Genomic DNA, 72089 nt, shown 5'->3' on the forward strand with positions numbered 1-72089 from the left:
GACCCAGCTTTGATGGTCTCACTACAAAGGAAGCTAAAGCTCCTAACAACAACATATATTTCAAGTGCCCAACCTCAAAGGCAGTTTCTCAAGAAGTCTTTATGCCAACAGAGCTCCATGTTTCTGGAGTGTTTACCCTCTCCCTTACTTTTGGAAAGTGCTCTACCACCTCCAAACTTGTGAAAACCAGAGTATATTCCACTTTTCTAACCTTTCTCCTCTAATTGTGTCTTACTTGGGGCAAAGGTAATGTCAAGGCATTGTTGTGGATAAGAGTTGGAAGATTTTTTTGTAGCACATATTTGCATACACATTGGATTCTTTTTCTAATTTTCCATTCAAAATACTGAATCCCTGACACTAAATCATACCCTACTAGACTCTGACTACTAATCCTAATATGATGGAGAAAAATAACCCAAGCAGAATAGAAATCCATGCAGTTCAGAGGAGGCATGGTGTATAGTTTGACTTGCCTTTTGCATTATATAGGGTAGGAGTTATAAATCTAGTCAATTTTTTGTTGACATAGTTCTCCATGTGTTTTTAAATTTAACAAATATGTGAATTCCTGTCTCCGTTTGTCTGTAGCCTTTTCATCACATGTATTTTTATATGCACATATAGAATCGTACCTGGTATCACATGTACATTCTTGTGAGGTGGCTGACTTGGCAGACACAAATCATGAGAAGAGATCATTCCTCCTAAACACTGTTGGAACTGAAAATTCAACCTATGGGGGAGTTTCATAGTTGAACAACATTATACACAAATCCGTGTTCAGTAAATTAAATATTTTTGGATCTGTGGACGATATATATTTCAACATGAATTTCGCTTGGCATATATATTGCTACTTTTTAATTTCTCTGTGTGTATGTGTGTGTGTGTGTGTGTGTGTGTGTATCTATATATTATATATATATATATATATATATATATATATATATATATATATACACTCTACAGATTTTTCAAATTTGAAATATATGTGTCTTATTTTACACTCCCTAAATTCATTCATATTCATGTATGTGGATTTATAATCAACTTTTCACAAGATGATTCTCAGAAATATTCATCCACCTGAAATACATATTGGATTTCTAGTACTGACAACTAACATCAGTGAATGGTGCACACAAATCCTAATATTTCTACAGTAACTGACCCAGTTTAACATCAATCCAAGTAGATTTCTATGGGACATTATGTATATTTTTTTTGAGAGAGAGAGAGAGAGAGAGAGAGAGAATTTTTATTATTTATTTTTTAGTTATTGGAGCACACAATATCTTTGTTTTGTATGTGGTGCTGAGAATCGAACCCGGGCCGCACGCATGCCAGGCGAGCGCGCTACCGCTTGAGCCACATCCCCAGCCCCATGATGTATATTTTGACGTTCATTTTCATTCAACACTGGTAAATTATTATTTCTTCAGTTTCTGCACATCATAGAATGTGTATTTTATCCACAAGTTGGCAAAATCATGTGCATTTGTTTCACTTTCAATCACTTCCTACTTCAGAACACATGTATTCCTTTATGTTTCTTCACTGGTCTTTTCATGAGACTTCTTTCCAAACACATTATTTTCCATTTCCATACTAATTTTGAAGAAAAACTCACACACACTTCATGATAAAACATATCCCTAATGTTAACATTAGATGTATAACTCATTAGAATGAATGATTCTATATCAATATAAGATTTCTTATATATTTTCCGACATCAATTCAATGCATTATTTAAAGTGGAACCAGTTATATTATTTATTCACAGTACTGTCAATTCATGCATTACTTCTATATTCATAGACATAGGGTACACCCCTTTGTTCCCCCAATACTAATTTATACGTCTTCAAAATATTGCTCCCAGAAATGGTGGAAGAAATATTCATGTCACCTGATGTACATATACATTTTATCACAGTAATATTCTGAACACAAAATGCAAAAGTCACACTTATGATTGCACCAAAGGCTAAATAGAAAGTGAACCTGGATTACTAAAAACATCCATGTCCAGGTTGCCTAATGCTCTCAAATGTCAATCCTATTTGTGACTACATATTTGTTTCTTCTTAAGATTATATATTGAAACTCAACCCTGTTGATAATGTCTAATCCAATCACTCACTTTATACTTTGCCTGATTTTGTAATGTCTCTATTGATATCTGCTTTCCTACATATTTTCCCAAGTTCATCATTGTGACTGACACTTCACATATGCTGACATTTACATTCACTCTCTAACCGAAACCCTATTGCTAAAGAACTTTTGGTCCAAATCGTATACTCACTCTTCTTCCTAAACCTACCTACTATATTCCTAATCCTTCCGACTATACCTTTTTGACTTGATGTTCTCTTCTATATTCAATCATCCAAATAAAGGTCAGGCGAGCATCGGAAGAAGAGACCACCAAATGTCTATCTCATGCAGTAGCAAAGGGTTTATGGGGGGTCCAGAATGCTGGAGCTCAGAGCTCACTTGAATAGAGCAGAGAGTCCTGAGAACAGCTTAAGCAGAGCTTATATACTTTCCTTTGAGAGCGCAGGGAGGGAAGTTTTTGATGTGTCAAGGCAAATGGGTAGTTTGCGTGCAACCGGGTGAGGGAGTACATTCTGCAGTTTGGCAATTAGGGACAGCACATTCTGGGAACAAGATTGGCAAACATTTCTCAAGATTTCAACAGTGTTTTGTTTAGCGTACAGAAAAACAGAAAGTGACAAGTACATATTTTATTAAACTTTCATTCACCACGTCTTCTTCTGGCTACTTTTAATCATAAAAGTGATCATTGGGGGGTGTCACATTCTATTTCTGCTAGTGGTGTATTACCATAAGTTTAACTTGTCCAATTTGTGCTTGGAGAAAAGAAATTACATGGTTGAGCAAACAGGGTTTTGTAGTTAGCAATAATATGAGGATTATTATTGGACTGACCAGGGTTGATAAATGCGTAGTTAACCAGGGGGACTGTGTGAAACAAGACTCAAACCACCCTTTTTGGGCCTCTGTCTCTCGTTGACGCTATTCAATTCATCTTTTTAATTTACTCATAGATTTTTTTACAACTGCAGTATTGTCGGCATACACACAATATTCTTCCATCAATGCAGAACGAAGGCCCTCTTTTCTCATGAAGTGGAGGTCCAAACCTCGACTGTTTTGTTAAACAACTTCACGGAGAGAGGTTAAAGATTCCTGCAAAGCTGTGATGGAGGTTTCTAATATCTTTAAGTTTTGGTCTATTGCTGTTTCTATTTGGGTCATTTGTTTTTTCCCATGGACCAAGGCAGTGGTTCTTGTGCCCACCCCTTCAGCAACTCGTATTCCTAATAGGATGGCTAAAGTGAGGGATATATGTTCCCAGTGGAACCAGGTTTTATGCCCCCCTATTTGATCTTCATGCATCATGATAGAGCACTCTGGGAAACATCTGCACCAGTGGAACCATTTTTTATGCCCACCCTATTTGATCTTCAAATGAACCTGTGTCATGATAGAGCACTCTGGGAAACATTTGCACAATTACACAATTAATCACATCTGTTGACCATTTCATGAAAACATAAGCAATGTTTAAGTATATAGAATTATGCTGTTGTAGGGACAGACAAAACAAGGCACCTAAGATAGTACCAAAGACAGGGTAACAGTCCTATTTTGTTGCAACCAGATTTAGGGGGCATTACTTCTGTTGTAATCAATTAATCCCCTGATACCCAAGTTTAGGTAGTTTCAGAATTTTGTATCCAACATGTAAGCGAAGGGGCTCAGAAGTTCACAGCCTGCAGAAGTTTACAAAAAGCAGGTTTTTTTCTGTTTATTTTCTCTGTTCTGGGCAAGTTAACTTTTCAAGGACACCTGGGTGAGGAAGAGCTTTTTATTCCCTTTATTGTTTCCCACTGCCATCTGTTACCATCAAGCCCAGTTAGTATCTTCTTTATCTTACAATTGTAGCCATCTCTGTGAAGCCCCAGCTCAAGGCCAGAGGCCTTCTTCACATATTTTGTGAAAAACTAGTAAGGGGGTGTCTAGCTTAGTAGTGCTGATTTTTTTTTAGACAGTTGCCTAGTAGAACACGGCAACATGACAAGAGGAAGTTTACCTACATTGAACTCATTTATAGGGACTCTTTTGCTGAAAGTCCTAAAGTCAGCCATGGTGAAGATTTCTGGAGAAGGTCAGCAAAGACTTTTCTGTGGGCCTGGTACAGAGGGCGAAGACGGGGAACGCGTGGCTGTGAGCAGCTCCGTGTATCTGAGAATGAGGTAGGAGAGATGTAAAACAATAATGGGAAAGGGGTTTGGGATTTTCCTAGCAACAAATCTTGAGCAGTAGAACAGGTAGAGCAGAGGGGAAGACGGGAGTTAGTATCCCAAAAAGCCTGTGAGGGACTTTAAATTCTTCGTAACCTGTTTTCAGTGATGACAAAGCAACTTTAAAGGCCATTTTCATTACATCTTGGATAGGGGTCTGAGGGATCCCCTCATCTGGTTTGAGCTTTGGGTTAGCTGGTAAGAGGACCTGGTGGGACCCGGTGCAGGCACTGACAGGAGAAGAGAGGAGTGAGGGAATTTTGGGGTAGCTCAGTACCTGCTCCCTCAGCAAGGGGGCAATGGTCTGAGAACCGGCAGATGTTCGGCCTTTGGTCAAGTAATTGGAGGGGAGAAATCAGGTTGCTGATGTGGGAATAACAGCAGAGAGTCTGGAGCAGAAGGCTGCGGGTGAGGATCGATTGGAGAAGCATTATTCAGGATGTGAGCAAAAGAGGGAAAAGGCCTACACGTAGGGGAATCTCCTTTCACCCTTTTCAGCACTTGTAGAAGTTAAAAAGGTCACGCAGAATTTGAGGATCTAGAGACCCCTCTGGGGGGCCATCGGTTTTTGTTGTCTAATTGGTAATATGGCTAATTCTGTGTACAGAATTTGATGAGGAGTTTGGGTTCAATCAGGCAGTCCCTGTATGCTCACATCCCCATGACTTACAGAAGAAGTTGGCTTTCCCCCCACACAGTCATGACTGTTTGTGGCTTTGATAGTCATCTGGGCAAACATAGTAATCTAGGCTAGCCCACCTGAATCTGGCTCGCGTGTCCCTACATCCATAACATTTGTTTCCATTATCTATGGTATGGAAGGGATTTAATGGAATTTTAATGGGATCCTCTTCATCAGGGATATCCCAATAGGAAAGACCTATAGCCAGCTGACAAATGTCTGGGTGGAGAGATGGCCACCAGGTCCCTAAGTGGGCTGTATGCGAGATACAAATACTTCTTGTCCAGTAGTATTTGTGATCAGCCATTGCTGCTGAACGGTATGATGAGGTTTAGGACTACTGGTGGTCAAGGGGAGAGTCTATAGCCTTATCCACATGGCGAATACACAATTTGAAAGGGTTACCAGGCTTTTCCAGTTTCCAGCCAGAGTCTGGACAGGGTGCAGGCTTGAGATGAGAGGTATGGATCCAGGAAGTGATTCTGTCTACCTTTACTTCTGTAGGTGTAATAAAGAGCACCTGCTATGGTCCTTTCCAGCGGGGTTCCAGGGATGACACCTGATGTCCGCTTACATAGACGAAGTCTCTTACTTGATATTCATGTTGAGTCCCCTCATCCCCAGGTTGGTAGGCAGTGGCCATCTGGTTTCACAGGTATCCCTGAGTTCTTTCAAGAGCTTTAAGTCTGTCAAGCAAGGGGGTGTCTAAGGGATCGTTAGGTCTTAGAGTTGGGGTTAGGTCCCTTACTGGAGGAGGGGGCCCCATAGAGAATTTCATAGGGGGTGAGGTTACACAAAGAAACAGGGGGAGTATTTCTTGCATGAAACAGTGCATAAAGCAGGAGTATAGTCCAATCTTTTTTGCCAGTCTGTAAGTTTAATTTCGTTATGGCCTCGATAATGTTTCTATTCATTCTTTCTACCTGTCCTATACTCTGGTGTCTATAAGCACAATGTAACTTCCAATTAATCCCCAGGGTCCTGGCTAACCCCTGACCTACCTGGGCCACGAATGCCAGTTCATTATCAGACCCTATTACTTTAGGCAGGCCGTACATTGGGAAAATATCTTCCAGGATCTTCTTGACCACCATTTGCGCTGTTTCTTTTTTTTTTCTTTCTTTCTCTGCTTCTTTTTTTTTTTTTTTTTTGATGGGGAAGGCTTCAATCTATCCTGAAAATGTATCTACAAAGTCTTGGAGATATTTAAGTCCATAACTTAATTTCAGTAAAGTCAACTTCCCAGAATTGTCCTTGTCTGTTTCCTGCAGGAAGCTTGGAAGGGTAAGCATTAACCAATTGATGGACCCAACAGGCTTTTGTTACCCATTCAGTTATTACCTTTCGCTATGAGTCAGTTAGTAGAAAACTCTGTTCTTGATACTTCAGGAATGAATGCAGTTTCTTTGAACCAAGGTTAGTGAGTTGATGTATATTTTCCACTGGTATATTTAGAGCCATGACTAAAGGAGCTTTTACTGAAGGATTTAGAAATTCCACTTGGGAGCCTTCAGAACTAAAAGTTATTTTAGCCTGGAGCTTTGTGTGCAGATCTCTGCCCATCAATGTGGCCGGGCATTCATAGGTTACTAAGATGGAGTGATGGATTTTTGTTTCCCCTGGTCCAAGGTCCTCTTAGTTGTCCAAGCCTGATGTTTACTGCCATTAGGCCCTTGAATTAGAGACCTTTTAATTGATAGAGGGACAATTGGGGCCTTAAGGTCTGAGTATATTGCCCCTGTATCCATTTCAAAGTTTATTGGGGTCCCCTGACTTCAAAAATTACCCTGAGCTCGGGGAGAGGATCTGAGCCCCAACTTTCTTAGTCATCCTCCAGAGTCAGAATGTCTGGCTGGTGTGGCTGTCTCTTTCTAGGGCATTCTTTAGCCCAGTGTCCTTTTTCTTTTCAGTAGGCCCATTGATCTGAGGCTAGGGGTGGCCTCTAGTGTGGGCCCAGGTATCCCTTCCGGTCTCCATGTTTCTTAATTTCTGGCCTATTTTTTGTTGTGACCAGGACCTTAGTCAATGCCTTAGTCTGTCTTTTATTTCTTTTATCCTCCCTTTGCTCCCTTCTCTTCCTCAGTTTCTCTCTTATAGTATACCTTCTTGGCTTCTCTGACTAAATCCCTCAAAGTCATATCTTGTAATCCATCTAAGCATTGTAACTTTCTTTTAATATCCAGAGCAGCTTGCCCAATAAAGGCCATCGTGAAAGATGCCTTTTGATCCTCTGCCTGAGGATCGAAAGGAGTATATCTCCTATATGCCTCCATAATTCCCTCTAGAAACATAGAGGGAGATTCATCAGGTCTTTGAATAATCTCTCTTACCTTGGCCAAATTAGTTGGTCACCTAGCGGCCACTAAGATACCCGCTATTAGAGCCCGGCGATAAGTGGACAGTTGCTCTGTACCTTGAAAGGTGTTGGGGTCCCAGTTGTGTCGGTTCAAGGAAAAGCCAGCTTTGAATATGTTGGGAAGTTGTTGTCCGTCACCCATCTGGTCCAAGGATATTTTTTTCTAGCTTGCAGGAGGATTCTCATTTGTTCCTCTGTCATTAAGAGAGTCCCTAGGAGGTGTGGGCAGTCATCCCAAGTAGGCTGGTGTGAAAACATTAATGTATCAACCAGACCTGAGAGCCGGGTGGGGTCTTCGGTAAAAGGAGGATTGTTATTCTTCAAGTTTTATAGGTCTGAAAAAGAGTAAGGCCAGTACTGGTAGGCTTGCAGTTTTACACCCTTGCCATCGTCAATCATTGGCACATAGGGACTGAGGTGGAGCATCACGGGAGTTCCAGGGTTTTCAATCATTTGCCGCTGGCAAGTTCCTTTAGCCAGGCCAGCTTCTTCCAGGGTAGGAGGGGCTGTGTGTGCCACAGGGGAGTTATCTGGAGGGCGCTGGGCTGGCTTAGCTTCCTCCAATGGCGGAAAGGCTGAGTCAGCAGCAGGAAAATCACTTAGAGTGTGTTGCGGGTTGGGGTACAAGGGGAGGGGATAAAGAGGGGAAGGAGAGTCCAGTAGAGTCAAATCTTGTGACTGAGGGAAAACAGAGGGTAGAGGAGGAGGAAGAGCAGAGGGTTTGAGAGATCATGGGGGAAAGAGAAAGAGTGGGGGCAAGGGTAAGAAAAGGCTTCACCAATGGAGGAGGAGATTTGCAGAGGTCCTGCCAAGTTAAGATATATGGCTGTTGATTTGGATGGCTAAATGGTCTTGGCTGAAAGACTATATCTCTGACTTTTTAAATTAGCGAAATTAGAAAGATCCTTCTAGGGGCCATCTGAATCCAAAGGTGGGCCATTCTGAGGCACAGAGAACCTGCCAGGTCCAGGGTTTTACTGAAAAAGAAAGATTCTGAGCCCTTAAGCAGACTTTGGTGCAGTGATCAAGGGTCAGGGACAGAGGCATTCAAGTGCTCTGTCCCATAATGAAAGATACACAAACAGTAAAAGCAACAACACATGACACAGACAAGACAAGACAATAAAGACAGAAAATGGACGTCCAATACTGAGACCAGGACTGAATAGCCAACAAAACCTGATGGGCTGGCAATACCGAGTCTGAAACAAAATATCAATGAGTCAAAGAGACTATTGTTCCTCGATTTCCCGAGTCCTCTGTGGTGTCCCCCAGGGATGTGGCCTGTGGCTCTGTGACACAACTGTCAGCCACCCTCGGAAAGAGCTCATGCTCTTCATCGACAGCCATTTTGCCAAGCCCTAACCTGATACCTTAAACCAGATAGAATCACCTTACTTACCCTGAGAGGAGCCCTTTGGGGTCTCTTGTCTACTGCTGCCAGATCTCGGTGGAACCACCATATGAAAGGTAGGGCGAGAATTGGCGAAAGAGAACACCAAGAGACTGTCTCATGCAAAAGCAAAGGGTTTATTGGCGGTCCAGCATGCTGGGCCTCAGAGCTCACTTGAATAGAGCAGAGAGCCCAGAGAACAGCTTAAGCAGAGCTTATATACTTTCCTTTGAGAGCGCAGGGAGGGAAGTTTATTGATGGGTCTGGGCGAGTGAGCGGTTTGAGTGCACCCGGGTGATGCAGTTGGGCAGTTGGGGACAGCACATTCTGGAAACAAGTTTAGCAAACAGTTCTCAAGATTTCAACAGTGTTTTGTTAAGCATACAGAAAAACAGGAAGTGACAAGTGCTTATTTTATTAACCTTTCACTACGGACTATACTTTGCCAGATTTCCTAACGTCTTTATTTATATGTGCTTTCCTACATATTTTCCAGAGATCATCATTGTTACTAACTCTTCACATGTGCTGACATTTCCATTCACTCTATACCTGAAACCCTAAAGAACATTGGTTCCAAATCCTATACTCACTCTCCTTTCTAAACCTAACAAATATATTCCTAATCTTAACGACTATCCCTTTTTGACTGGATGTTCTGTTTGACAATCAATCATCCAAGGTACAAGGTCCTATGCCAGACCTGCCACTGACCGGCAGAAGAAGCCCAGGTGTCCGCGGGTGTGATAGATACGTCTCACCAATTGGAGGAGGTGCAGAGCAGAGCCACCACCCGTGTCTGCAAGGTACGCAGACCTGCGACCGACAGGCAGAACAGGCCCTGCGGCCAGTCAGCGTGGTAGACAGATTATCCCAATTGGAGGAGTAGCACAGCCACCGAACGCCCCAGCAATGGAGACTTTTCCACTACACAAGAGCAATATAAATATATAGGGGGAAAATTTCAAAAACATAACAGTTTCACCAAGCAGAAAGTAACGCGAGCAGTATGAAAAGACAAGGAAAGAAATGACCACAAGCAACGCAGGTTAACTCAACTTTAGAAGAGGTAGTAGCTGCAGCAGATGGAATGTCAGCGAAAGAATTCAGGATATACATGCTTCAGATGATCTGGAGTCTCAAGGAAGATATTAGACAGCAAAATCATACAATGAAAGATCACTTTGACAATGAATTACATAAAAAATCAAGTATCCAAAGATCAACTATACAGGGAGATAGAGGTTATAAAAAACAAACAAACAGAAATCCTAGAAATGCAGGAAGCAATGAACCAACTTAAAAACTCAATTGAGAATACTACCAACAGAGTAGAAAACTTAGAAGATAGAACATCAGACAATGAAGACAAAGTATTTCAACTTGAAAAGAACATAGACAGAATAGCAAGACTGTTAAGAAACCATGAGCAGAACATCCAAGAAATATGGGAAAACATAGAGAGACCAAAATTAAGAGTCATTGGGATACAGGAAGGTATAGAGGTCCAAACCAAAGGAATGAGCAATCTATTCAATGAAATAATAAGAGAAATCTTCCCAGACTTGAAGAATGAGACAGAATCCCAAATCCTAGAAGCCTACAGGATGCTGAATGTGCGAAATCATAAGAGATCCACACCTAGATACATTATAATGAAGATGCCCCACATACAGAATAAGGAGAGAATTTTAAAAACTACAAGAGAAAGGAAGCAGATTACATTTAGGGGTAAACCAATCAGGATAACAGCTGATCATTCAACACAGACTCTGAAAGCTAGACGATCCTGGAATAACAAATTTCAAACACTGAAAGAAAATTCCAATCAAGAATCATGTATCCAGCGAAATTAAGCTTCAGGATGGAAGATGAAATTAAAACCTTCCATGATAAACAAAAGTTAAAAAAATTTGCAGCTAGAAAACCGTCTCTTCAAAACATCCTTGGCAAAACATTACAGGAAGAGGAAATGGAAAATAAAAATGAAAACCAACAGTGGGAGGTAGGACAGTAAAGGGGGGAAAATAATCAAGGAGGAAAACAAACCATGTTTAGTAACATAAATAAACAAATATGGCTGGAAGAACAACACATATCTCAATAATATTCCTAAATGTTAATGGCTTAAGCTCACCAATAAAGAGACACAGGCTACTAGAATGGATCACAAAACAAGAACCAACAATATGCCGCCTAAATGAGACACATTTGTTAGGAAAAGACATACATAGACTGAAGGTGCAAGGTTGGAAAAATCCTATCAGTCATATGGACTTCGGAAACAAGCAGGAGTGTCCAAACTCATATCAAATAAAATAGATTTCGAGCCAAAGTTAATCAAAAGGGATAAAGAAGGACACTACATACTGCTCAAGGAAACCATACACCAACAAGACGTAACAATCATAAATATATATGCCCCAAACAATGGTGCAGCTATGTTCATCAAACAAACTCTTCTCAATATCAAGAGTCTAATAGACCACCATACAATAATCATGGGAGACTTCAACACACCTCTCTCACCACTGGACAGATCTTCCAAACAAAAGTTGAAAAAGGAAACTATAGAACTCAATAACACAATTAATAACCTAGACTTAATTGACATATATAGAATATACCACCCAAGATCAAGCAGTTACACTTTTTTCTCAGCAGCACATGGATTCTTCTCAAAAATAGATCATATATTATGTCACAGGGCAACACTTAGACAATATAAAGGAGTAGAGATAATACCAGGCATCTTATCTAATCATAATGGAATGAAACTAAAATCAACGATAAAAGAAAAAAGGAAAAATCATTCATCACTTGGAGAATTAACAATAGGTTACTGAATGATCAATGGGTTATAGAAGATCAAGGAGGAAATTAAAAAAATTTTTAGAGATAAATTAAAACACAGACAGAACATATCGGAATCAATGGGACACATTGAAAGCAGTTCTAAAAGGAAAATTCAATGCTTGGAGTTAATTCCTAAGAAAAATTAAAAAAAAAAAACAAATAAATGTTCTCATACTTCATCTCAAAATCCTAGAAAAAGAAGAGCAAAACAACAGCAAAAGAAGTAGAAGGCAAGAAATAATCAAAATCAGAGCTGAAATTAATGAAATTGAAACAAAAGAAACAATTGAAAAAATTGACAAAACTAAAAGTTGGTTCTTTGAAAAAATAAATAAATTCGACAGACCCTTAGCCATGCTAGCGAAGAGCGAAGAGAGAGAACTCAAATTACTAGCATACGGGATTAAAAAGGCAATATCACAAGAGACAATTCAGAAATACAGAAGATAATCAGAAATTATTTTGAATTCTTATACTCCAATAAAATAGTAGAAGTGAAGACATCGATAAATTTCTTAAGTCATATGATCTGCCCAGATTGAGACAGGAGGATATACACAACCTAAACAGACCAATATCAATTGAGGAAATAGAAGAAACCATCAAAAGACTACCAACTAAGAAAAGCCCAGGACCGTATGGGTATAGAGCAGAGTTTTACAAAACCTTTAAAGAGGAACTAATACCAATACTTTTCAAGCTATTTCAGGAAAAATGCAAAAATCCTAAATAAAATTCTGGTGAATAGGATATGAAAATATATCAAAAAAATTGTGCACCATGATCAATGGATGCAAGGCTTGTTCAATATACGGAAATCAATAAATGTTATTCATCACATCAATAGACTTAAAAATAAGAACCATATGATCATCTCGATAGAGGCAGAAAAAGCATTCAACAAAGTACAGCATCCCTTTATGTTCAAAACTCTAAAAAAACTAGCAATAACAGGAACACACCTCAATATTGTAAAAGCAATCTATTCTAAGCCTCAGGCTGGGATCATTCTGAATGGAGAAAAATTGAAGGCATTCCCTCTAAAATCTGGAACAAGACAGGGATGCCCTCTCTCACCACTTCTGTTCAACATAGTTCTCGAAACACTGGCCAGAGCAATTAGAAAGACAAAAGAAATTAAAGGCATAAAATTAGGAAAAGAAGAACTTAAATTATCACTATGTGCAGATAACATGATTCTATGCCTAGCAGACACAAAAGGGTCTACAAAGGAACTATTATAGCTAATTAATGTATTCATCAAAGTGGCAGGATATAAAATCAACACACATAATTCAAAGACATTTCTGTATATCAGCGAAAAATCCTCTGAAATGGAAATGAGGACAAACAACCCATTCACAATATCCTCAAAAAAAAAATACTTTGGAATCAACCTAACAAAAGAGGTGAAATATTATACCATGAAAACTACAGAACCCTAAAGAGAGAAATAGAAGAAGATCTTAGAAGTTGGAAAAATATACCCTGTAAATGGATAGGCAGAACTAACATCATGAAAAGGGAGATATTACCAAAAGTTCTCTAAAGGTTTAATGCAATGCCAATCAAAATCCCAACGGCATTTCTTGTAGAAATAGAGAAAGCAATCATGAAATTCAAATGGAAAAAATAATGACCCAGAAGAGCACAAACAATGCTACTCAGGAAGTGTGAATCAGGTGGTATAGCGATACCAGACTTCAAACTATACAACAGAGCAATCGTAACAAAAACAGCATGGTACTGGTACCAAAACAGCCGGGTGTACCAATTGTACAGAATATAGGACACAGAAACCAATCCACAAAACTACAATTATCTTATATTTGATAAAGAGGCTAAAAGCATGCAATGAAAAAAGGATAGCATCTTCAACAAATTGTACTGGAAAAACTGGAAATCCATATGCAACAAAATGAAACTAAATCATTTTCTCTCGCCATGCACAAAAGTTAACTCAAAATGGATCAAGAAGCTTGATATCAAATCAGAGACACGGCGTCTGATAGAAGAAAAATTTGGCTATGATCTACATACTATTGGTTCGGGGTCCAAATTCCTCAATAGGACACCCATAGCACAAAAGTTAATAACTATAATCAACAAATGGGACTTACTCAAACTAAAATTTTTTTCTCAGCAAAAGAAACAATAAGACATGTAAATAGGGAGCCTACATCCTGGGAACTAATCTTTACTCCTCACACTTCAGATAGAGCCATAATATCCAGAGTATACCAAGAATTCAAAAATTAGACAATAAGATAACAAATAACCCATTCAACAAATGGGCCAAGGACCTGAAGAGTCACTTCTCATATGAGGACATACAACCGATCAACAAGTACATGAAAAAATGCTCACCATCTCTAGCAGTCAGAGAAATGCAAATAAAAACCAACCTAAGATACCATCTCACTCCAGTAAGATTGGCAGCAATTATGAAGTCAAACAACAACAAGTGCTGGCGAGGATGTGGGGAAAAGAGTACACTTGTAAATTGCTGGTGGGACTGCAAAATGGTGCAGCCAATTTGGAAAGCATTATGTAGATTTCTTAGAAAGCTGGGAATGGAACCACCATTTAACCCAGCTATTCCCCTTCTCGGTCTATTCCCTAAAAACCTAAAAAGAACATGCTACAGGGACACTGCTACATCTATGTTCATAGCAGCACAATTCACAATAGCAAGACTGTGTAACCAACTTATATTTCCTTCAATAGATGAATGGATAAAAATGTGGCATTTATACACAATGGAGTATTACTCTGCATTTAAAAATGACAAAATCATATAATTTGCAGTGAAATAGATGGCATTAGAGCATATTAGGCTAAGTGAAGCTAGCCAATCCCTAAAAACAAATGCCAAATGTCTCCTTTGATATAAGGAGAGTAACTAAGAACAGAGTATAGACTTAGAGCTTGAGAAAATTAACATTAAACAGGGATGAGAGGAGGGAAGGAAAGGGAGAGAGAAGGGAAATTGCATGGAAATAGAAGGAGACCCTCAGGGTTAACAAAATTACATACAAGAGAAAGTGAGGGGAAAGGGAAAAATAATACAAGGGGGACAAATGAATTACAGTAGAGGGGTAATGAAAGAAGAGAGGAGGGGAGGGGTGGGGAGGGGGGAGGGTAGAGGTTAGGAAAAGCAGCAGAATACAACAGACACTAGTATGGCAATATGTAAATCAATGGATGTGTAACTGATGTGATTCTGCAATCTGTATACGGGGTAAAAATGGGAGTTCATTACCCACTTGAATCAAAGTGTGGAGAATGATATATCAAGAACTATGTAATGTTTTCATCAACCATCAATAAAAATTAAAGAAAAAAAAAACTAACTTTGGTGAATGGTGCACACGAATCCTAATATTTCTACTGTAACTGACCTAGTTTAACATCAATGCAAGTAGATTCCTATGGGACATGCTGTGTATTTTGATGTTCATTTTTATTCAACACTAATAAATTACTATTTCTTCAGTTTATTCATATCATATTATAATATTTCATCCACAAGTAGGAAATTTATCGTCGTTTTTTTCAATTTCAATCACTTCTTGCTTCAGAACTCATGAATTCCTCGGTGTTCCTTCACTGGCCTTTTCATGAGACTTCTTTCCAAACACATTATTTTCGATTTCCATAATCACTTTTGAAGCAAAACTCACCCAAACTTCATGATAAACCGTACCCTAATATTAAAATTAGGTGTATAACTGGTTGTCATGAATGATTGCATATCAATATAAGATTTCCTATATATTTTCAGATATCAATTCAATCCATTATTTAAAGTGGAACAAGTTATATTATTTATTGAAATTAAGGTCTATTTATGCATTATCTGTATATTCATAGAAACAGGGTGTGCCTCTTTTTACCCCCAATGCAAATTTATACGTCTTCAAAATACTGCTCCTAGAAATGGTGGAAGAAATAATCATGTCATCTGATCTACATATACATTTTATCACAGTAATATTCTGGAAACAAAATGCAAAGGTCACACTTAGGATTGTACCAAAGCCTAAATGGAAAGTGAACATGGATTACTATCAACATCCATGTCCATGTTGCCTAATGCTCTCAAATGTCAATCCTATTGGTGACTACATATTTGTTTCTTCCTAAGATTATATATTCAAACTCAACCCTGTTGAAAATGTCTTATCTTATCACTCACTTTTTACTTTGCCTGATTTCCTAATGTCTCTATTGATATCTGCTTTCCTACAAATTTTCCCCAGTTCATCATTGTGTCTGACTCTTCATATGTGCTGATATTTACATTCACTCTCTACCCGAAAAAATATTGCTAAAGAACTTTTGTTACATATCCTATACTAACTCTACTTGCTAAACCTAACTACTATCTTCCAAATGCTACTGACTATCCCTTTTGACTGGATGTTCTCTTCCACATTCAATCATCCAAGTTTCAAATTCCTCTGCCATTGTATATCGATTTATTTGAGACCTCTGTGCAGATAGTAATTCAAAGCTAAATATCCCAAACAAGGGCCCAATGCCCTTCTGGGATTCAAATCTTACTTTAATTTCTGTTTTCATACATATATTTAACCTCTATATTCTTATAAATATCGCAGGTTCTCAATACCATTATTCATCCAGCAGAATGATTCCTAACCCAAATTGAACATGATATTAACCCTAACCATACACTGTTCACTCAATCTAAGTTTACAGAAGAGCAGGGACAGATTTGTTCTTACAATACAGAAATGTAGGGAATCCTCTACCTGTTGAGAACCTCAAAGTTCCATGCAGAAATGATTCCTTGAGAAGATGTAGGCAGAAATTAAGGACCTGAGAGACGAAAAGTCATTTTCCATGGCAAACAACCTAGTCAGGATGAAGGGTTGTGTCTGAATCAGCCTCTCTATTCTTAATGTAGAGAAGATGGACCAAACCAGGTTTTTGTGGAGAGCCGATCCCGGGTGCGTAAGGTTGATATACCATTCTAAGTTGTGAAAGTGTCAAAGGAAGTAGGGGTAGCCTCCATCTCATGGGATCCTTGGAAGCAACTGTTAGGACAAAGTGGTAGCCAAGGCAGTGACCTCATTTAGTTCCTGAAGAAAGTGGCCTACCTCACTTCCTTCTTGATGGAATTTTCTGAACTTGAAATCCAGGAGGCCAGGCACCCAGATCCAGTCCCAGTCCCAGTCCCAGTGGTTTCATTTGTTTAGAATCACCAAGGACAGAGTCAGTCTTCTTGGTACCGACTGATGTGAAGATGGCCAAATGACAGGAAAGATCTGAAGAGGAGCCTTTCCTGACTAAGCAGGTAATGGCTCACCGCTGCCTCCTGACTGCTTCACAGAGTTGGACAAGGAGACCAGATCTGAGACAGGACAGACCATTACCGGGGAACATAGTATGGTCCACCAGTCAGAGGATACTCTTGACCGTCGTAGCCCTACTTGGGGGAAGGTGGTGCCCTTGTGAGTGTGGGTGTGTGTGTGTCTCTGTTCTGAGAATAGGTAGGAAAGGAGGTTTGTTTGGTTTCCAGTGAACTGTTTCTAGTAAGTCGTTTTACAAAGTGAGTGTTTCTATGTCTGTGTATCCCACTGTGTCCGTGGTTTTATACATTAGAAAAGAGAATGCATCAATGGATGTGTCCTCTCTAGTAGAAAGCTTCCCAGCATTCATCCTGCCCAATTTATGAATGGAGTGCGGTTTCCATATGGATGGGCAACACCTACTACCTGTCTAAGTCCCTGTTTTTTTCCTAAATTCTGGCCACTCTCCAGAATAGGCTCTTGGTTTTGTGTGCAAGATATGTACCACCTCCAATCTCTGTGACATGGCCATGTACTGGATACCTGAAAGGAATGGCAAGCATTTCAGAAAACTCAGATATCAGTGCGACCAGGAAAGTCTCTGTGGAGAAAACCTGCTTTGGGCCTTTTGCTAACCTATTGTTCTGTTGCCCTTAATATCAGGATGTCTTTGCCTCAGGCCACTTCTTTTGGAAGCCTGAAGAAAACAGTTTTCAAATGGAAATGAAGGGCATCACCTGTGTCTCTTTGCTTAATTGCTTTGGAAAGGGATGTGTCTGAATCAGCCTCTTGGCCCTGTGTGAGACTGTGGCTTAGATTCTCAACACCTGATGGATCTAAAGAAAGATCCCATGTGTGCATCCAAAAGCAAAATGGCAAAAATTCACTCATTGTGAATGAATTCTCTTACCTTCCTCTGTTAGGATCCTGACCTCCATCAAGTGAGAATAGTGATCCTTTGTGCCAAATGAGTTCTTCAAATCTCAGCAGAGGTGCTTGGGTTTCCTCATGACTCAAATTTACATAAAGAATCTAAACCGCAGAGTCAGAAGGCCTCAAATTGGAAAAGCCGAGCAGTATTAACGGCAGGCCTATTTGATCACTCCTGGTTTACAGGAAGTGTGTCCAGGCCACCTTGATGTTAGGCAAATGAGGGGAACAGGAGCTTATTTTGGACACTGTCTTGGGCTGTGCCCCTCATGGAAAACTCCACACAGAAGTTAAAAGGAGTGTCTATATGGAAGAAGATGAGGAACATGTGGGAGTGTTTTGGTTTTAATTGTGGTCATTTGTGTGGCGGTTGGAAGAGATGACTGGGTCCACCTGGGCTTGAACTCTGGTGTGATTCCCCTTAGAGACTGAGTTCTGAAACTGATCTCAGAGAATTATTGCCATGAATTGTGTTGTGATTTTAGGAGGCCACGTATGAGAGTCGCCCATGGAACCTGAGATCTAGGCCCAGGTTGGATTTCCAAACAACACTGGGAATCTCAGCCCGGATATTACATGAAATTATTCTTAAAGATTTGGCAGCCATATTTGAGTTTCAAAACACACATGGACCTCACATTGTATATCTCAATGGGCCTGGCTTCATGTGACGTTTTGGCCACTCTTAGGAAAGCCTTGCCTGTGAGAGTGCTCCAGAGCTTTCATTGAAATTAGCTCTTCACCATTTAATGGTTCCTGAATTAATTGAATCCCTCAGAGCCTCAAACTTCATCCGTGAAAAATGGCTAGAAAATTACCATGAAATTTTTGATATTTCCATGATCAGATGGCACTGGAGAACCTTTGGATGTCCTTTTTCTGATCCTGATTATACCAGACACTGCCTTGATTGACTGGGTTTCATGAAAATGGTGTGGAACAGATATACCAGTAAGTTGGAGCCTGGTGAGTAGTTGGCCTAGAGCAGTGGTACGCAATTGTGTGATAAAAGATCTGTGGTGGGGCCATGTGTATCTGCCATTGACTTCCAAATGGCTTGTGACTGACATGGTGCAGCCAGCAGACACATATATGTAAAGGCATCTTGTTATATGGAAAGGATTCAGTGCAATGTTCAGAATAATGTTGCTATTCTAACGGGGGCAATATATGTGGGATAGAACCTTGGTTGGTGCATTCTTCTGCAGACCCTGACTCACCACACCTTAAAGAACTCCCTCCACCACTGTAATTCATTTTAACTCCTTGTATTTCGTGAAGCAAATACTAAACTCTCAGTGGAGGAGCGAGAAACACCACGAAAAGTGGAGGATGACCAAGGGGCTTCAGAGTCCACACTGAGAGACACTTAGACCCCAGTGGCCATAGTTTACCTACAAAGAGAGAATTCAGCACTGCTTCCTCATGTTCATTGGAAAATAAGAAACATGTCCTCCAGGTCACATAGATGCAGACCCAGCTTTGATGGTCTCTCTACAAAGGAACTAAATCTCCTGACAACATAATATATTTCAAGTGCCCACCCTTAGAGGCAGTTTCTAAAAAAGTACTTAGGCCAGCAGAGCTCCATGTTTGTGGAGTGTTTACCCGGTCCCTTACTTTTTGAAACTCCTCTACTACCTCCAAAGTTGTGAACTCCTGAGAATTTTCCATTCCTCATATATATTCACAGATTTTCTAACTCTTCTCCTCTAATTGTGTCTTACTTGAAGAGAAGGTAATGTCAAGGCATTGTTCTGGATGAGAATGGGAAGATTTTTGTGTAGCACATATTTGCATACACATTGTATTCAATTACCTATTTACCATTAGATATACTGAATCCCTGACATGAACACATTCCCTACTAGACTCTGACTACTAATTCTAATATGATGGAGAAAAAAAACACAAAGAGAATAGAAATACAAGCAGTTCAGAGGAGGCATGTTTTATAGTTGGAGTTGCCTTTTGCATGATATAGTGTAGCAGTTATAAATCTAGTCAATTATTTGTTGAAATAGTTCTCCATGTGTTTTTAAAGTTAACAAATAAGTGAATTCCTGTCCTTCTTTCTCTGTAGCCTATTCAGCACACGTATTTTTATATGCACTTATTGAATCCTTCCAGGTATCACACGTACATTCTTGTGAGGTGGCTGACTTGGCAGATACAAATTGGAAGAAGAGATCACTCCTCCTAAACACTGCTTGAACTGATTATTCAAATATGAGTGAGCTTCCTAGTTGAACAACATTATACATAAATCCATGTTCAGTAAAATAAATATTTTTGTATCTGTGGATGATATATATTTCATGGTGAATTTCGTTTGCATATATATTGCTATTTTTAATGTCTCTCTGTGTGTGTGTGTGTGTGTGTGTGTATATACACTCTCAAGATTTTTCAAAATATGAAATATGTGTCTTATTATACACTCCCTAAACTTTTATAAATTTATTTGATGCTTGGGAAGAAAGATTTTAGAAGAGAAGGGAAGAAGTCACTAAAGAGAATGAGAGTAGGCAGGTAGAATTCAATGAATTGGAAATAAGAAAATGGAAAAGAAATGAAAAGACAATAGAAAATTAGAAAATAAAGAAAGAAAATGAATTTTTTTTAAAAAAATGATAATGATAATATAAAATTAAAAGTTAAATTTAAAAAAATAATAACAAAAAATAAAAAATTAAAAAAATAAAAACATTTAAAAAAAGTTAAAGAACAACAACAAAAAAATGAAAATGGAAGAAAACAGAAAAAAACAAAAACAAAAACAAAAAAACCCAAATTAAAATAATAATAATAATAATAATAATAATAATAATAATAATAAATGCAGTCATAGATTGCAATAAACTTCTTTTACAGTAGGTGGAGCTGTGCCCACTGGGCCAAACTTCTCCTCTCAATAGGTGGGAACCAATCACTGTGCAGCAGCTCTTCCTCCCAGACTGGGTGGGTGTTCAATCCTGAGTGCCTAGGGCCTTCTCTTGTGTTTCCTCAAGCCAGGCCCCGTTCACCTGTGACACTCACCACAATACTGGCTACATGCCAGGTCTGCTGCTCCTGGGAGCCCAGTTTTCATGAACAGCTGGGCACACTCTCCTGTTTGTCTCCCTCAGACCCTAAGTTTGTAGAGCTTGGGCCTGAGAACCCCCAGGAAATTTGTTTGCTCTCCGGAAGCCATGCCCCCGGAAGCTGGAGCAAGAGACCTCAATTGTCAGCACTGGTGGGAGCAGTGGCCTGGAGGTCTGCGCCACGAGTCCCGGGCCACTCCTAATTCACTCGGTCTGGCTATCGTGCTCAAGGGAGAGCTGGGAGGGGCCCTTAAGATTTCCCCACCAGTTCGCAAATTTATAGGAATTTTTTTCACTTTCAATCACTTCCTGCTTCAGGACGCATGTATTCTTCCATGTTTCCTTACTGGTCTTTTCATGAGACTTCTTTCCAAACTCATTATTTTCAATTTCCATAATCACTTTTGAAGCAAAACTCACATAAACTTCATGATACATTATAACTCTGATATTACCATTAGATGTATAACTGGTTGGAATTAATGATTGCATACCAATATAGGATTTCTTATATATTTTCAGATAAAAATTCAATCCATTATTTAAAGTGGAACGAGTTATATTATTTATTCACAGTATGGTCTATTCATGCATTATCTCTATATTCATAGACGCAGTGTACACTTCTTTGTACCCCCAATACTAATTTTTATGTCTTGAAAATATTGCTCCCTGAAATGATGGAAGAAATACTCATGTCACCTGATCTACTTATACATTTAATCACAGAAATATTCGGAACACAAAATGCAAAGGTCACGCTTATGCTTGTACCAAAGTTTAAATGGAAAGTAAACATGGGTTACTAAAAACATCCATGTCCAGGTTGCCTAATGCTCTCAAATGTCAATCCTATTGGTGACTACATATTTGTTTCTTCTTAAGATTATATATTCAAACTCAACCCTACTGAAAATGTCTAATCCTATCCCTCACTTTATAGATTGCCTGATTTCATAATGGCTCTATTGCTATCTGTTTCCTACATATTTTTCCCAGTTCATCATTGTGACTGACTCTTCACATGTGCTGACATTTACATTCACACTCTAATCGATAACCTGTTGCAAATAAACTTTTGTTCCTAATCCTATACTCACTCTTCTTTGTAAACCTACCGACTATCTTTCTAATCCTACCGACAATCCTTTTTTTGACTGGATGTTCTCTTCTATGTTCAATCATGCAAGGTACAAGTTCTTATGCCATTGTATATTGATTTATCTGAGACCTCAGTGCAGAATGTAATTCAATCCTAAGTATCACAATCATTGGTCCAATGCCCTTCTGGGCTTCAAATGTTACCTAGATTTATGGTTTCATACTTATATTTCACATATATATTCTTGTAAATATCACAGTTTCAAATACCATTATTCATTCTGCAGAATGATTCCTAAACCAAATCCAACATGTTATTGACCCTAAACATACACTGTTCCCTCAATCTAACTTTACAGAAGAGCAGGGACAGAGTTGGTCTTACAATACAGGAATGTAGGGGATCTTCCACCTGCTGAGAACCTCAAAGGTCCATGCAGACATGATCCCTGTAAAAGAGGTAGGCAGCTTGAAGGACCTGAGAGAGCAAAAGTCATCTTCCATGGCAAACAACCTTGTCAGGATGATGGGGTGTGTCTGAATCAGCCACTTTCTTCTCAATGTAGAGAAGATGGACCAAACCAGGCCTGTGTGGAGAGCTGTTCCCGTGTGCTTATGGTTGATATACCATTCTAACTTGTGACAGTGTCACAGGAATTAGGGGCAGCCTCCATCTCATGGGACCCTTGGAAGCAATTGTTAGGACAAAGTGTTTGCCAAGGCATTGACCTCATTCAGTTCCTGAAGGAAGAGACCTACCTTACTTCTTTGGTGATGGAACTCTCTGAACTTGGTATCCAGGAAGCCAGGCACCCAGAGCCAATCCCAGTCCCAGTCCCAGTGGGCTTACTTGTTTAGGTTTAATTTTACCAATGACAGATTCTGTCTTTCTTGGTACCTACTGATGTGAGGATGGCCAAATGCCAGGAGAGCTCTGAAGATGGGCCTTTCCTGAGTAAGTAGGTAGTGGCTCACCGCTGGCTCCTAACAACTTCACAGAGTTGGCCAAGGAAACCAGATCTGACACAGTACAGGCCATTTCGGGGGAACATAGTATGGCCCGCCAGTCAGAGGACACTCTGGATATTCACAGACTTACTTGGGGGAAGGAGGTGCCTTTGTGTTTGTGGGTGTGAGTTTGTGGTATTGTCTCATTTTCAGAGAATAGGTAGGAAACGTGGTATGTCTGGTTTGCAGCGGACTGTTTCTAGATAGTCGTTTGACAAGGTGAGTGTTTCTATGTCTGTGTATCCCACTGTGTCCGTGGTTGTAGACATTAGAAAAGAGAATGCATCAATGTATGTGTCCTGTCTAGTAGAAAGCTTCCCAGCATTCATCCTGCCCAATTTATGACTGGACTGCAGGTTGCCTTATGGATGGGCAACACCTACTATCTTCCTATGTTCCAGATTTCTTCCTGAATTCTGGCCAATCTGCAGAATAGTCTCATGGTTTTGTGTCCAAGATAGGTACCACCTCAAGCTCTGTCACATGGCTATGTACTGAATAGCAGAAGGTAATGGCGAGCATCTTAGAAAACTCAGATATCAGTGTGACCAGGTAAGTCTCAGTAGAGAAACCATGCTTTGTGCCTTTTTCTTACCTATTTTTCTGTTTCACTGAATGACAGGAAGGTCTTTTCCTCAGGCCACCCCTTTGTGAAGCATGAAGAAAACAGTTTTCATATGGAAATGAATGGGCATCACCTGTGGCTCTTTGCTTAATTGCTTTGAAAGGGATGTGTCTGAATCAGACTCTTGGCCCTGTGTGTGGCTGTGGCTTAGATTCTAAGCACCGGATGGATCTAAAGAATGATCCCATGTGTGCATCGAAAACCAAAATGGCAAAATTCAGTCATTGTGGATGATGTCTCTCTCCTTCCTCTATTAGGTTGCAGCCATCCATCAAGTGAGTATAGGGATCCTTTGGGTCAAATAAATTCTTCAAATCAATGCAGAGGTGCTTGGATTTTCTCATGATTCCAATTCACATAAAGAATCTAAACCCCACAGTCAGTAGGCCTCAAATTAGAGATGCAGAGCAGTAGTAAAGGCAGGCCTATTTGATCACTCCTGGTTCACGGAAATAGTGTCCAGGCCACCCTGACTTTAGGCAAATGAGCGCCAAGGGAGCTTATTTTAGACACTCTCTTGCACTGCACCCCTCATGGAAATCTCCAGCCAGAGGTTATAATGAGGGTCTATGTGGAAGAAGATGAGGGCCATGTGGGAATGTTTTGAGAGTGAGAGTCCCCCTTGGCAACTGAGATCAAGGCCAAGGCTGGCTTTCGACTGATCACTGGGAAATTCAGGCAGGATATCACATGATTTTATTCTGAAAGACTTGACAGCCATAGTTGAGATTCAAAACACACATGGACCTCACATTGTAGACCTCAATGGGCCTTGCTTCATGTGACCTTTTGGCTAGTTTTTGGGAAGCCTTGCCTTTGAGAGTTCTCCAGAGCATTCATTGAAATGAGGTTCCTCAACATTTAATGGTTCCTGAATGAATTGAAAAACACAGTGCCTCCAACTTTATCCTTGAAAAGTGGCTACATAAATACCCTGAAATTTTTGAAACTCCCATGACCAGTTGGCACTGGAGAACCTTTGAATCTCCTGTTGCTGATAATGAGTATACCAGACAGTGCCTTGATTGACTGGGTTTCATGAAAATCGTGAAGAACAGAGATGCCAGTAAGTTGAGACTGCTGAGTGGTGGGCCCAGAGCTGTGGTGTGCAGGTGTGTGATTAAATATCGGAGGTGGGGCCATGTGGAACTCCAGTTGACTTCCAAATGCCTTGTGGCTGACATGGTGCAGCCAGGAGACCCTTATTTGTAAAGGCATCTTGTTATATGGAGAGGTTTCAAGGAAATGATCAGAATCAGGTTGATATGGTCAAGGGGAAAGCTATGTGGGATAGAAGCCTGGTTAGTGCATTCTCCTGCAGTCCCTGACACACCACATGTGACAGAACTCCCTCCAGCACTGTGTCCCAGTTGAACTACTTGTATTTTGTGATGTAAATACCAAACTTCCAGTGCAGCACCAAGAAACACCAACTAAATGGAGGATGACCAAATGGCTTCACAGTCCACACGGGGAGACACTTAGCCCCCAGTTGTCACAGTTTACCTACAAAGAGAGAATTAAGCACTGCTGACTCATGTTCATTGGAAAATAAGAAACTATGCCCTCCAGTCACACAGATGCAGACCCAGTTTTAATGGTCTCACTAGAAAAGAAGCTAAAGCTCCTGAAAACAGCATGTATTTCAACTACCCAACCTCAGAGGCAGTTTCTCAAGAAGTCTTTAGGCCCGCAGAGCTCTGTTTGTGGAGTGTTTACCTGTTAGACAAGGATGTAAGAAACAAACACTGACTCGAATTAAAATCAAATTAAAGCAAGCTTATTATTTCCACCAACTGGGCTGCCTCTCCCTCACAAAATGGTGGGAACAAGAGAGCAACCACATCTTTCCTACAGCCCAGCTTTATAGCCCAGAAAGTTACACAAAAGTGGGGTTACAGATAACAGAACTCTTACAAGCATCACACTAATGGTAGTTTACATTTTTTTTTTTTGCTAGCCCCAACATCAAAATTTATGAGGACCATTAGAGCCTCAGAGAGAGTCATTGTCTGGCCACGGAAAGCCAATATTTATGAGGTGTGACTAAATTTTCAGAGAGGGCTGCTATCGGGTCACAGAGCCATGCATGGGTGAGTTCAAGGCATGGACAGGCATTCCAAGCAGGTTCAGAATTTGCAGTAATTTATAGTAAAGCCAAAATGATCTTTTCATGGCTTTGTTGCAAGATGGCTCCCAATTTTAATAAAAAATAAGGTTGGGCCTATCATCCCCCCCTTTTTTTTATGTGTCCCTTTCAAATCTTTGATAGGGTAGGGGAAGAGCACTGAGGAAATTTTAATCCCTCGTGTAACAGTCTCCAAATATTTAGTATTCACCGAAAACCAGTCTCCCTGATATTACCTGACTTAATTAATTACTTATATTGATAGTCTATTTATTTTTGTCTCCATTGGTGTAAGTAGAGAGTCGTCTCTCATTTTGGCTTCTTTTGAGCTGAGAGAGGCTGGCGTCAGGGTGCATGGTGTGAGGGACATGAGTTGCCTTTTTGAAGTCAGTTGAGGGACATGAGTTGCCTTTTAGAAGTCAATTCGTTTTGAAGTCTGGTTGGGGAAGAACAGGTTTTAAAGTCATCTGGGGATGGGTTCTTCAATGAGAGAAACAAAAAACATGAGTACTGAATAAATGTTGCAGCAGCTGGAACATGTCACTGTATGAAGTTTCCCCACCAATCTTTAATATCCCCAGTTATCAGGACTGTCAACTTAATATTTAACATTTATTGTACAATTGTCCCTCCCCATAAGATACAGTTTAATAATTTAATGTCATCCGATCTTGCAAAATCCTTTCACTAGTATGACCTCTGTGTCTAATAGAGAAAAATTTAATTTTGTTACTCAGGGCTGGATAATCATACTAGCAAACACCAAGCCTACCTGTGTAGGTTAGGAATATCTGTAGGCCTTAAACTAAAAACTTCTGCCTCTGGTAGCTCCTCTTGATAGTCTCTCTTTATAGTTATCAGGCATTCCTGTCTGAGAATCCTTCTTTGTACCCTCCAGTCTTACTTATTTGGGGAGGCTAACATAAAGTGTATACCTAAATTATTATTATTATTATTATTATTATTATTATTATTATTATTATTATTATTATTATATAAAATACCCAGGAATGGCTGTATTTTGCTTTCAACTGTCTTTTCTAAGTGTTTATGATGAAGCAGTCAAACTGACTTTTGTTTCTATCTATTGTTAACAGTCAGCTGAGCTTTCATGGGAGTCATTCCTGGGGAAACTTGAGAGCAGCTTCTCAGTTCTGCTAGTGCCATTTGCGCTAGGTGGGTCCAGGTCTTGCTTGACCATGTGGCTTCTCTCCGAAGAATCAGGGATGTCTCCCTTCTCTGATGACTCTCCTCTTTGTAGCAAATGCACTGATTGGCTTTATGTTCTCCAGTGGTCTCATTAATCTTCCTGATCAGGAGGTTATGTGGCCCAGAGTTGCAAAGCTCTTAGAGAAGTCCCCTGTTTCCTAGATTCAGACTGACTCAGTGGGCAAGAGCCAAATATTGGTTTTCTTGGCCCTTTTCACTTAAATTTAATTTTAAATCCTAATCTGAAACAACCAGCAAATAAATTTTAACAGCCTGTTAATGTCTATAACTTTATAGTAATTTATATTTTATTAATTGTGATCTTATTATTCTGTCTGTCTTGTAGGTGATGACTTATTATCTTAAATTAACCCATGTTCTGTTCTTAAAGCAACACTTCTGTAAAACACCAACAGGAAATCATTAAATCACTTATAAGGAAATTACAAAATAAAATTTTTTAACAAGAGTAAAAATACTTAGCTCATGTAATAGCTACCCTGAATTTTTTGGGTGAGTTATACATTATATCCCCTTTTTGAGATCCTATTAATCTTGACAGAAAAAAAAAACCTTTTGAACATAACTTTAAATGAAATAAATCTGACCTACTGCTTTCGTAGTCATTCTCACATGTAGTAAGATGGGACACAGAGCCTTATCTCAGGCAAGGCAGGGCTCTTTATAAATCTTAAGTGTTTTGGTGCTAAAGCTGATCTTTGTTTTTTAAATATCATTTTACAAAGTTTACATAATTGTTTGAGGTCACATGAACATTAGCTAACACCATATGATATCACATTTAAAATATGAATTAAAGAACGGCTGGAAGTTTTTAACCTTTACATAGATTAGGGTATCATTAACTTAAAAATATATTTAAATTGTTCCACAATGTAAAAAGTAACATAAAACTTTACATATCTTATTGATAACAGGTAAATAAATCCCCAATATATATTTTATTTACCATACAACTTCAGAACACCAGCTTGATATAATGCGTACTTATACAGACCTTAGTATATCAATCATATATCAAACAAAAGTACTCATGAATGAGTAATCCCATATCAAATTTACTTTACTTATTTATCAAAATATTAGAAAAATGTACTGAACAGTGTAAACCATATTTATTGGTTGAAAGAAAAGTCCTAGAACAAAGCCATATCAGACCATTTGTAGACATTAATATTTTATTAGATTTTTGAACACCTAGAAAAAACTTGTAAGCTTAAATTGAAAGACATTTATATTTATCTGTTATCCAATTTATAATTGAAACATTTAAATCACGTGAATTAAAGATCTTTGGATCCACTTTTTAAAATTGTTTTTATGAGTGATTTTTTAATATAAGTGTTTATTATATATGTTAATTTGTGTATCATTTATATGATATATGGACATATGTATATATAGACATGCAACACTTAACAAAAGTGTGCACACATAATAATAGTGAAGGCCTTGTAGCTTTTAACAGGTGAAATCTTCATTGCAATGTTTTAAAAATTCCACAGTTGGTCAAAGATAGAAATGATCAGAAAAACATTAACCTAGGTCTGTAGGATCAAAATCATGAGCTCAAAAAATAAATAAAGAATCTATGGAAAAAATAATGAGTCCTAGATAAAATGACTGGCCAGTGATTAGTAAATACCACACAATATACCTTTTTTTCCCCTTAGGCCTCATATCAGTCTTCTTTTGAGTTTACAGGCTTCTTTCATTTGCATTTGAAAATAAGTCCTGGCTGAGGTCTGGAAGGAGCAGGAAAAAATGGCTATTCTGAGCAGACACCTCAGACCTAAGGCATTTTAACCATAACTTTCTGGTTAGGATGTTGAAAATTATGATACAAGTTTAAAATACAATTCACAAAATTTTATATGATTACAAGTTGTTTTGTCAACAGATACCATACTATGATTCAGTATCCTTGTCCAAATTAATGCACTGGCACACTCAGTGACATTTTCCCAGGCTACCCAATTCAAAATTCGTGAAAAAAAGACTGAATGATTGGGAAGTTACTTGCCAACTTGGAAGTAGAGTTCTTTAGTTTTCCATCCTAAGTATTTAAGTTCTTTGGCATGAATTATCTGAAATCATAAACTAAACAATTACCTAAACCCGACTTTTAACTGCAAGATTGTGCAATGCTTCAAAAACCCATTCAGATACCAGATTGTTACAATGAAACATCATCATTTAGACACACATTCAGCTAAGATCATTCTCAAAAAACAATTTATAATATCAACACATTATTTCACATGTCTTAAAGGGCCAGAAAAAAGCCACAAGACAGAAACAAAGGAACTCCAGACTATGTCTGACAGACAGAAGCCTTTACAACAGAGCAGATAAGAGAAAAATCTTCTACACCAGTGGCACCACAGATGTCCCCACAAGGGGACCAGATGTTTTCACAGAGAAACAACCTGAAATGTAAAACCAAGGGTCTCCATGGTGACTTTACTGCATTTAGTGTCCCTTACAGTGTAGGGGACGAAGGAGGGAATTCCCTGAAGCAACAGGGCTTTGGCAGATGCTGGGAGTCCCTCAGTCCCTCCTTTTACTTACAGGATTAGCTCTTCTGTTTCGGTTCCACCCCAAGCATGCTCCATCTCCTAACATTTCAGTAGTCAGCTCTTAAAAAGTTCTGGGACGGGGGGGTATCAAAATTTTTAACATAAAGATCGGTTCCTGAACTTGAAGCCAATTAAAGCCAATTTAATAATGAGGACAGGGTTTTGAGAAAAATAAAATGGGAGGTGTATTGCTCTGCTAACAAAGAAAAAACAAGGGGACTCTGCCCAAAGGTTGTGACTCTCTTGATCTGGAGGCACCAGGGGTTTTTAAGGAGTTTCACTTGTTAACCTGGGATATACTCAGTTCTTCGTTCCCCAGGAGGCATTGCCATCTGGAGGGGTTGTGCTCCAGGCAGCCAGCTAGGGGCTTCTCTCATCTTGCTTAACAAAGGGTGGTAAAGTTCATCGCAGTTCCTTAAAACACAGTCCAAAGGGGTTTCAGGCTTACTTGCTTTTTTACCCATTTTCACGTCCAATATCCTTAAGATTTTACCAAAGAAATCACACAAAAAAAACGCACAAAAACAAACAACAAAAAAACATATAGAACACAGAACAAAACACAAAGAAACAGAAACCCGGTGAAGAAACAGAAAAACAGAGGAGCAATGCAACGTCTTGCTAAAGCTCCGGGGTAGGAGCGCCTGCGTGCCCCTCGCACCTCTCTACCTTTCCAGAGGAATTCCCTACAGAACAGAACAGAGGATAGAATGATTGTTATTACTGTCCTGGACAGGAGTGAATGTGAGCCTTCCCAGGCCACCTCTCTGTCATCAGAAAAGATCTCCCTTAACCAGATATCAGATGTTATAAAGGCGTCACTTACCTATGGAGGCCTCCTCTACCAGGTGCTTGCTAATAGTTTTAGTGCGGTGGTTCACTGCAGTGCTCCCCAGACTGAAGGCTCACCCCAAGGCCTTGTAACATCTCAAGTTGTGCACCCCCTAGAGTGGCTCTCCAGCCCGGTGCCCTGGAGGGAAGGCCAGCTTCAGAATTTTCAGTAGTCTGGTCTTGTGATCGGGTCGGGCAGCGTCATCTCACAGGGGAACTCCAAAATGTTAGACCAGGACACAAGAAAAGACCACTGACTCCAATTAAAATCAAATTAAGGCAAGCTTATTATTAAAACCGGCTGGGGTGCCTCTCCATCCCAAAATGGCGGGAACAAGACAGCAACACCACCTTTCCTGCAGCACAGCTATATAGCCCAGAAAGTTACACAAAAGGGGTTTACAGATAACAGAACTTTGAAAACATCACACTAATGGTAGTTTACATTTTTTTGCTGGCCCCAACATCAGAAATTATGAGGACCATTAGAGCCTCAGAGAGGGTCATTGTCTGGCCTGGGAAGGAAAATATTTATGAGGTGTCACTAATGTTTCAGAGAGCGCTGTTATCTGGTCAGAGAGCCAGGCATGGATGATTTCAAGGCACGGGCAGGCATTCCAAGCAGGTTCAGAATTTTCAGTAATTTATAGAAAAGCCAAAATTATCTTTTCACGGCTTTCTGGCAAGATGGCTCCCAATTTTAATAAAAGATCAGGTTGGGTCTATCAAGCCTGTCCCTTACTTTTGGAAACTCCTCTGCAACCTGCAAGGTTGTGAACTCCTGATCATTTTACATTCCAGATATGTATTCACAGATTTTCTAACTCTTCTCCTCCAATTGCGTCTTACTTGGGGTGAAGGTAATATCAAGGCATTGTCCTGGATGAGAGTGGGAAGATTTTTGTGTAGCACATATTTGCATACACATTTAGAAGATCACTCCTCCTAAACACTGTTGGAACAGTAAATTCAATCTATTTGGGGAGCTTCCTAGCTGAACAACATTATACATAAATCCAAGTTCATTAAATAAATAGTTTTGGATCAGTGGATGATATATATTTCAAGATGAATTTAAATTGGCATATATATTGCTACATTTTAATGTCCTGTGTGTTTTGTGTTTAAAATGTTTTGTGATTTATGTGGATTTATAATCAAATTTTCACAAGATTATTCTCTGAAATATTCATCCACCTGAAATACATATTTTTTTTTTCCTAGTACTGAAAACTAACTTCAGTGAATGGTGCATAAATATCCTAAAAATTCTACAGTAACTGACCCAGATTAATATCAATGCAAGTAGATTTCTATGGGACATGATGTGTACTTTGATGTTCATTTTTATTGAACACTGGTACATTACTATTTCTGCAGTTAATGCACATCATACAATATATATTTCATCCAATATTTCGCAAATTTATAGGCATGTGTTTCACGTTCAATCACTTCCTGCTTCAGAACACATGTATACCTCCAGGTTTCTTGACTATTCTTTTCATGAAACTTCTTTCCAAACACATTATTTTTGCTTTGCATAATCACTTTTGAAGCAAAACTCACACACCTTTCAGGATAAACCATAACCCTAATATTACCATTAGATGTATAACTGGTTGGTATGAATGATTGTATATCAATATGAGATTTCTTTTATGTTTTCAGATATCAATTCAATGCATTATTTTAAGTGGAACCAGTTATATTATTTACACAAAGTATGATCTATTCATGCATTATCTGCATATTCATAGACACAGGGTACACCTATTTGTACCCGGAATACTAATTTATACGTCTACAAAATATTGCTACAGAAATGGTGAAAGAAATACTCATGTCACCTTATCTACATATACATTTTCACAATAATATTCTGGATACAAAATGCAAAAGTCACACTTATGATTTTACCAAAGCCTAAATGGAAAGTGAGCATGGATTAATGAAAACATCCATGTCCTGGTTACCTAATGGTCTCAAAGATCAATGCAATTTGTGACAACATATTTGTTTCTTCCTAAGATTATACATTCAAACTCAACCCGTTTGAAAATATCAAACAAATTACACACTTTATACTTTTGCTGATTTCCTAATGTCTCTATTTATATCTGTTTTCCTACATATTTTCCACAATTCATCATTGTGACTGACTCTTCACATGTGCTGACATTTACATTCACTCTCTACCCAAAACCCTATTGGTAAAGAACTTTTGGTAGTCAGAGCGAGAACATTCCAGAGGTCGCCAGGCTCGGCGCTGCCGGTGTGGACGCGGACGTCGCTGGGACAGCTCTTCCCGCTGCTCGGCGGCGGCACCTGCCCGGCTGCCCTCCGCTCGCCCGCCCTGCCGCTCCGGACCCGGTTTCCAGCGCCTCTTCCTCCCAGTCCCGGGCGAGCCGCGTTGGGTTTATGTCTTTAATTGACGAAAATGAGCTATTGTGCAGCCATTGGTACCTGTATTGGGGAAACATAGCGTACAAGCAAGGAGCTTACAGCCTCAGCGGCGAAAATGTTTTCATGTCAGAGACCGAGAACTCTTGCAGTCGTTTATGTCATCCCTTCTTCTCCAGACAGAAGATACCAAAAAGTTGCACTCAAAGATCTCTTCATCTTATTGATAAAGCCACTAATAAGCCAAAATGTTTGTCAACGTCAACCGCAGCATGTCAGACCAGTTCTATCGCTACAAGATGCCCCATCTGATTGCCAAGGTTGAGGGCAAAGGAAATGGAATCAAGACAGTTATAGTCAACATGGTTGACGTTGCAAAGGCGCTTAATCGGCCTCCAACGTATCCCACCAAATATTTTGGTTGTGAGCTGGGAGCACAGACCCAGTTTGATGTTAAGAATGACCGTTACATTGTTAATGGATCTCATGAGGCGAATAAGCTGCAAGACATGTTGGATGGATTCATTAAAAAATGTGTTCTTTGTCCTGAGTGTGAGAATCCTGAAACAGAACTGCATGTCAATCCAAAGAAGCAAACAATAGGTAATTCTTGTAAAGCCTGTGGCTACCGAGGCATGCTTGACACACATCATAAACTCTGCATATTTATTCTCAAAAACCCACCTGAGAATAGTGACAGTGGTCCAGGAAAGAAAGAAAAGGAAAAGAAAAATAGAAAGGGCAAAGACAAGGAAAATGGTTCTGTATCCAGCAGTGAGACACCACCACCACCACCACCAAATGAAATCAGTCCTCCTCCACATGCTGTGGAAGAAGAGGAGGATGATGATTGGGGAGAGGATTCAACTGAAGAAGCTCAGAGGCGTAGAATGGATGAAATTAGTGACCACGCAAAAGTTCTGACACTCAGTGATGATTTGGAAAGAACTGTAGAAGAGCGTGTCAATATTCTGTTTGATTTTGTTAAGAAAAAAAAGAAGAGGGTATCATTGACTCATCAGACAAAGAAATTGTCACAGAAGCAGAAAGGCTGGATGTAAAAGCCATGGGCCCTCTTGTTCTAACTGAAGTTCTTTTTAATGAGAAAATTAGAGAACAGATTAAGAAATACAGGTGCCATTTCTTATGATTTTGTCACAATAACAAAAAAGCTCAACCATACCTTCTTCATGGTTTGGAGTGTGTGGTGGCAATGCATCAAGCTCAGCTCCTCTCTAAGATTCCACATATCTTGAAGGAAATGTATGACGCAGACCTTTTAGAAGAGGAGGTCATCATCAGCTGGTCGGAAAAGGCCTCTAAGAAATATGTAGCAAAAGAACTTGTAAAAGAGATTCGTTTCAAAGCAGAACCATTTATAAAGTGATTGAAGGAAGCAGAGGAAGAATCTTCTGGTGGTGAAGAAGATGAAGATGAGAACATTGAGGTGGTGTACTCAAAGACTGCCAGTGTACCGAAAGTTGAAACTGTGAAGTCTGACAACAAAGATGATGACATTGATATTGACGCCATTTAAAAGAATGGATGCAACCTAGCTTAACAGTGTAATGCTGCAAATTTTTCTCCATTATCAGCCAGAAGTGCAACATGTATGTGTAAAAGCTAAAATGGCTTAACATCATGCTACACTTTAATACTAAAAATATATTACTGTGAGTGGTCTGTAATTAGCCCAATGAGACATCTAGGAAGTCCATACACACATCAGTGAGCAAATGTAGTTTGCTTATTTATAGCATGTTTCTATTGGAAAAACTAGTGGTGGACACATTTGGATCACATTTATACAGTTATAAAAATAAAGATTTGATTTTGGTCATTCTTCAGATTTGGGCTCTGAATGACTTAGCGAAAGTAATTGGCTCCTTTTAAAAAGTGGTGCCATCATTTAACATGACATGGTCCTTGGAGCCTGGTAGATTTTGTTAGGTGCTGAGACCATTCAGAGGTTTTCAGCAGAATGTAAACAAACTTGTTTGTAATGATCTTACTGAGCTGTTAAATCTAGTACTTTTGAATTTTTTTAGTCCCTCAAATTGGCATCTGTAATTTTTTTGTGCTGAGGTAGACTGATAATCAAATGACAGTGAAACATCTTGTTGAGAAATAAAAATAATCTGAGTGTCCTATAAATAATTTTAAGAACTAATTTTGAAGTTTGGAGTTGTGATTTTTCAGTTCATGTACACTAGCCCCAAATTTTAGTCTTTGGAGTCATGTGCATTGCACGTTGGATGAGCCAGGGAAAAATTATTAAGTTAACAAATAAGTATTTTAATGTGTATGTAGTGGTTGCTTTGTACCAAGAGAAAACTCAAACTTTGAGGTGTGATTAAATAATAAATTCTGATTTTATTTGGGGGAAACAGGGAAAGGTGCATTTAATATCTAACAAGAACTCAGGAGTTTTTCAGCTTTTAGCCTTAAGGTTTAAATTATAATTTCAAAATGTTGAGACATTCTATCTTGTGTTCAGTATGTCGTGCACCCCCCAAAAAAAGAAAAAAAATATTGTGGTTTATTCAATGCCTTTTACATTTGGACATGTAGCTTATGCTGTTTTAGATTTTGGTTATTGCCTTGCCAAAAAAAGTGTTGCTATATTTCAAACTGGATTTTTCCCCCCCAAAAAAGTCTTATTTAAAAAAGAAACAAGTTAAAGGCATATTTCTACACAACTTTCTCACCACTGGACAGATCTTCCAAACAAAAGTTGAATAAGGAAACTATAGAACTCAATAACATAATTAATAACCTAGACTTAATTGACATATAAAGAATATACCACCAAAGATCAAGCAGTTACACTTTTTTCTCAGCAGCACATGGATCCTTCTCAAAAATAGATCATATATTATGTAACAGGGCAACTCTTAGACAATATAAAGGAGTAGAGATAATGTGATGCATCTTATCTGATCATAATGGAATGAAATTGAAAATCAACGATAAAAGAAGGAAGGAAAAATCATGCATCACTTGGAGAATGAACAATAGGTTACTGAATGATCAATGGGTTATAGAAGACATCAAGGAGGAAATTAAAAAATTCATAGAGATAAATGAAAACACAGACAGAACATATTGTAATATATGGGACACATTGAAAGCAGTTCTAAGAGGAAAATTTATTGCTTGGAGTTCATTCCTTAAAAAAAGAAAAAAACCAACAAATAAATGATCTAATTCTTCAACTCAAAATCCTAGAAAAAGAAGAGCAAAACAACAGCAAAAGAAGTAGAAGAGAAGAAATAATTAAAATCAGAGCTGAAATTAATGAAATCGAAACAAAAGAAACAATTGAAAAAATTGACAAAACTAAAAGCTGGTTCTTTGAAAAAATAAATAAAATTGACAGACCCTTAGCCATGCTAACGAAGAGAAGAAGAGAGAGAACTCAAATTACTAGCATACAGGATGAAAAAGGCAATATCACAAAAGACACTTCAGAAATACAGAAGATTATCAGAAATTATTTTGAATCCTTATACTCCAATAAAATAGAAGTTAGTGAAGGCATCAATAAATTTCTTAAGTCATATGATTTACCCAGATTGAGTCAGGAGGATATTGACAACCTAAACAGACCAATATCAATTGAGGAAATAGAAGAAACCATCAAAAGATTACCAACTAAGAAAAGCCCATGACCGGATGGGTATACAGCAGAGTTTTACAAAACCTTTAAAGAGGAACTAATACCAATACTTTTCAAGCTATTTCAGGAAATAGAAAAAGAGGGAGAACTTCCAAATTCATTCTATGAGGCCAACATCACCCTGATTCCCAAACCAGACAAAAACACTTCAAAGAAAGAAAACTACAGACCAATATCTCTAATGAACCTAGATGCAAAAATCCTCATTAAACTTCTGGCAAACCGGAAACAAAAACATATCAAAAAAATTGTGCACCATGATCAGGTAGGATTTATCCCTGGGATGCAAGGTTGGTTCAATATACGGAAATCAACAAATGTTATTCACCACATCAATAGGCTTAAAAATAAGAACCATATGATCATCTCGATAGATGCAGAAAAAGCATTCGACAAAGTACAGCATCCCTTTATGTTCAAAACTCTAAAAACACTAGGGATTACAGGAACATACCTCAATATTGTAAAAGCAATCTATGCTAAGCCCCAGGCTAGCATCATTCTGAATGGAGAAAAACTGAAGGTATACCCTCTAAAATCTGGAACAAGACAGGGATGCCCTCTCTCACCACTTCTGTTCAACATAGTTCTCGAATCACTGGCCAGAGCAATTAGACAGACGAAAGAAATTAAAGGCATAAAAATAGGAAAAGAAGAACTCAGATTATCACTATTTGCAGATGACATGATTCTATTCCTAGCAGACCCAAAAGGGTCTACAAAGAAACTATTAGAGCTAATAAATGAATTCAGCAAAGTGGCACTGTGGTGAGCCACTTCTGCAGATTATGGTCGCCATTGCAGGATGGCACTGGCTCCACTGTGGTCTGTGACAAACAACTCCTTGTTTGGGAGAGTTGGTGCATGGTTTTTCAGCACCCTATGAGAAAGTTCCATGTGGCAGCTTTGCATTGGGGCTTGGGATGCTTTATTAAGGCTGGGAGGGGCATCCGACCAGGAATTAGAAGAAATATCAAGGGCCTGAATAAACTGCTGAAAGAAGATTCCTGAGTTGCGTCTTCCTTGCAGGCAAGGGGTCGCGACAAGTGGTGCTGAAAACCCGGGAACCAGTACTTTCAGCAGTCAGGGGTGGTGCACCGGTTAGTCCCAGGTAAATGGGACCCGCGATCAAAGTGGGGGTTAGTCCCAGGTAAGTGGGACCCGCGGTCAAAGTGGGGATTAGTCCCAGGTAAGTGGGACCCGCGATCAAAGCGGCAGCTCCTCTGTAAAGCCAGAGAGAGCATTACATCTTATTGCAGCTGCACTGTGTACTTTTGCTTTTACTTTCACTTTTGTTTTTTGTGCGTCTTTTGTTGTGTCATGGGTGCCGTATCTTCAAGTCCGCTTCTCCTGGCCCTAGATGACCTGTTATGTTCCAAGGGCCTAGAAGTGAAACGTAGTACATTACAGAGATTTTTACAGAAGACAGATATTGCTGCACCGTGGTTTGCGTTCTCGGGCAGCCTTACTATACCTAGCTGGGATAAGTTAGGCACAGATCTTGACTTTGCTTCTGAGCAGGGCATATTAGAGGGTGGGGTGATACCCCTTTGGAAGATGATAAGTAGTTGCCTCGCAGATGGCAGATGTCAGGAAGCACTTACTAAAGGACAAGAAGTTTTAGAGCAATTACATGAGGAAAGATCAGAAACGGCAGGCAGTGAGGTATTTCAGGAGGGTGGGAGTGTGCGGAGCGAGAAACAGGGGAGGAGGTGATTGTCTCTGGCACGAAGTGAGGTATTTCAGGAGGAAGGGAGTGTGCGGAGTGAGAAACAGGGGAGGAAACGCTTGTATCCAGATCTCAGTACGCTGCACACACTCCCATGCAAAAGTGGGTCAGAAGAGGAGGAGGATGAGAAGGAGGAGCTCGGGAGACTGTATCGTCAGCTAGGGAATCTAACTATAGGAGAAGGGAACAAAAATAAACAGGAGCTCAAGAAAAATGATCCTCCAGATCCGCCGCCGTACAGTGGGGGTGTTTCGAGGAGAGCTTTCCATGCCCAAACATGGAGGGCTGTTAATGCTGAGATGGGTCTTGCTTATCCAGTTTTCCATAATGACAATAGGGGGAGATTCCATGAGCCCTTAGATTTCAAAATTGTGAAGACCCTGGCGGAGTCAGTGCGTACTTATGGGGTGGATGCCGCCTTCACACTAACTCAGGTGGAGAGTCTGTCTAGATACTGTATGACTCCCTCTGATTGGGCTAGCCTTGTTCGGGCTTGTGTCTCTCCAGGAAAATATTTGGACTGGAGAGCCTTTGTGCTAGAGGGCGCTGTAGAGCAGGCCGCCCAAAACTATGCGGTGGGACACCCCCATTGGGACAAGGATATGATTTTGGGACAAGGCAGATTTGCTAATCAACAGACAGGATTCCCTCCTGAGGCATATGATCAATTTAACAACATTTGCATTCGGGCATGGAAGTCACTTCCAAATAGAGGAGAGGTGTCTGGTAACTTGACTAAGATTCTGCAGGGCCCTACAGAACCCTTTTCAGATTTTGTAGCAAGGATGGTGGATGCCCCTGGAAAGATTTTTGGGGACCCTAATAGGCACCTACAGGGGCGTAAGCATCCTGTGCAAGGTCATCAAAAGCTTAACAGGTTTGGTCTGGGTTTTTCCTAGGGGCCACTGGGGCTCAAATACCCATAACATGGCTCACCAAGGAGCCTGTTTGGGTGCCTCAGTGGCCTCTTCCCTCGGCTAAACTGGCAGCAGCCCATGATCTAGTCAAAGAACAACTTGACTTGGGTCACATCCAACCTTCTACTTCTCCATGGAATACTCCCATATTTGTCATTAAGAAAAAATCATGGAAGTGGCACCTACTGCATGATCTACGAGCAGTTAGTGCTCAGATGCAACTTATGGGGCCCATTCAAAGAGGGCTGCCTCTGCTCTCCTCTGTTCCTCAAGGCTGGCATATAATTGTTATTGACATTAAAGACTGTTTCTTTTCCATTCCTTTGCATCCTAAAGATTCACAACGTTTTGCTTTCAGCCTTCCCTCGTGTAATCACGAGGAACCAGATCAAAGGTTTGAGTGGGTGGTGTTGCCGCAGGGGATGGCTAATAGTCCCACGATGTGCCAGATGTATGTGGGGAAGGCACTCGCACCTCTCAGACATAAGTATTCCTCCACCAAGATCATTCATTATATGGATGATGTGTTATTGGCCGCAAAATTAGAACAGACAGTTAATGAGGCTTATAAAGAACTCGTGATGCTGTTGGCTCAACATGGACTGCACATCGCACCTGAAAAGGTTCAAACAGGGGATTCTATCAGGTATTTGGGAGCGACAATTGGGTATGACAAATTAAAACTTCAAAAAATTACCATCAGGACTCAAGATTTCAAAACTCTAAATGATTTTCAAAAATTGCTGGGAGATATTAATTGGATAAGAGGATATTTACATATTCCTAATATTGTGCTCCAGCCTTTGTATGCTACTTTTAAGGGTGATCCAGATCTTGCTTCCCCTCGTAGCCTCACTACAGAGGCTAGAGTGGCCCTTATAAAAGTAGAACAAGCTATACAGCATGCCACTCTATGCAGGCTCCAGAGTGATAAACCTTTCCAGTTATGTGTGCTTGCCACTATGCGGCAGCCTACTGGGGTACTGTGGCAAGATGGGCCTTTACTATGGATCCACCCACATGTATCCCCAGGAAAATCCTTAGAATATTATCCTGATGCTGTTGCAGCATTGGCACTTAAAGGAATTCAACAAAGCATTCAATTTTTCAGCCAATCACCTTCTTCTCTTTTCATACCCTACACTAAAGCTCAACTTAATGTTTTATGTGCTACTCTAGACAACTGGGCTATTCTGTGTTGCTCGTTTCAAGGGGGTATTGATAATCACTACCCTTCTCATCCATTACTCCATTTTGTTAAAGAACATCCCATCATTTTCCCTAAGGTAACTTCATCCAGTCCAATTCCGGGGGCTGTTAACATTTTTACTGATGGTTCCAAGTCTGGAATGGGAGCCTATGTAATTAATGACTCTCCCCCTATCCAGCATCAATTTGCTCCTGGAAATCCACAATGGGTAGAACTACAAATTGTTATTGAAGTTTTTAAACAGTGTTCTTTTCCTTTTAATCTTATTTCGGACTCCAGCTATGTGGTACAAGCACTAAAAGTCCTGGAGGCCGTGGGAGCTATTAGTGATGCCCACAATGTGTCTGCTTACTTTACTCAGCTTCAACAGCTTATCTCTAACCACACTGCTTCTTTTTATCCAATGCACATCAGGGCTCACACCTCTCTTCCTGGTCCGTTATCCCAGGGTAATGCCTGTGCGGACTTAGCCACTAGAGGTCAATTGATATGCTTGGCTTCCTCCTTAGAGGGGGCTAAGTTGTTTCAACAAAACTTCCATGTTAATGTATTAACGCTGCTCAGGCGTTTTTCCATTTCAAGAGCGGGTGCTCGGCAGATAGTATTGCAATGTCCCCATTGTGTCACATTTCTTCATCCCCCTAATTATGGAGTAAACCCACGGGGATTGAAGCCATTGGTTGTTTGGCAAATGGATGTGACACATATACCTGACTTTGGTAACCTTAAGTATGTGCATGTTTCCGTTGATATGTGCTCTGGAATTATCCATGCTTCTGCTTTATCGGGAGAAAAGGCACATAATGTCATTACTCACTGTTTAGAGGCATGGGCAGCATGGGGTGCACCTGCATCCCTTAAGACTGATAATGGACTTGCTTATACTGGCAGACAATTTACAGCTTTTTGTTCTACTATGGGAGTGCAACTTACTCATGGTTTGCCTTATAATCCTCAAGGACAAGGCATTGTTGAGCCTGCTCATTGCACCTTAAAGGAAACTTTACAAAAACAAAAAGGGGGAATAGGAGCTGAACACACTCCTAAAGAACGCCTGTCCTTAGCTCTCTTTACCATTAATTTTTTGAATTTGGATATTCATGGTCGCTCTGCGGCCGATAGACATGTGTCCCCTCAGCCCTCTGTGATTGGCTATGTTAAGTGGAAGGATGTTCTTACGGGCCAATGGAACGGCCCTGATCCTGTGCTGACATGGGCACGAGGATCTGTATGTGTTTTTCCCCAGGATCGTACGGAACCGTTGTGGGTCCCTGAACGCTTGACAAGAAGAGTCTCGACATCAACTGACCAGCAACAAGAGACACCACAACAATCCTGTGATGAGGATCTTCATTCTGCTAAGTGCTCTGGCTCTGGTGCTGGTGCCGATGGCACAGGCGACACCAATGCGGTGGTGGGCAGTGGCACGGGCATGGCCAATGCCGATGCCGATTCAGGTAATTCTAGTGTCCTCCCCACTCTTTTTTCTACCTCATGTGAGATGTCTGCTCCCTGTGCCTCTCCTAGAGGGGACATGGAGAAAATTTTTAATCAATCTCAAGTTAATCTCACAGGAGTTTTTTTGTTTCAGCCTTGGAAACGCTAATTGCATTAGCCTTAAGACCAAAAATTTGACTAACTGGGAGGACCCATTGCGGTCCAATCAGGTCTCAGGAAGCATTATCAGTGCTGTATTGAGCAAGGGAGTTTCGGGGAAGCAATCAGGCTCAGAGACCCCCGCAAACAGAGGCTCTGCTCTTAACATAACTACCTTGGCTATTATCTCCGAGGTACTAATCCCAGTGCCTCCTTCTTCTAGTAGTATTCATGATGCCACTCATTTCAAGGCCTCTCCTTACTGTTCCCCTAATCTTGGTTTCCCCCCAACATTTACACCTTGTCAGGATCATTCTTGGGAGAAACATCAAGTTGCTAAAGGTTTCTCCCTTTCCCCCTCTCTTAAGAGGTATGTTTATAACTTTAACAATAGTGCCAGCTCCTCTACAGGAGTAGGTTGGTCCTGGTTTCAATGGCTGATTTCCAATGAAAAGGGGGCTTCAGCCGATATTTCTGCACTGGCTCAGTTGGTAGGAGCCAAAAGTTGGCTGGCTAATGTTTCTGGTATTGTTAGGGAAAGTGAACGAGGTAATAGACTTACATCTGTTTCATTCAACTCTCTGTTGTGTAATGCCACATTGCCTCCTGCAATGGTCTGTGTCCAATCCCCCTTCTTATTCCTTTTGGCTGAGGCCACCTCGTCGGGAATGCTGGATTGTTCTCATACTACCTGTCTCTTATCTGAGTGTTGGAATGGTTCCTGGACTGTAGCAGTGGTTATGAAAATTCCAATTTTTATCCCAATCCCGGTCACTGCGGATCCTGATAAATTCCCTATTGTTGAGCTACTTAGAGTCCGCAGAGATTTTGGAATCACAGCGGCTATAGTGACAGCCATGGCGGTATCTGCTGCTGCAGCGCTTACGGCCGGAGTGGCTATGGCCAATCAAGTACAAACTGCTGCCACCATTAATCAAGTTGTCCAACAAACTTCCACTATACTTGAATCCCAAAATACAATTAATCAACATATTTTTTCAGGGATTTCAGCTGCCAACCAAAGAATAGATTTACTCCAAGCTCAGGTAGAAGAATTGGCTGACTTAGTGCTTTTGGGTTGTGTTGACCAACGTGCACATTTATGCATAACCTCTGTCAGATTTAATTATTCCAGGAATGCTTCCCACATCATTGGCGAATATTTGGCTGGAAATTGGTCCATGGAAGCAGAAGACATGATCCAGTCTCAACTAACCCAGATAGCTGTCTTGAATAACACCCGTGTTGATCCCGTGACTTTGGGTCAATTCACCCATTGGATATCTTCTGCTTTTTCCTTTTTTAAAGAGTGGGGGCGGGTAGGCATTTTTGGTGCAATGTGTTGCTTCGGTATGTTTCTCTGTTTGTGGTTTCTCTGTCGCCTCAAGGCCCGCAATGCTCACGATAAGGCTATGATCATCCAAGCTCTTGCAGCTTTAGAAAATGGCAATTCACCTCAAGTCTGGCTTACGCATCTTAAACAGTAAATCTTTGACATGGTCGTTGCACCCCAAGTTATTATAACATTGCACTGGGATCGGCATGTCTTTCCTCGTTATTCTCTTAGTGTTGGAAAGCCCTTGCACTCTGCCGGTCTCGCTGCCATTGCACGCAGGAGGGTTTCCACACTAATGCTTCTCTATCGCCTTAAAGTCCGTGCCTTTCTTTCAGGGTGCTGTCAACTCGTTTGTCGTTGTGTACAGCCACAGTTCAGGCTCAGCTGTCCCCCTTCGTTCACCTTCGTCACGATATAGGATGCGAGGCAAGGCACTGCACTTGAGTGATCCTTGAAGTGGACCTCAAGGAGAGCATGTCCTGTTGCATGCGGGTTTGATGTCCACGCCCCGCCCCATGAAAAAGGCGTCGGCTGATATGGCTTCAGATCTTGGGAAGGGCCCTCCTTAGGACTGAGCCATTCTATGCAGCCACTTCTGCACAGTGGGATAGGACCTCTACTCTCGCCTGTATTGTTTTCAGAAAACAGAAAGGGGGAACTGTGGTGAGCCGCTTCTGCAGATTATGGTCGCCATTGCAGGATGGCACTGCCTCCACTGTGGTCTGTGACAAACAACTCCTTGTTTGGGAGAGTTGGTGCATGGTTTTTCAGCACCCTATGAGAAAGTTCCATGTGGCAGCTTCGCATTGGGGCTTGGGATGCTTTATTAAGGCTGGGAGGGGCATCCAACCAGGAATTAGAAGAAATATCAAGGGCCTGAATAAACTGCTGAAAGAAGATACCTGAGTTGCGTCTTCCTTGCGGGCAAGGGGTCGCGACATGGCAGGATATAAAATCAACACGCATAAATCAAAGGCATTCCTGTATATCAGCGACAAATCCTCTGAAATGGAAATGAGGACAACCACCCCATTCACAATATCCTCAAAAAAAAAAATAAAATACTTGGGAATCAACCTATCAAAAGAGGTGAAAGACTTATACAATGAAAACTACAGAACCCTAAAGAGAGAAATAGAAGAAGATCTTAGAAGATGGAAAAATTTACCCTGTTCATGGATAGGCAGAACTAACATCATCAAAATGGCGATATTACCAAAAGTTCTCTATAGGTTTAATGCAATGCCAATCAAAACCCCAATGGCATTTCTTGTAGAAATAGAGAAAGCAATCATGAAATTCATATGGAAAAATAAAAGACCCAGAATAGCAAAAACAATGCTAAGCAGGAAGTGTCAATCAGGCGGTATAGCTATACCAGACTTCAAACTATACTACAGAGCAATAGTAACAAAAACAGCATGGTACTGGTACCAAAATAGGCGGGTGGACCAATGGTACAGAATAGAGGACACAGAAACCAATCCACAAATGTACAACTACCTTATATTCGATAAAGGGGCTAAAGCATGCAATGGAGGAAGGATAGCATCTTCAACAAATGGTGTTGGGAAAACTGGAAATCCATATGCAACAAAATGAAACTGAATCCCTTTCTCTCGCCATGCACAAAAGTTAACTCAAAGTGGATCACGGAACTTGATATCAAATCAGAGACATGGCGTCTGATAGAAGAAAAAGTTGGCTATGATCTACATACTGTGGGGTAGGGCTCCAAATTCCTCAATAGGACACCCACAGCACAACAGTTAATAACTAGAATCAACAAATGGGACTTACTCAAACTAAAAAGTTTTTTCTCAGCAAAAGAAACAGTAACAGAGGTAAATAGGGAGCCAACGTCCTGGGAACAAATCTTTACTCCTCACACTTCAGACAGAGCCCTAATATGCAGAATATACAAAGAACTAAAAAAATTAGACAATGAGATAACAAATAACCCAATGAACAAATGGACCAAGACCTGAACAGAAATTTCTCAGAGGAGGACATACAATCAATGAACAAGTATATGAAAAAATGCTCACCATCTCTAACAGTCAGAGAAATGCAAATCAAAACCACCCTAAGATACCATCTCACTCCAGTAAGATTGGCAGCCATTAGGAAGTCAAACAACAACAAGTGCTGGCGAAGATTTGGGGAAAAGGGTACTCTTGTACATTGCTGGTGGGACTGCAAATTGTTGCGGCCAATTTGGAAAGCAATATTGAGATTTCTTGGAAAGCTCGGAATGGAACCACCGTTTGATCCAGCTATTCCCCTACTCGGTGTATTCCCTAAAGACCTAAAAAGAGCACACTATAGGGACACTGCTACATCCATGTTCATAGCAGCACAATTCACAATAGCAAGACTGTGGAACCAACCTATATGCCCTTCAATAGACGAATGGATAAAAAAATGTGGCATTTATACACAATGGAGTTTTACTCTGCATTAAGAAATGACAAAATCATAGAATTTGGAGGGAAATGGATGGCATTAGAGCAGATTATGCTAAGTGAAGCTAGCCAATCCCTTAAAAACAAATGTCAAATGTCTTCTTTGATATAAGGAGAGTAACTAAGATCAGAGTAGGGATGAAGAGCATGAGAAGAAGATTAACATTAAACAGGGATGAGACGTGGGAGGGAAAGGGAGCGAGAAGGGAAATTGCATGTAAATGGAAGGAGACCCTCAGGGTTATACAAAATTACATACAAGAGGAAGTGAGGGGAAAGGAGGAAAAATATAAGGGGGAGAAATAAATTACAGTAGAGATGGGTAGAGAGAGAAGAGGGAAGGGGAGGGGGGAGGGGGGATAGTAGAGGATAGGAAAGGCAGCAGAATACAACAGACACCAGAATGGCAATATGTAAGTCAATGGTTGTGCAACTGATGTGATTCTGCAATCTGTATATGGGGTAAAAATGGGAGCTCATATCCCACTTGAATCAAAGTGTGAAATATGATATATCAAAAACTATGTAATGTTTTGAACAACCTACAATAAAAATTAATTTAAAAACAAAGTACTTTTGGTACAAATTCTATACTCACTCTTCTTTCTAAACCTAATGACTATCTTGCTAATCCTACGGACTATCTTTTTTTTGACTGGATGTTCTGCTTGTTATTCTATCATCCAAGGTACAAGATCCTATTTCATTGTATATCGATTTATCTGAGACATCTGTGCAGAATATAATTCAAAGCTAAGTATCCCACTCAAGGGCCCAATGGCCTACTTGGCTTCAAATCTTCCCTAGATTTCTGTTTCCATACTTATATTTCACCTATATATTCTATATATCACAGGTTCGCTATACCATTATTCATCTTGCAGAATGATTCCTAACCCAAATCGAACATGTTATTAACCATTCACTGTTCCCTCAATCTAACTTTACAGCAGTGCAGGGACAGACTTGGTCTTACAATACAGGAATGTAGGAGATCTTCCACTTGCTGAGAAACTCAAAGATCCATTTGAAATAATCCCTGAAGAAGATGTAGACTACTATGAAGGACCCGAGAGAGCAAAAGTCATTTTCCATGGCAAACAACCTGGTCAGGATGAAGGAATGTGTCTGAATCAGCCTCTCTCTTTTTAATGTAGAGCAAATGGACCAAACCAGGCCTGTGTGGAGATCTTTCCCCTGGTACCTATGGTTGATATATCATTCAAACTTGTGAAAGTGTCAGAGGAAGTAGGGGCAGCCTCCATCTCATGGGACCCAAGGAAGAAATTGTTAGGACAAAGTGGTTGCCAAGGCTGTGAGCTCATTCAGTTCATGAGGGAAGTGGCCTACTTCACTTCTTTGGTGATGGAACTCTCTGAACTTGGGATCCCAGAAACCAGGCACCCAGAGCCAGGCCCAGTAACAGTCACAGAGGTCTCACTTGTTTTGGATTTTTCATGGAGAGAGTCAGTCTTTCTTGGTACCAACAGATGTGAGGATGGCCAAATGCCAGGAAAATTCTGAAGAGAGGTCTTTCCTGAGAAAGCAGGTAGTGGCTTACCACTGGCTCCTGATAACTTCACAGAGTGGGCCAAGGAGTCCAGATTTGAGAACAAACAGGCCATTTCGTGGGAACAAACTATGGCCAACCAGGCAGAGGAGACTCCAGATAGTCACAGACCTACTTGAGGGAAGGAGGTGCCTTTATGGGAATGAGTATGGGTTTGTGATTTTGTCTCATGTTCTGAGAATAGGTAGGAAAAGCGGTTTCTTTTGTTTGGAATGGTCTGTTTCTAAAAAGTCATTTGACAAGGCGAGTGTTTCTATGTCTGTGTATCCCACTGTGTCCGTGGTTGTAGACATTACAATAGAAAATGCATCAATGGATATGTCCTGTCTAGGAAAAAGCTTGCCAACACTCATCCTGCCCAATTTATGAAAGAACGGAGGCTTGCCTTATTGATGGGCAAGACCTTCTACCTTCCTAAGTTTCTGTTTTCTTACTGAATTCTGGCCACTCTCCAGAATAGGCTCATGGTTTTGTGACCAAGATATGTACCCCCTCCAAGCTCTGTGACATGGCCATGTACTGGATAGCTGAAAGGAATGGCGAGAATCTCAGAAAACTCAGACATCAGTGTGACCAGAAAAGTCGCAGTGGAGAAACCCTGCTTTGGGCTTCTTGCTTACCTGTTGTTCTATAGCACTGAGTGTCAGGAAGGTCTTTGCCTAAGGCCACCCCTTTGTGAAGCCTGAATAAAACAGTTCTCTAATGGAAATGAATGGACATCACCTGTCCCTCTTTGAGTAATTGATTTCAAAAGGGATGTGTCTGAATCAGCCTGTTGGCCCTGTGTGAGGCTGTGGCTTAAATTCTCAGAAGCTGATGGTTCTAAAGATGCCTTGTGGGCATCCAAAACCAACATGGTCAAAAGAGCATTCATTATGGATGAAGTCTCTCGCCATCCTCTGTAAGGTTTCTGAACTCCATCAAGTGAGAATAGGAATCCTTTGGGTCAAATTAGTTCTTCAAAGCCTTGCAGAGTCCAGCCCATTGGTGCTTCGGTTTTCTCATGATCCCAATCCACATAAAGAATCTAAACCCCACAGTCAGTAGGCCTCAAATTGGAGAAGCAGAACAGTATTAATGGTAGGCCTATTTGATCACTCCTGGTCACAGGAAGGGTGTCCAGGCCACCCTGACTTTAGGCAAATGACAGGCAAGGGAACTTATTTTGGACACTGTCTTGTCCAGCGCCCCTCATAGAAACTTCCAGCTAGAGTTTATGATGAGTATCTATATGGAAGAAGATGAGGGCCATGTGGGAGTATTTTGGTTTAAATTGTGGTCATTTGTGTGGCGACTGGAAGAGATGACTGGGTCCACCTGGTCGTGAACTCTGGTGTGAATCCCCTTAGAGACTGAGTTCTGGAACTGACCTCAGAGAAGTATTGCCATGAGTTGAGTTGGGATTTTAGGAGGCCACGCATGAGAGTCGCCCTTATAAACTGAGGTCAAGACCCAGGTTGGCTTTCCACTGAGCACTTGGAATCTCAGCCAAGATATCCCATGATTTTATTCTTAAAGACTTGGAAGCCATAGCTGAGAGTCAAAACACACATGGAGTTCACATTGCAGACCTCAATTGGCCTGGCTTCATGAGGCCTTTTGTCCACTCTCTGGGAAGCCTTGTTTATGAGACTTCTCCAGAGTTTCACTCAAATGAGCTTCCTTAACATTTAATGGTTTTTGAAACCCAGAGTGCCTCCCACTTCATCCTTGAAAAATGGCAAGATAAACACCATGAAATTTTTGAAATTACCATGACCAGGGGGCACTGGAGAATTTTTGGATGTCCAGTTGCTGATTATGAGTATACCAGAGAGTGCCTTGATTGACTGGGTTTTATGAAAATAATGTATAACAGAGATGTCAGTAAGTTGGAGCCTGCTGAGTAGTGGGCCTAGAGCAGTGTTGGGCAGGTGTGTGATAAAATATCTGTGGTGGGACCATGTGGTTCGGCCATTGGTTTCCAAATAGCTTGTGACTGACATGGTGCAGCCAGTAGACCCTTATTTGTAAAGGCATCTTGTTATTTGGAGAGGTTTCAGGGCAATGTTCAGAATCAGGTTGATATGGTCAAGGGTGCAAGCTATGCGGGAAAGAAGCCTGGATGGTGCATTCTCCTGCAGACCCTGACCCACCACATGAGGCAGAACTCTCTCCAGCACTGTTTCCCAGTTGAAATTGTTGTATTTTGTGAAGCAAATACCAAAGTTCCAGTGCAGCAGCAAAAACCATCACGAAAAGTGGAGGAGGACCAAATGGCTTCACAGTCCACACGGGGAAACACTTAGCCCCCACTGGCCACAGTTTACCTACAAAGAGAGAATTCAGCACTGCTGACTCATGTTCATTGTAAAATAAGAATCCATGTCCTCCAGGTCATATAGATACAGACCCAGCTTCGATGATCTCACTAGAAAGGAAGCTAAAGCTCCTGACAACAACATATATTTCAAGTGCCCAACCTCAGAGGCAGTTTCTCAAGAAGTCTTTAGGCCAGCAGAGCTCCATGTTTGTGGAGTGGTTACCATGTCCCTTACTTTTGGAAACTGCTATACAACCTCCAAGATTGTGAACTCCTGAGCGTATTCCATTCCACATATGCATTCACAGATTTTCTAACTCTTCTCCTCTAATTGTGTCTTACTTGGGGCGAAGGTAATGTCAAGGCATTGTTGTGGATGAGAGTGGGAACATATTTGTGTAGCACATGTTTGCATACACATTGGATTCAATTTCCAAATTTTCATTCAAAATACTGAATCCCTAAAACTAACTCATAAACTACTAGACTCTGACTACTAATCCTAATATGATGGAGAAAAATAAACCAAACAGAATAGAAATACAAGCAGTTCAGTGGAGGCATGGTGTATAGTTGTAGTTGCTATTTGCATTATGTAGGGTAGGTGTTAAAAATCTAGTTAATTTTTAATTGAAATAGATCTCCATGTGTTTTTAAAGTTAATAAATATGTGAATTCCTGTCTCCCTTTCTCTGTTGCCTATTGAGAACACGTATTTTTATATGCACATGTAGAATCCTACCTGGTATCACATGTACATTCTTGTGAGGTGGCTGACTTGGCAGAAACAAATTATAAGAAGAGATCACTCCTCATAAACCCTGTTGGATATTAAAATTCAACCTATTGGTGACCTTCGTAGTTGAACAACATTATTCATAAATCCATGTTCAGTAAAATTAAAAATTTTGGACCTGTGGACGATTTATATTTCACCATGAATTTCGATTGGCATATATATTCCTAATTTTTAATGTCTGTGTGTGTTTTGTGTGTGTGTGTGTGTATATATATATATATATATTCCAGATTTTTCAAAATATGAAATATATGTCTTATTATACACTCCGTAAATACATTCATATTCATATATGTGGATTTATAGTCAACTTTTCACAAGATTATTCTCAGAAATATTCACTCACCTCAAATACATATTTGTTTCCTAGAACTGAGAACTACCTTCAGTGAAAGGTGCATACAAATTCTAATATTTCTACAGTCACTTACGCAGCTTAACATCAAGGCTAGTAGAATACTATGGGACATGATGTGTATTTTGACGTTCATTTTTATTCAACACTGGTGCACTACTATTTCTTCAGTTTATGCACATCATTGATAAATATTTCATCCAAAATTTCAAAATTTAAAACATCTGTTTCACTTTCAATCACTTCCTGCTCCAGAACACATGTATTCCTCCAGGTTTCTTGACTGGTCTTTCATGAGACTTCTTTCCAAACACATTATTTTCGATTTCCATAATCACTTTTGAAGCAAACCTCATACACTCTTCATGATAAACCATAAACCTAATATTACGATTAGATGTATAACTGGTTGTAATGAATGTATGTATACCATTATCAATATAAGATATCCTGTATATTTTCAGATATCAATTTATTCCAGTTCCAATTTCTAAAGTTGGATCCAGTTATATTATTTATTCACAGTATGCTCTATTCATGCATCATCTCTATATTCATCAAAACAGGGTACACCTATTTGTATACCCAATACTAATTTATAGGTTTTAAAAATATTGCTCCTCATAATGGTGGAAGAAATACTCATGTCACCTGATCTACATGTCCATTTTATCACAGTAATATTCTGGACACAAATGCAAAGGTCACACTTATGAATGTACCAAAGCCTAAATTGAAAATGAGTATATATTACTAATAACATCAATTTCCAGGTTGCCTAATGGTCTCAAATGTCAATACTATTGGTTACTACGTATTGGTTTCTTCCTAAGATTATATATTCAACCTCAAGCCTGTTGAAAATATCTAATTCTATCACTCAATTTACACTTTGCCTGATTTCCTAATGTCTCTATTGATATCTGCTTTTCTACATAAGTTTCCCAGTTTATCTTTGTGACTGACTCTTCATATGTGCTGACATTTACATTCACTCTCTAAAGGAAACCCTATTGCTAAAAAACTATTGGTCCAACTCGAAGACTCACTCTTCTTTCGAAACCTAGGATCTCCCTAAACCTACTGACTATCCCTTTTTGACTGGATGTTCTCTTCGACATTCAGGCATCTGAGGTACAAGTTTTTATTCCATTGTGTATAGGTTTATCTGATACCACAGTGCAAAATGTAATTCAAAGCTAAATATCCCAATCAAGGGCCTAATGCCCTTCCTGGCTTCAAATCTTACCTAGATTTCTGTTTTCATACTTACATTTCAAATATATATTCTTATAAATATTGCAGGTGGTCAATACCATTATTCATCCAGCAAAATGATTCCTAACACAAATAAAACATGTTATTAACCCTAAGCATACACTGTTCCCTAAATCCAAATTTACAGAGAGGAGTGACAGAGTTGGTATTACAATAAAGGAATGTAGGGGAACTTCCCCCTAATGAGAACCTCAAAGTTCCTTGCAGAAATGATCACTGGAGAATATATACGCAGCTATGAAGGACCTGAGACAGCAAAAGTCATTTTCAATGGCAAACAACCTGGTCAGAATGAAGGGTTCTGTCTGAATCAGCCTCTCTCTTCTTAATACAGAGAAGATGGACCAAACAAGGCCTGTGTTGGTAGCAGTTCCTGGGTGCCTATGGTTGATATACATTCTAACTTGTGAAAGTGTCACAGGAAGTAGGGGCAGCCTGTTTCTCATCTGACACTTGGAAGCCAAATCTGGCCTGTCTGGAGAGATTTTCCTGGGTGCCTATGGTTGATATACCATTCTAACTTGTGAAATTGTCACAGGTATTAGGGGCAGATTCTGTCTCATGGGACCCTTGGAAGCAACTGTTAGGACAAAGTGGTTGCCAAGGCAGTGACCTCATTCAGTTCCTGAAGGAAGGGACCTCACCTCACTTCTTTGGTGATGGAAATCTCTGAACTTGGGATTCATGAAGCCAGGCACCCAGAGGCAGTCTGAGTCCCAGTCCCAGTGGTCTCACTTGTTTGGGTTTACCAATGACAGAGTCAGTCTTTCCTGGTACCTACTGATGTGAGAATGGCCAGATTCAAGCAAAGCTCTGAAGAGGGGCCTTTCCTGAGAAAGCAGATAGTGGCTCACCTCTGGGTCCTGACACATTCACAGAGTTGGCCAAGGAGACCAGAACTGAGACAGGTAAGGTCATTTCAGGGGAACATAGTATTGCCCACCAATCAGAGGACAATCAATATAGTCACAGACCTTTTTGGGGAAGGAGGTGCCTTTGTGAATGTGGGGGTGGGTTTGTGGTTTTGTCTCATGTTCTGAGAATAGGTAGGCAAGGCGCTTTTTTTGGTGTGGAATGAACTGTTTCTAGTAAGTCATTTGACAAAGTGAGTGTTTCTATTTCTGTTTATCACACTGTGTCAGTGGTGGTAGACATTAGAAAAGAGAATGCATCAATGGATGTGTCCTGTCTAGTAGAAAGCTTCCCAGCATTCACACTGCCCAATTTTTGAATGGACTTCAGATTGCCTTATAGGTGGGTAACAACTGGAATCTTCCTAAGTTCCAGTTTTCTTCCAGAATTCTGGCACCTCTGCCAAATAGGCTTATGGTTTTGTGTCTAAGGTATGTACCACCTCCAAGCTCTGTGGCATGGCCATTTACTGGATAGCTCAAGGGAATGGCGAGCATCTCAGAAAAATCAGATATCAGAATGACCATTAAATCTCAGTGGAGAAACACTGCTTTGCACCTTTTGCTTACCTATTGTTCTCTTGCCCTGAATGTCAGGAAGTTCTTTGCCTCAGGCCACCCCTTTGTGAAGCCTGAAGAAAACAGTTTTAAAATGGAAATGAATGGGCATCACCTGGGGCTCTTTGCTTAATTGCTTTGGAATAGGATGTGTCTGAGTCAGCCTCTTGGCCCTGTGTGAGGCTGTGTCTTAGATTCTCAGCACCTGATGGATCTAAAAAAAGATCCCATGGGTGCATCCAAAACTAAAATGGCCAAAAGAGCAGTCATTGTGGATGAAGACTGCCACCTTCCTCTCTAGGGTTCCTGACATCCATCAATTGAGAATAGGGATCCTTTGGGTCAAATGAGTTCTTCAAAGCCCTGCAGAGGCTAGCCCATATGCTCTTGGGTTTTCTCATGACTCCAATTCACATAAAGAATCTATACCCCACAGACAGTAGGCCTCAAATTGGAGAAGCCGAGCAGTATTAACTGCAGGCCTATTTGATCACTCCTGATTCACAGTCTGGATTTGAAGGCCACACAGACTTTAGGCAAATGAGGGGCAAGGGAGGTTATTTTGGAAACTGTCTTGACCTCTCCCCTCATGGAAACCTCCATCCAGAGTTTATGATGAGTGTCTAAAGGGAAGAAGATAAGGACCATGTGGGAGCGTTTTGTTTTGAATTGCGGTAATTTGTGTGGCACTTGGAAGAGGTGAATGGATCCACCTGGGCTTGAACACAGGTGTGATTCCCTTTTGAGACTTTCCATAACCACTTTTGAAGCAAAACTCACACACTCTTCATGATAAACCATAAAGCTAATATTACCTTTAGATGTATAAGTGGTTGGAATGAATGTATGTGTATCAATATAAGATTTCCTGTATATTTTCAGATATGAATTGAATGCATTATTTAAATTTGGAACCCATTATATTATTTATTCACAGTATGGTCTATTCATTCATTATCTCTATATTCATAGTCATAGGGTACACCTATTTGTACACCCAATACTAATTTGTACATCGTCAAAATATTGCTCCCAGAAATTGCGGAAGATATACTCAAGTCACCTTATCTACATATACATTTTATTACAGTAATATTCTGGACACAAAAAGCAAAGGTCACACTTATTATTTTACCAATGTAAAGGTCAGGCAAGCGTCGGAGGAAGAGACCACAAGAGACTTTCTCATGCAACAGCCAAGGGTTTATGGGCGTCCAGCATGCTGGGGCTCAGAGCTCCCTTGAATAGAGCAGAGAGCCCTGAGAACAGCTTAAGCAGAGCTTATATACTTTCCTTGGAGAGGGCAGGGAGGGAAGATTATTGATGGCTCAGGGCGAGTGGGCAGTTTGCATGCAAACGGGTGAGGGAGTACATTCTACAGTTTTGCAGTTGGTACAGCACATTCAGGGAACAAGATAAGCAAACTGTTCTCCAGATATCAACAGTGTTTTGTTAAACATACCGAAAAACTGGAAGTGACAAATACCTATTTTGTTAACCTTTCATTCCCCACTTCTTCTTTTGGTTACTTTTAATCATAAAAGTGATCATTGGGGGTGTCACATTTTATGTCTGCTAGTGTGGTATATTGTTTTCTTATTACCATAATTTTAACTTGTCCAATTTGAGCTTGGAGAAAGGAAACTACATGGTTGAGCAAACAAGGTCCAACAGTTAGCAATAATATGAGGATTATTAATGGACCGGCCAGGGCTGATAAGAGCGTAGTTAATCAGGGGGACTCTGTGAACCAAGACTCAAACCACCCTTTCTGGGCCTCTCTCTCTTGTTGATGCTCTACAAGGAGTCTTCTTAATTTAATCATAGGTTCTTTTGCAACTCCAGTGTGGTCTGCATAATAACAACATTCTTCCCTCAATGCAGGACAAAGGCCGCTTCTCTCATGAAGAGGAGGTCGAACCCTCGACTGTTCTGTAAAACAACTTCAGAGAGAGATGTTAAAGATTCCTGTAAAGCTGTGATGGAGGTTTTTAATACCTTTAAGTTTTGGTCTATTGCTGCTTCTAATTGGGTCATTTGTTGTGTCCCATCGACTAGGGCAGTGGTTCCTGTTCCCACCCCTGCAGCTACTCCTATTCCTAATAGGATGGAGAAAGTGAGGGATACAGGTTTCCAGTGGAACCAGTTTGTATGCCCCCCCTATTGAGTCTTTAAATGATCCTGCATCATGATAGAGCACTCTGGGAAACATCTGCACCATTACATACTTAATCCCATCTGTTGATCATTTTATGAAAACATAAACAATGCTTAAGTATATAGAATTATACTGTTGTAGGGACGGACAAGGCAAGGCACCTAAGATAGCACAGAAGACAGAGAAACAGTCCTATTTGTTTGCAACCGAATTTAGAGGGCATTGCTTCTGTTGTAATCAATTAATCCCCTGAACCCCAAGTTTAGGTAGTTTCAGAATTTTGTACCCAACATGTAACGTAAGTGGCTCAGAAATTCACAGTCTGCAGAAGTTCACAAAACACAGTTTTTGTTTCTGTTTTTTTTTCCTCTTCTCTGGGCAAGTTAACTTTTAAAGGACACCTGGGAGGGGGAGAGCTTTTTCTTCTCTTTTTTTTTTCTTCCTGCCAGCTGGTACCATGGAGCCCAGTTGTAAACTTCTTTATCTTAGAAATGTAGCCATCTTTGGAAGCCCCAGCTCAAGGCCAGAGGCCTTGTTCACATATTTTGTTAAAAAATAGTAAGGGGGTGTCTAGCTTAGGAGTGCTAATTTTCCCAGCCAGTGTCCAAGTAGAACAGAGCAACACAAAAGAAGGAAGTTTATCTACACTGAACTCTTCTATAATGACTCTGTTGTTGAAAGTACTAAAGTCAGCCATCATGAAGACTTCTGGAGAAGGCCATTTAAGATTTTTCTGTGGGCCTGGTACAGAGGGGGAAGATGGGGAAGGCGGGGGGGGGGGGTGAGAGCAGCACCGTGATTCTGAGAATGAAGAAAAAGAGATATAAAAGAATAATGGGAAAGGGGTTTGGGATTTTCCTGGCAACAAAACTTGATCAGTAGAACAGGTAGAGCATAGGGGAAGACGGGAGTGAGTATCCCAAAAAGCCTGTGAGGGACTTTAAATTCTTCGTAACCTGTTTTCAGTGATGACAAAGCAAATTTAAAGGCCATTTTCATTACATCTTGGATAGGTGTCTGAGGGCACTCCTCAGCTGGTTTGAGCTTTGGGTTAGCTGGTAAGAGGACCTGGTGGGACTTGTTGTGGGCACTGACAGGAGAAGAGTGGAGTGAGTGGGTGGAAGGGTACCTCAGTACCTGCAAGCTCAGCAAGGGGGCAATTGTCTGAGAACCAGGGGAGGTTAGGGGTTTTGATCTAGTAATTGGAACGGAGAAATCAGGTTGCTGATGTGGGAGTGACAGCAGAGAGTGTGGAGCAGAAGGCGGGGGGTGAGGATCTATTGGAGAAGCATAGTTCAGGATGTGAGCATAGGAGGGAAAAGGCCTACACATAGGGGAATTTCCTTGGAAGGAAATTCCAAAAGGATGGATTCTTTAGAACACTTGCCGAAGTTGAAACGGTCACACAGAATTTGAGGATCTAGAGACCCCTCTGGGGGCCATCGGTTTTGGTTGTCTAGTTGGTAATTTGGCCAATGCTGTGTACTAAATTTGATGAGGAGTTTGGGTTCCTCCAGGCAGCCCCGGTATGCTCACATCCCCATTATTTACTGAAGAAGTCGGCTTTTCCCCCACACAGCCATGGCTGTTTGTGGCTTTGATAGTCTGCTGGGCAAACATAGTAGTCTAGGCTAGCCAACCTGCATCTGGCTTGCATGTCCCTACATCCATAATGTTTGTTTCCATTATCTATGGTACGGAAGGGATTTAATGGAATTTTAGTGGGATCCTCTTCATCAGAGAAATCCCAATAGGAAAGACATATAGCCAGCTGACAAATGTCTTGCTGGAGAGATGGCCACCAGGTCCCTAAGGGGGCTGTATGCGAGATAGACCATACTTCTTGTCAGGTAGAATTTTTGATCAGCCATCACTGCTGAACAGGCTGATGAGGGTTAGGACTACTGGTGGCCAAGGGGAGAGTCTATAGCCTTATCCACATGGCGAATATGCAATTTGAAACCGTTACCAGTCTTTTCCAGTTTCCAGCCAGATTCTGGACAGGGCGCAGGCTTGAGATGAGAATTAGGATACAGGAAGTGATTCCATCTACCTTTACCACTGTAGGTTTTTATAAGTAGCACCTGGTATGGTCCTGTCCAGCGGGGTTCCAGGGATGACACCTGATGTTGTCTTATGTAGAGGAAGTCTCTTATTTGATATCGATGTGGAGTCCCCTCTTCACCAGGTTGGTAGGCAGTGGAGAGCTGTTTCGAGAGGTATTGCTGAGTTCTTTCAAGAGTTTTAAGTCTGTCAAACAAAAGGGTGTTGAAGGGATCATTAGGTCTTAGAGTTGGGGTTAGGTCCCTTAGTGGAGGAGGGGCCCCATAGAGAATTTCATAGTGGGTGAGGTTACACAAAGAAAGAGAGGGAGTATTTCTTGCATGAAACAGTGCATAAGGCAGGAGCATAGTCCAATCTTTTACGCCGCTCTCTAAGCTTAACTTTGTTAAGGTCTCTTTAATGGTTTTATTTATTTTTTTTTACCTGTCCTGAGCTGGGGGTCTATAAGCACAATGTAACTTCCAATTTATCCCCAGGGTCCTGGCTAACCCCTGACTTACTTGGGCCATGAATGCTGGGCAATAATCAGACACTATTACCTTAGGCAGGCTGTATCTTGGAAAAATATCTTTCAGGATCTTCTTGACCACCATTTGTGCATTTTTTTTTTTTTTTTTTTGTGGGGAAGGCTTCAATACATCCTGAAAATGTATCTACAAAGACTAGGAGATATTTAAGTCCATAAGTTGCTGGCTTAATTTCAGTAAAGTCCACTTCCCAGAATTGTCCTGCTCTGGTTCCTCATAGGTGCTTTCCTGCAGGAAGCTTGGAAGGATAAGCATTAACCTATTGACAGACCGGACAGGCTTTTGTTACCTGTTCAGTTATTTCCTTTTGCTGTGAGTCGGTTAGTGGAAAACTCTGTTCTTGATCCTTCAGGAATGCCTGCAGTTTCTTTGAACCAAGTTGTGTAACTTGATGTACATTTTTAACGTAGTGTAGGGCTTTCTGAAATTGCAGGCTTGCCTCAGTCAAGTTGAGGAGTTCAGTGCCAGTGTTGTTAGATGTTATCAAAAGCTTGCTGGTTCTCCGGGGTCCATTGGAATTGGGCATCTCCCTTTAACAGCGGGTATAAACGAGAAGTTAAGGATGCAAACACAGGAATCCATAACCTGCAAAACCCAGTAGTCCCAAGAAACTCTCTTGTGTTGTCTGCTGCTAGATGGGGGTGGTATCTGCACAACCGTTTGATTTCTGGGCTCAGTGAGCCATTGTTTACCGCCCCTAAGGGAATAGCCCAGGAAGATTACTTCTTGCTGGCAAATTTGGGCCTTTTGGGCAGAATCTCTATACCCGAGTTGAGGAAGCTCATATAATAGTGCTTTGGTCCCAGACTCACAGTTTTCCTTGGTGTTGGCTGCCAGTAGCAGGGCATCCATGTATTGAAGCTGGGTGACTTCGGGGTTTGTAGTTCTGAAGTTGTTGAGATCTCTGTGGAGGGCTTCATCAAAGAGAGTGGGAGAGTTTTTGAACCCCTGTGGGAGTCTAATCCAAGTTAGTTGACCAGACGTTCCGTTTTCTGGGTCTACCCACTAGCAGGCAAACAGCAACTGACTAACTTTATGCAGAGGCAAGCAAAAGATAGCACCTTTTAATTCCAGAACAGTATACAATTTCTGCTCAGGGTTCAGAGTGATAAGCAGATTGTACGGATTAGTTACTGCGGGGTGAATGTCCTGGACTCTGTTGTTGATCTCTCTTAGGTCTTGAACTGGGGATAGTCCCCGTTTCCTGGCTTTTTTTACTGGTAGCAGGGGAGTGTTCCAGGCCGATTGACAGGGCCTTAGGACCCTAAGGCCAGATATTTCTGAATATGGGGCCTTATCCCATCTTTACCTTTTTTGCTCAGAGGATATTGTTTGACATTGATTGGGGAGGCTGAGGTTTTTAACTCCACTGTTCTTGGAGGTTATTTCACAGCTAGGCCTAACCCTGCAGTTTTTGCCCAAGCATCTGGGAAATCCGTTATCCATTTCTGGGGTAGCTTGCCTGTTTGATCAGTCTTGGGGGGTGTGAAGAGTTGCTGTTCATCTTCTACTGACATTTATAAAGCCAAGACTATAGGAGTTTTTACTGAAGGATTTAGAAATTTCACTTTGGGGCCTTCAGGGTTAAAAGTTGTTTTGGCCCAGAGCTTACTGAGCAGATCTCTGCCCATCAATGGGGACAGGAATTCTGGGATTACTAGGAAGGAGTGATGGATTTTTCCTTTCCCCATGTCCATGGTACTCTTAGTTGTCTAAGTCTGATATTTACTGCCGTTAGCCCTTTGAACTAGAGACCTTTTATTTGATAGTGGGCCCAGTGGGGCCTTAAGGGCTGAGTATACTGCCCCTGTATCCACTTCAAAGTTTACTGGGATCCTCTCCACTTCAAAAGTTACCCTGAGCTCAGGGAAGGGATCTGAGCCCCGACTTTCTTAGTCATCCTCCAGAGTCAGAATGGCTGGCTGGCGTGGCTGTCTCTTTCTAGGGCACTCTTTGGCCCAGTGTTCTTTTTCTTTACAATAGGCACATTGATCTGAGGCCAGGGGTGGCCTCTGGCGTGCACCAAGGTATCCCTTCCTGTCTCCCTGTTTCTTAATTTCTGGCCTATTTATTGTTGTGACCAGGACCTTAGTCAATGCCTTAGTCTGTCTCTTGCATCTCTCATCTTCCCTTTGCTCCCTTTCTTTCTCTCTGTTTCTCACTTATACTATACTTTCTCAGCTTCTCAGAGTAAATCTCTCAAGGTCATATCTTGTAATCCATCTACGTATTGTAACTTTATTTTAATATCCCGGGCAGCTTGCCCAATGAAGGCCATCATGACAGATGCATTTTGATCCTCTGCCTGAGGAACAAAAGGAGTAAATCTCCTATATGCCTCCATAATTCTCTCTAGAAACATAGAGAGATATTCATCAGGCCCTTGAATATTCTCTCTTAACCTGGCCAAATTACTTGGTTGCCTACCAACCGGTTGGAAACCCACTATTAGGGCCCGGCAATAAGTGGACAGATGCTCCCTACCTTCAAAGGTGTCAGGGTCCCACTTGGGTCAGTTCAAGGGGAAGCCGGCTTTGATTATGTTGGGAAGTTGTGTTGGTCACCCATCTGGTCCGAGGGTATTTTTTCTAGCTTCCAGGAGTTTTCTCTCTCATTCCTCTGTCATGATGAGAGTCCCTAGGATTTGTTGGCAGTCATCCCAAGTAGGCAGGTGTGAAAACGCCAGGGAGTTCTTTGAGTTCTTTTAGCTGGCCAGCTTCCTCCAGGAAAGGAGGGGCTGTGTGTGACGCCGGGGAGTCTTCTGGAGGGCGCTGGGCCGGCCTAACTTCCTCCAATGGCAGAGAGGCTGAGTCAGCAGCATTGGAATCACTTAGAGGTTGTTGGGTTTTGGGGACGAGGGTAGGGGATAAGAAGGGGGAGGAGAGTCCAGTAGAGTCTTGAGACTCAGGGAGAACAGAGAGTGGAGGAGGAGGAGCAGAGGGTTTGAGAGATAGAATCATGGTGGAAGGAGTAGGAGCGGGGGCAGGGACAAGAAAAGGCTTCTCCCATGGAGGAGGAGATTTGCAGAGGTCCTGCCAAGTTAAGATATATGGCTGTTGATCTGGATGCCTATGTGGCCCCAGCTGAAAGACAATATCTCTGATTTTTCAAATTTGTGGGAAGTAGAAACATCCTTCTGGGGGCCATCCAACTCCAAAGGTGTGTCATTCTGAGGCACAGAGAGTCTGCCAGGTGCAGCGTTTTTCTGAAAAAGAAAGATTCTGGGCCCTTAAGCGAACTTTGGTCCAGTGATCAAGGGTCAGGAAGAGAGGTATTGAAGTGCTCTGTCCCAAAATGAGAGATACACAAGCAGTGAAAGCAATGGCACACTACACAGAGAAGACAAGACAATAAAGACAGGCAATGGACATCCAATACTGAGACCAGGACTGAGTACCCGGCAAAACCTGATGGACTGGCAATACCAAATCTGAAACAAAATATCACTGAGTTGAGGAGACTATTGTTCCTTGATTTCCTGAGTCCTCTCGGGCGTGTCCCAGGGACGTGGACTGTGGCTCTGTGACACATCTGTCAGCCACCGTCAGAGAGAGCTCACACTCATCACCGATAGCGATTTTGGCAAACCCTAACCTGAAACCTGAAACCAGAAAGTGTCGCCTTACTTACCCTGAAAGGAGCCCCTTGGGGGTCTTTCGTCCGCCGCTGCTGGATCTCGCTGGTGCCTCCAGATGTAAAGTTTGGGCGAGCATCGGAGGAAGAGACCACCAAGAGAATGTTTCATGCAACAGTAAAGGATTTACTGGAAGTCCAGCATTCTGAAGCTCACAGATCACTTGAATAGAGCAGAGAGCAATGAGAACAGATTAAGCAGAACTTATATACTTTCCTTGGAGAGGGCAGGGAGGGAATTTTATTGATGGTTGAGGGCAAGGGGGCGGTTTGCGTGCAAACGGGTGAGGGTGTACATTCTGCAGTTTGGCAGTTGGTGACAGCACATTCTGGAAACAAGATTAGCAAACAGTCCTAAAGATTTCATCAGTGTTTTGTTCAGCATACAGAAAACCAGGAAGTGACAATTACCTATTTTATTAACCTTTCACCAAAGTCTAAATGGAAAGTGAGCATGGATTACTAAAAACATCCATGTCCAGGTTGCATAATGCTCTCAAATCAATCCTATTGGTGACTACATATTTGTTTCTTCCTAAGATTATATATTGAACCTCAACCCTGTTGAAAATGTCTAATCCTATCACTCACTTTGTATTTTGCCTGATTTCCTAATGTCTCTATTGATATCTGCTTTCCTACATATTTTCACTAGTTCATCATTGTGACTGACTCTTCACATGTGCTGACATTTACATTCACTCTCTATCTGAAACCCTATTGCTAAAGAAATTTTGGTCCAAATTCTATACTCACTCTTTTTTCTAAACCTACCAACTATCTTCCTAATCCTACCGACTATACCTTTTTGACTGGATGATCCCTTCGAGAATCAATCATCCAAGGTACAAGGTCCTATGCCATTGTATATTGATTTATCTGAGACATCTGTGCAGAATATAATTCAAAGCTAAGTATCCCAATCAAGAGCCCAATGCCCTTCTTGGATTCAAATCTTATCTAAATTTCTGTTTTCATACTTATATTTCACCAATATATTCTTGTAAATATCGCAAGTTCCCAATACCATTGTTCATTTCTCAGTATGATTCCTAACCAAATTCGAACCTGTTACTCCCCTAACCATACACTGTTCCCTCAAACTAAGTTTACAGATTAGCCAGGACAGAGTTTGTCTTACAATACAATAATGTAGGGTATCTTCCACCTGCTGAGAACATCAAAGGTCCATGCAGAAATGATACCCTGGAGAAGTTGCAGGCAGCTATGAAGGAACTAAGAGAGCAAAAGTCATATTCCATGGCAAACAACCTGGTCAGTATGAAGGGATGTGTCTGAATCATCCTCTCCTTTCCTAATGTACAGAAGACTGATTAAACCATGCCTGTGTGGAAAGCTGTTCCCAGGTACCTATGGTTGATATACCATTCTAACTTGTGAAAGTGTCACAGGAAGTAGGAGCAGCCTCCATCTCATGGGACCCTTGGAAGCAACTGTTAGGACAAAGTGGTGGCCAAGGCAGTGACTTCATTCATTTTCTGAAGTAAGTGACCTCACCTCACTTCCTTGGTGATGGAAATCTCTGAACTTGAGATCCAGGAAGCCAGGCACCCAGAGCCAGTCCCAGTCCCAGTCCCAGTGGTCTCACTTGTTTGGATTTACCAAGGACAGAGTCAGTCTTTCTTGGTACCTACTAATATGAGGATGGTCAAATGCCAGAAGAGCTCTGAAGAGGGACCTTTCCTGAGAAAGCAGCTATTGGTTCACTGCCGGCTCCTGACAACTTCACATAGTTTGCCAAGGAGACCAGATCTGGGACCGGACAGGCCATTTCAGGGGAACATAGTATGGCCCACCAGTTAGAGGACACTCTGGATAGTCACAGACCTACTTGGGTTTAGGAGGTGCCTTTTTGGGTTTGGGTGTGAGTTTGTGGTTTTCTCTCAAGTTCTGAGAATAGGAAGGATAGGCTCTTTGTTTTCATTGGAGTGGACTGTTTCTAGTAAGTCGTTTCTATGTCTGTGTATCCCACTGTGTCCGTGGTTGTAAACATTAGAAAAGAGAATGCATCAATGGATTTGTCCTGTCTAGTAGAAAACTTCCCAGAATTCATCCTGCCTAATTTATGAATGGACTGTGGCGTGCCTTATGGATGGGCAACACCTAGTAAATTCCTAAGTTCCTATTTTCTTCCTGAATTCTGGCCACTCTCCAGAATAGGCTCATGGTTTTGTGTCCAAGATATGTAACACCTCCAAGCTCTGTGACATGTCCATATACTTGAGAGCTGTAGAGAATGGGAACATCTTAGTAAACTCAGATATCAGTGTTACCAGTAAACTCTCAGTGTAGAAACCCTGCTTTAGTTCATTTGCTTACCTATGGTTCTGTTGCCCTGAATGTCAGGAAGGTCTTTGCCTCAGGCCACCCCTTTGTGAAGCCTGAATAAAACAGTTTTCAAATGGAAATAAATGGGCATAATCTGTGGCTCTTTGCTTAATTGCTTTGGAAAGGGATGTGTCTGAATCAGCCTCTTGGCCCTGTATGAGGTTGTGGCTTAGATTCTCAGCACATGATAGATCTAAAGATAGATTCCATGTGTGCAATCAAAAGCAAAATGGCCCAAAATTTTTCATTGTTTAAGAGTCTCTTGCCTTCCCCTGTTAGGTTCCTGACCTCTATCAAGTGAGAATAGGGATCCTTTGGGTCAAATGAGTTATTCGAAGCCCTGCAGAGGTGCTTGTGTTTTCTTATGACTAAAAATAACATAAAGAATGTATCCCTGAGAGTCAGTAGGCCTCAATTTGGAGAAGCAGAGCAGTATTAACGGCAGGCCTATTGGATCACTTTAGGTTCACAGGAAGGGTGTCCATGCCACCCTGACTTTAGGCGAATGAGGGGTAAGGGAGAATATTTTGGACACTCTCTTGGGTTGCGTCCCGCATTGAAACCTCCAGCCAGAGGTTATGATGAGTGTCTATATTTAAGAAGATGAGGGCCATGTGGGAGTGTTTTGGTTTTAATTGTGGTCATTTGTGTGGCAGTTGGAAGAGATGACTGGATCCACCTGGGCTTGAACTCTGGTGTCATTCCCCTTAAAGACTGAGTTCTGGATCAGACATCAAAGAAGTATTGCCATGAATTGTGTTTGGATTTTAGGAGGCCACGCATGAGATTCGCCCTTGGAATCAGAGATCTAGGCCCAGGGTGGCTTTTCACAGAGCACTGGGAATCTCAGCCAGGATATCACATAATTTTATTCTGAATGACTTGGAAGCCATATTTGCTAGTCAAAACACACATGGACCTCAATTGTAGACCTCAATGGGCCTGGATTCATGTGACCTTTTGGCCACTCTTTGGGAGGCCTTGGCTGTGCGAGTTCTCCAAAACTTTAATTGAAATGAGCTTCCTCACCTTTGAATGATTCCTGAATGAATTGAAACCCACAGTGTCTCCAACTTCATCCTTGAAAATTGGCTAGATAAATACCATGAAATTTTTGAAATTCCAATGACCAGGTGGCACTGAAGAACCTTTGGATGTCCTGTTGCTGATCATGACTGTACCAGACAGTGCCTTGATTGACTGGGTTTCATGAAAATGGTGGAGAACAGAGATGCCATTAAGTTGGTGCCTGCTAAGTAGTGGGCTTAGAGCAGTGGTGAAAAAGTGTGTGATATAACATCTGTTGTGGGGTCATGAGGATCTGCCATTGGCTTCCAAATGGCTTGTGACTGACATGGTGTAGTCAGCAGACCCTTATATGTAAAGGCATCTTGTTATATGGAGAGGTTTCAGGGCAATGTTCAGAATTAGGTTGCTATGGTCAAGGGGGCAACCTATGTGGTATACAAGCCCTGTTGGTGCATTCTCCTGCAGACCCTGACCCACCACACGTGACAGTACTTCCTTCAGCATGGTGTCCCAGTTGAACTCCTAGTATTTCGTGAAGCAAGTACCAAACTCCGAGTGCAGCAGCAAAAAACACTATGAAAAGTGGAGGATGATAAAATAACTTCACAGTCCACATGGGGAGACACTTAGCCCCCAGTGGCCACAGTTTACCTACAAAGATAGAATTCAGCACTGCTGCCTCATGTTCATTGTAAAATAAGAATCCATGTCCTCCAGGTCACATAGATGCAAACCCAGCTTTGATTCTCTCACTACAAAGAGAATGCAGCACTGCTGCTTCATGTTCATTGGAAAATAATAAACCATGTCCTCCAGATCACAGAGATGCAGACCCAGCTTTGATGGTCTCATTAGAAAGGAAGCTAAAGCTCCTGACAACAACATGTATTTCAAAGCTCCTGACAACATGTATTTCAAGTGCCCAAACTACAGGCAGTTTCTCCAGACGTCTTTAGGCAGGCAATTTTCCATGTCTGTGGAGTTTTTACACTGTCTCTTACTTTTGGAAACTCCTCTACCATCTCCAAGTTTGTAAATTCCTGAGAATTTTCCATTTCAGATATGTATTCAAAGATTTTCTAACTCTTCTCCTCTAATTGTGTCTTACTTATGGTGAAGGTAATTCAAGGCATTGTTCTGAATGAGAGTGGGAAAATTTTTTTTGTAGCACACATTTGCATACACGTTGATCCATTTTACAATTTTCCTTTTGAAATACTGTATCCCTGACACGAACTCATACCTTAGTAGACTCTGACTACTAATCCTAATATGATGGAGAAAGATACCCAAACAGAATGAAAATACAAGCATTTCAGAGAAGGCGTGGTGTATAGTTGGACTTCCCTTTGCATGATAAAGGGTAGGTTTTATAAATCAACTCAATTTTTAATTGAAATAGTCCTTCATGTGTTTTTAAAGTTAACAAATATGTGAATTCTTGTCTCCCTTTCTCTGTAGCCTCCTCAGCACATGTATTTTTTAAATGCACATATAGAATTCTACCTGGTATCACACCTACATTTTTATGAGTTGGCTGACTTGGCAGAAACAAATTGTGAAAAGAGATCACTTCTCCTAAACGGTGTTGGAACTGAAAATTCAAACTATGCGTGAGCTCCCTAGTAGAACAATATTATACATAAATCCATGTTTAGCAAAATAAATATTTTTGCATCTGTGGATGATTTATATTACAGGAAGAATTACGATTGGCATATACATATTGATATTTTTAATGTATTTTTTGTGTTTTTTGTATATATATATATGTATATATATATATATATATATATATATATATATATATATATACATACACTCTCCACATTTTATAAAATATGAAATATATGTGTCTTCTATACACTCCACAAATTCATTCATGTTCATGTATGTGAATTTGTAATCAACTTTTCACAAGATTATTCTCAGAAATACTCATCCACCTGAAATACATATTTGTTTCCCGTACTGAAAACTAACTTCAATAAACGGTGCTTACATATCCTAATATTCCTACAGTAAATGATCCAGTTTAACACCAATGCAAGTAGATTCCTATGGGACATGATTTGTATTTTGACGTTCATTTTAATTCAACACTGGTACATTACTATTTCTTCAGTTTTTGCACATCATAGGATATATATTTCATCTAAAAGTTCAGAAATTTATAGGAATTTGTTTCACTTTCAATCACTTCCTGCTTCAGAACACATGTATTCCTCCATGTTACTTGACTCGTCTTTTCATGAGACTTCTTTCCAAACACATTATTTTCGATTTCCATAATCAATTTCGAAACTAAACTCACACACTCTTCAAGATAAACCATAACATTAATATTACCATTTGATGTATAACTGGTTGGAATGAATGTATGTATATCAATATAAGATTTCCTGTATATTTTCACATTTCAATTCAATCCATTATTTAAAGTTGGAATTAGTTATGCTATTTATTCACAGTATGGTCTATTAATGCATTATCTCTATATTCTTAGACACAGTGCACACCTATTTGTCCGCCCAATACTAATTTATACCTCTTCAAAATATTGCTACCAGAAATGGTGGAAGAAATACTCATGTCACCTTATCTATCTATATCTATATCTATATCTATATCTATATCTATATCTATATCTATATATATATATATATATATATATATATATATATTATCACAGTAATATTCTGGACACAAAAAGCAAAGGTCACACTCATGATTGTATCAAAGCTTAAATGGAAATTGAGCATGGATTACTAGAACAACAGTGTCCAGGTTGCCTAATGCTCTCAAATGTAAGTCCTATTGGTGACTACATATTTGTTTCTTCCTCAGATTATATATTAAACCTCAACCCTTTTGAAAATGTCTCATCCTATCACTCACTTTATACTTTGCCTGATTTCCTAATATCTCTGTTGATATCTGCTTTTCTACATATTTTCCCCAGTTCATCATTGTGTCTGACACTACATATGCTGACATATACATTCACTGTCTACCCTAGACGCTATTGCTAAGAAAATTTTGATCCAAATCCTATATTCACTCTTATTTCTAAACCTACTATCTTCCTAATCCTACTGACTCTCGCTTTTTGACTCGATGTACTCTTCGACAATCAATCATCCAAGGTATAAGGTCCTAAGCCATTGTATTTCAATTTATCTGAGACACGTATGCAGAACATAATTCAAACCTAAGTATCCCACCCAAGGGCCCAATGCCCTTCTGGTTTCAAATCTTACCTAGATTTCTCTTTGCATACTTGTATTTCACCTATATATTCTTGTAAATATCACAGGTTCCCATTACCATTATTTATCAGGCAGAGAGATTCCTAACCCAAATCGAACATGATATTAACCTTAAACATACACTGTTCCCTCAATCTAACTTTACAGAAGAGGAGGGACAGAGTTGGTCTTACAATAAAGGAATGTAGGGGATCTTCCACCTGCTGAGAACATCAAAGGTCCATGCACAAATGATCCCTGGAGAAGATGTAGGCAGCTATGAAGGACCTGAGAGAGCAAAAGTCAAATTCCATGGCAAACAACATGGTCAGGATGAAGGGATGTGTCTGAATCAACCAAGAACCTCTATCTTCTAAATGTAGAGAAGGTGGACCAAACTAGGCCTGTGTGAAGAGCTGTTCCCAGGTGCCTATGATTGATATATCATTCTAACTTGTGAAAGTGTCACAGGAGGTAGGGAGAGCCTCCATCTCATGGGACCCTTAGACGTAACTGTCAGGACAAAGAGGTTGCAAAGGCAGTGACCTCATTGAGTTTCTGAAGGAAGTGACCTCACCTCACCTCCTTGGCGATGGAACTCTCTGAACTTGTGATCCAGGAATAGAGGCACCCAGAGTCAGTCGCAGTCCAAGTCCCAGTGGTCTCACTTGTTTCAATTTACCAAGGACAGAGTCACTCTTTCTTAGTGCCTACAGATGTGAGGATGTCCAAATGCCAGGAAAGCTCTGAAGAGGGGCCATACCTGAGAAAGCAGGTAGTGGCTGACCTATGACTCCTGACAACTTCACAGAGTTGGCCAAGGAGACCAGATTTGAGACAGGAGAGGCCATTTTTGGGGAATATAATGTGGCCCATCATTCAGAGGACACTCTTGAGAGTCACAGACCTACTTGGGGGAAAAAGGTGCTTTTGTGGGTGTGGGTGTGGTTTTGTCTCAAGTTCTGAGAATAGGTAGGAAAGGCAGTTTCTTTGGATTGGCGTTGACTGTTTCTAGTAAGTCGTTTGACAAGGGAGTGCTTCTATATCTGTGTATCCCACTCTGTCCGTGATTGTAGACATTAGAAAATAGAATGCATCAATGGATGTGTCCTGTTTAGTAGAAAGCTTCCCAGAATTCATCGTGCCCAAATTATAATCGGACTGCGGCTTGCCTTTTTGAAGGGCAACACCTGTTATCTTCCGAAGTTTCTGTTTTCTTCCTGAATTCTGGCCACTCTCCAGAATAGCCTCATGGTTTTGTTTCCAAGATATGTACCACCTACAAGCTCTGTGATATGGCCATGTGCTGGATAGCTGAAGGGAATGGCGAGCATCTCAGAAAACTCAGATATCAGTGTGACCAGGAAAGTCTCAGTGGAGAAACCCTGCTTTGTGCCATTTGTTTACCTATTGTTTGTTGCCCTGAATTTCAGGAAGGTCCTTGCCTCAGGCCACTCCTTTGTGAAGCCTGAAGAAAACAGTTTCAAATGGAAATGAATGGGCATCACCTGTGGCTTTTTGCTTATTTGCTTTGGAAATGGATGTGTCTGAATTAGCCTCTTGGCCCTGTGTGAGGCTGTAGTTAGATTCTCAGCACCTGATGGATCCAATGTTTTCATCCAAACCCAAAATGGCCAAAAGAGCAGTCATTGTGGATGAAGTCTCTCGCCTTCCTCTGTAAGGTTCCTCACCTCCATCAAGTGAGAATAGGGATCCTTTGGGTCAAATGATTTCTTCAAAGCCCTGAAGAGGGAAGCGCAAAGGTGCTTGGGTTTTCTCATGTTTACAATTAACATGAAGAATCTAAACCCCACAGTCAGTAGTCCTCAAATTGGAGAAAGAGAGAAGTATTAATGTCAGGCCTACTTTATCACTCCTGGTTCACAGGAAGGTGTTCAGGCCACCCCGACTTAAAGCAAATGAGGGTACAAGGGAGCATATTTTGGACACTTTCTTGGGCTGCGCCCCTCATGGAAACTTCCAGCCAGAGGTTATAATGAGTGTCTATATGGAAGAAGATGAGAGCCATGTGGAAGTGTTTTGGTTTTAATTGCGGTTATTAGTTGGACAGTTGAAAATGATGACTAGCTCCACCTGGGCTTGAACTCTGGTGTGATTCTCCTTAGAGACTGAGTTCTGGAACTGACCTCAGAGAAGTATTGCCATTAGTTGTGTTGGGATTTTAGGAGGCCATGCATGAGAGTAACACTTGGAATTGAGATGTATGCCCAGGAAGGCTTTCCACAAGGCATGGTGAATCTCAGCCAGGACATCACATGATTTTATTCTGACAGACTTGGCAGCCATAGTTGAGAATCAAAATACACATGGATCTCACATTGTAGACCTCAATGGGCCTGGCTTCATATTACCTTTTGGCCACTTTTTTAAAAGACTTGCCTGTGTGTGTTCTCCAGAGCTTTCATTGAAATGAGCTTCCTCAACATTTAATGGTTCCTGAATGAATTGAAAATCATAGTGCTCCAACTTCATCCTGGAAAAATGGCTAGATAAATACCATGGGATTTTTAAAATTTTCATGACCAGGTGGCACTGGAGAACTTTTTGATGTCCGTTTGCTGATCATGAGTATACCAGAAAATGCGTGATTGACTGGGTTTCATGAAAATGATGTAGAACAGAGATGCCAGTAAGATGGAGCCTGCTTAGTGGTGGGCAGGTGTGTGATAAAACATCTGTGCTGGGGCCATGTGAATCTGCCATTGGCTTCCAAATGGCTTGTGACTGACATGGCTCAGCCAGCAGACCCTTATATGTTAAGGCATCTTGTTATATGGAGAGGTTTCAGGGCAATGTTCAGAATCAGGTTTCTATGGTTAAGGGGGCAAGCTATGTTGGATAGAAGTCTCATTCGCGCATTCTCCTACAGATCCTGACCCACCGCATGTTACAGAACTCCCTCCAGCACTATGTCCCAGTTGAACTCCTTGTATTTCGTGAAGCAAATATCAAACTCCCAGTGCAGCAGCAAGACACACCAGGAAAACTAGAGGATGACCAAATGGCTTCACGTTCAACACGGAGAGACACTTAGACCCCAGTTGCCACAGTTTACCTTCAAAGTGAGAATTCAGCACTGCTGCCTCATGTTCATTGAAAAATAAGATACCATGTCCTCCAGGTCACATACATGCAGACCCAGTATTGATGCTCTCACTACATAGGAAGCTAAGGCTCCTGACAAAAACATATATTTCAAATGCCCAAATTTAGAGAAAGTTTCTCAAGAAGTCTTTAGGCCTGCAGAGCTCCATGTTTGTGGAGTGTTTACCATGTCCCTTACTTTTGGAAACTCCTCTACCACCTCCAAGCTTGTGAACTCCCTAGCATATTCTATTCCAGATATGCGTTCACAGATTTTCTAACTCTTCTCCTCTAATTGTGCATTACTTCAGGCGAGGGTAATATCAAGGCATTGTTCTGGATGAGAGTGGGAAGATTTTTGTGTAGCACATATTTGAAAACACATTGGGTTTATTTTTCTATTTTCCATTC

The 72089-nt window shown here is 40.8% G+C and overlaps 1 pseudogene; it reads left to right on the forward strand.

The window, feature by feature from the left end:
• The first annotated feature begins 33108 nt into the window (after positions 1 to 33108).
• LOC143638090 (eukaryotic translation initiation factor 5 pseudogene) lies at positions 33109 to 34518 on the forward strand (annotated as a pseudogene).
• The last annotated feature ends 37571 nt before the right edge of the window (positions 34519 to 72089 follow it).

Source organism: Callospermophilus lateralis, chromosome 16 (genome assembly GCF_048772815.1).
Source record: "Callospermophilus lateralis isolate mCalLat2 chromosome 16, mCalLat2.hap1, whole genome shotgun sequence".
Taxonomy (NCBI): domain Eukaryota; kingdom Metazoa; phylum Chordata; class Mammalia; order Rodentia; family Sciuridae; genus Callospermophilus; species Callospermophilus lateralis.